We start from the raw sequence: 72,089 nt of genomic DNA, 5'->3' as shown, positions 1-72,089 counted from the left end.
TGGGAATAACTCTTTCATCTAACATTAGTTAATCAGATAGGTCTGTATTTAAGTAACTTCAGAGCCCGAGAAGAAAAAGCATTCAGGTTTTGCATCAACTGTAGATATGTGAAAATCTTCCTCATACTTCTCATATGACCTAAACACGCCTGTTATGGTCTGTCTGAGTGCATGGAGGTGCAGGGTTTGGAAATGTGCCTTAAATCCTGCTTTTTTGGGCCTTAAGCTCTAATGCCTACCTTAAAAATTCTAGCAATGGTTCTGTCCTGGTTTCAAGAGACAGAAATTGTCAGTAGACATTTGCAGTGTGGATACTGCTGTTGCATGCTGGCTCATCATTGCAGAGCTGAGAGCTCTGTCTCTCTAGCACTCAGCTTTAAATGGACACTCCACTTTCCAAGGGTATGGTATTCTCTGCTATGCATAGGAAAGTCTAAATGAGGGTAGGAAGGATGTTGAGTGAATAGTTTACTAGTGTTGCAAGAAGAATATATGGTGGATAAAAGTGGTTCCTAATAAAAATGACCAATAACATTTCGCATTTGACTTTTTGCAGGGTAAGAGGAGCTTCCCCTTGGAAGTGTCTTCTTCTGAATTAAAGATGATGCTCTGCTGGCTGGAGTCTCTCGTCTGCCTTTGCCTTTTCAATTTTCCTTTAGCAAAGATGTGTCCTTGGCTCTATTGGTACTAATGTGAGAAATGTGGTCTATGGAACTTCTTTCTTCTCAAGAGGAGGAACTTCTGATGTGATTTAATACTACAAGTGTGAAAATCTGTTGAGCATGATTTATGGTGATATCTTACATCAAAGAATAAGGACATTTACAAAGCCCCAGGTCTTTACGGTAATGATCAATGAATGATCAATACATACAGAAAACAGTTCCCTGTGATGTAAAATAATGGCCTAGAGGAGACCGATAGTTTAGTGACATTAAACTGCAGCTTTCCTCATTAGAGCTCTTGGTAAGTTTTGCCCTGTGATTAATGACAGATCATTTATACAGCATTACCAACAGACAAATAATTCTAATTACCAATAACATTAAATCATGATCACTATGCAAATAATTTACATACTGTAATGGAATATCTGGTCATTATAGGGCAAACAATTCACAATGTTAACTAAGGTTAGTCACTTATCACAGAGTAAATAACATTAGAAATTAAACAAAGCCAAGCTAATATCAGGTTTTATCCAGTTAATAACCACTGAGTGTATCCCTAGCAAAACACATTAGACCATGTAAAAATACATCAGACCATGTAACTTTGCTGTCTAATGCAATATAAATTGGAGATAATGTAAAAACATCGTATCTAGCAGGATGTTCCAGGCTATGTGGAGGTGTGAGAATGAGGGGTTAAAGGGATTCATGGTGAAGTTTACTGATTTTTATTGCTTCATAGGTGATATTTTTCTGTCTTTCATGCTTTGTCTTTGATCCTGTCTTCAGATGCAGGCCACAGGATCCTACTTACAATGTAGAGGTTAAAGCACCGTGACAGTCAAAATCAGCCTAGATGAGGCCACTCTGTGTTCACACACTTGAAAGATAGCTGTAGAAGTAGCATTATACTAAATCTGGCATTAATCTGAATCTATTAACAGTTATTTACAGTCATGGAATAGACAATGTCCTCATCCAGCACATGGGGCATGCAACATGCCAGAAATATGATGAGAAGGAAGACAGCATAATATACAAAAGGTAATAATATACTTTGGAAAAAAAGCAAAAGGCAGCCCAGACAATGCTGAATTGCCACAACTGTGAAAATATGGATGCAAGAACTAAGTTACATACTTGACTAAGGAGGTGAAAATATTAGATGCTGGGGAGAGGTAAGAGGAATGGTTGTTTTTCAGCTTTTCATTTTCCTACTGAAAGGTAAGGATAAGGAGACATTGCTACTGCAAATGATGCCTGAAAGCTAACAGATGTACTCATGAGCTTTAATACAGAAGATTTTTTACTGAAGAGATATTATATTTTATTTGCTTGCTCTCAGTTTCTTTTGCCTTCTGAAATGATAAAACAGAAGAGGGTGCTTGGGTTACAAAGCCAGACACTCAGGAACCATCAGTAATCTGGGAGCATTAAAGACTTTTTCACAAGGGACAAGTTTCCTTGTGATGCTGAAAGACATTTAGACATCAGCAGTGAATTCTAGTTGAAAACTCCACCCATGACAATCAAATGAGAGACAAAGCCTTGATTTGGCCTTTTTTCTTATTTTGCATTGCTCGTATGTTTTCCCAGTGTCTCAGATAACTCAGCATCAGGCCATGGACAGACATTCTCCACAAGATCTCATGTGCCTGTGAAACCATTCTGCCCCAGTTGTTTGCACAGTCAGCACTGTCCTGGAGGTTCTGGAAGGGACATTGGTGGATTTGCTAAAATGCTTCAGGCAAACTTAGCCCCTTAGCACAAACCAGTTTCATCAGCTGCTTAAATTAACCCAGTCGTTGTCTGAAGCAGAGTAGCAAATGCTGACGAGATTCCTCCTGAGGTCAGTATCCTCTGGCATAAGCAATTAACATACATCTGGGGGAAAGACAGTATTTCCAAAGGGCATAGCTGAGTGAACATTCATCCTGATCTTGGTTGGCTGTGATGAACAGCTGTACAGTAACTGTGTATTGAAAGCAGGTTAGCCAAACTGGGTTGCTCAAAGGGATGAGAAATGTGGGGCACAGTCTTGGGGTTTGGCATGTTCAAGAATCTTTCATACATGCTGCCTGGTTTCTGCTGGTATGGAACTTAAAGTTAGTGGCAGATGCTCAGCACCTGTGGGACCATCAATTTATTCAGGCATCTCACTCTTTATTAAAGTGCTGCCAACTTTAACCTTAGCTTTGAAAGTTTTTCTGCCATATATAGACTTTCTGAGGTTTTAATATACTCTCTTTAAAGGAATTCTAATCTCAGTTCCTATTACCAGGAACAATATTTAGAGTGTGAAAGAGGCTGGGAGAGAGATTGGCCAGTCCTGCAGTGGGTAACTGAAGTGCTTTTGCTGTAGTTCTCTAGCAAAGCACTAAACTCAACTCATCTGTTGTGAGTGTGCAGTACAGATGTGTGTATGCCAGTCAACTGTCTTGCCTGTTTATGCACAAAAAGAAATTGCTTAAATGACACAAGGAATCGCTCAAGTCTTTTTGAATCCAGACACAAGAAAAGTGAGTAAGGTGGTACTGAATTAACTATTTTGATATGAAGACTGTAGAAAATTAAGGTGGGATAGGGCTTGAACTGGGAGAAGGGCAATAAATTAGTTAAATGCTTAAATTAGATAGAAGTGTACATAATAGAGAGCTTTAAAATGCAATTGTGCAGTGATGAATTCAGTGATGAATTTAGCACATGTTTATTATATTGGGAGTTGGATACAGTGTCTTGCTGAAGGGTGGTTTGTGACAGTCATCTTCAACTTATTAGCCTTACTCAGGAGCATAGATGGGACCTTTCCAGCTTAGAAAGACAAGGTACTCCCTTCCATCAAGGCAGAGGCCTGAGATTCAGGCAAGCAATGCCATGATTACCCCCAAATAACTCTGTGAACTAGCAATGTTACGCATCAAGAGCTTGGCCCATCCTTGTCTAGCAGGAGAGGGTGGTTCCTGCAGGAGGCTGCTTCCCGATGCAGCTCTGATGAATTCAAACCCCTTAGCTTGTGCCTTTTTACTACTAATGCTTACTGCTGCCCTGCTCTTCAGCACCTGGCTTGCTTTTTTCTGTGTAGCTACATCAGTTGCTACGTCTGCAGTGTATCACTCCAATGAAACAATTGGAGCATCAGTAGGCAGTCCATCATTCCCATGTTTATTAAGACAAACTAATTTTTTCATCAAGATCCATGTTATTCAAGGTTCCCAAACTTCTTAAAATACTTTTCCTTGTGTAGTGAAGTATCTCTTGATCACACTGATTTAACCTCTAATATGCCTAGTACTAGAGCCTGTGTCCACCAGTGGCTCACGCGAGGGGTTCAGATCCTGCAGCTCATGTAAGCCCAGATTTGGCACAGCTGTGTGTCCCTGGCTCAGGCTGCTGTGAAAACATCTACTTGTGAGAAAGAGCTGCAACAAGCCTTGCCTGGGATTTCTCCTATGCACCTTCTGCTCATGGATCTGTATTTGAGCTCTGGGGTGATGGGAATGAGCCCATGCTGGCAAGGCTCCCACTCTGCCGATGGGCCAGTTCCCGCAGCTCTAGAGCTCACAGGGAGCTTGCTGCTCCTTGATGCCTGACTTAGCAGAACATCTGACAGTAACCTACTAGCTGTTCCAGGGCCAGATCAAGCAACCTGTATTGAATGTATTTTCAAAACACTTAGGTTTATTTGAAATTGTCTCTTCCTATTTCAGTTGAAAGGGATTTTTAACCCTATATGCAGATTTATGTCCCTTTCAAGGAATAAAACAGGACTTGGGAGATGGGGTCCTTGATTATCAACTAGATGAGAAAATGAGAGCAAATACTCCTCCTCTGCCTGAGGAGAGCTAGTGTAACAGGGCTGCACAAATTTGATATTCATGCGTGGCCACATTGTTTTATTATAATTCATTATTTTTGGCCACTGGGCATAGCAAAACCCTGCTCTGAGGCTACATGGTTCTTCCTTAATTTGGGCTGTTAATAAAGCTAGAGGTACAGTAATTCTGGATTTACCCAAATTTACTGAATATTCTATTAAGTACACTAGCGAACCGTACTTAAATTTAGCATCCTGCATTAGTCCAAACTACAACAGTGACAGAGAAAAACCATTCCCAGGATGTAACATGTTGTATGTAATCATACACTTCTCCATCTTTACCCCATGCTCCATCATCATCTAAAATGATAAGATGTGTACGATTCTTGGAGGCTTAGAGAATTTGCCAAGAAGTTGACTGGTCAAAAACACTCCTGGTAACTTCCCCTCCCCTCTTGAGTACAGTAGGCACTATGGTATGGTGAGGAATTAGCCTCATTGCAGCTTACTTAGACAAGATGTATTTACCTTTAAACTGCACGCAGAGTGCTTGATTCTCCACCTACTTGTATCTTTGATACAAAATAGGTTAATTTCCTTCATTCTATTCTCTCTAATTGAAAAATTAAATTTCTATAAATTGCATTTCAGCCACTGAGTCAAAAGTGATGGACTGTTCACCTTTACCGTGTTTTCAGGGAAGATATGCTCAGGCTCTTTCCCCACCTGTCCATGGAGAATTGTCACTCCAACTAGACCTTTATTTCTATTTATGTTCTATGCTAGCAATCCATTAGAATTTTTCTTCATTTCCACTTTTTTGTCCTGGAAAGATGGTCTCCTCCTGGATATTGCGAGTTGAACTCAAAAGCTCCCTTTGCCCTGGTTTCTTTCCTACTGGCAAAAGGCAGTCTCTCTCACTAGTGGCTCCAAAGGAAGATTACTGACAGTACTTGTAACGTAGAACCACAGAAAATGCTGAGTTGGAAGGGACCCATCAGGATCATCGAGTCCAACTCCTGGACCTGTGCAGGACACCCCATGTGCCTGAAAGCTTGTCTTTCTTTTCTTACCCACATTGCAGGATAGCAAATACTTCTTGGAAATGATTTATGGAAACATTGCTGCATTACCTATGATCTACCTAGGCAGCATAACCTAAACCAAGAAAGAACACATGTTCACTGGACTTCTTTCATATTCACATATTCTTCTTACTAACCCTAATCTTGAGGGTATTACCTCTTTTGTTTTAATGAACACTGAGCAGAAGATGGAAATCTCACAAAAAGTATTTGCTGCCCCCCCCCCCAATCTGGGCAGAGGAGATAGTGTGTGATGGATTGTATGGAGTAGAAAAAAATAATAGTGTTTGTCTCTCGCAAAATGATATAGCAAAGAGAATATAAGTGAAGCAGGATTAAGGCAGCAAAGAAGAAAGGAAAATGATAACTGACTTTAGAAGATTATTTTGGAAAGGGGGAAAATATATAGAATGGCTACACTCTGAACTATGGAGGAGAGAGCTGGAGTAAGCAGTAATAGAAGACTTCAGGAAAAACTCAGGTTATGGAATTAAGCTTTATGAAAAGGCAAACACAAGCAGAAATGGGAGCTCTTGCCAAATTTCTAACTTGAAAGAGGTAAAAAATCAGACAAGTCTCCTCTGTTAAATGAGCCATGGGGCAGTATTGCAAGCATTGAAAACTTTCAGGAAACTTGAGAGAAAAGATAATTTTAACAAATGACATTTATTTTTCAAAGTCAAGAGAAGGGAAACAGTGATACAGAAATGACCGTATGACCCAAAGGAATCAGGTTTTTTATTTGAATGGTGTCAAACTTGAATATGAGTATCTAGCCAGCTATTAAGCAATCTCATCAATGTCTGTGGCCCTTAAAAACTAAAATAAACTCAACAATTCCATGATAAACAAGAGATCATAATACATGAGAAAATCCTCGATTTATTTGAAGCCTCATTGCTGATAAAAGACATATTAACTTACCAAGTAATTACTTTAACCAACGTTTTGTTGACTGAATTAGTCACAAAGGCTCACAGCCAAAAATCAGCACTATATGACTATATTTATTTTTCTAAAGCCAGCAATTGCACTAAGTCGAACAGCTTTTCTACTACAAGTTCAAACTGTCATGAAAGCTGCAGAGGTAGAAGCTTCCCAGTTCTTCCAAGGTGTAGCACATCCAGCAATAGCACAGCCTTGTTTAGCCAAAGATGCAGGGAACTGCAGGGGCACATGTAGAGAAGTTGGGATTCTGGAGGTGGCTGCAACTTGCATATCACCTTTCAGCATAACTGGTTTATTGAGATATCTATAAGGTGAAGAAAGAAGGAGGTATGCCCTGGGGAATGGTACAGGGTGAAGGAAAGGTTTTAGAGCCATGAGGACTTACTGAATGATACTCAACCCAGTTTTCTTACCTCATGGTTTTGCCTTCTAACCACAAAGCAGGTTCAGAAAAGGATGTAGATATAGTTGGTATATGAGCCATATATTTCTCCACTCTGTTCAGAGAAAGTAGATTATGCTGCCAGCATTTGGCAAAGCAAACATTGAGAAAGCAGGAACGTCATGGCACATACAGGTTCGAGAGCTTAATGCCCCATGTCTGACATCCCTCTTCAATCTGCAGCCTGCTGCTTACTTTCTGAGCACCTGTAAATGGCAGTGTATTTATTTTTACTTTGCTACATCCAGTGGAATATTCAAAAGATCTTACCTATTCCTGTGCTATTATTCAATAATTTCAAAATATCTGTTATAGCATCATCTGGCTCCTTTTAAGACTTTCCTCTCTAGTCAATCTTTGATGCAGTCTCCATCTCTGCCACTCACTTAATTAGTTGCCGCTGCCTTCTTCAAGCTGTCTGAAAATATCTCCTAACAGATAAAGAATTGCCACTCTGTCCACGTACACAATGTGCTCAATATGTCAGCTCAGATACACCATGAAATGCACCATTGCATTCACTGAAGTTTACCAAATGTGCATGTCATGAAATACAGATGATACATACATCATCTATGTACATAAAACAGGCGCTTCATCCTGCACACAGATTGCAACATATCAGACCTGCTGCATGTGCTAAAAAATCAGCTCCACCTAGTTTCTAAACAACGTTATTTCTCAATTCACAGTGATCATGTACTATTTGATCAAAACTGAAGGTGAACAACAAATTAAAGTAGAAAATACTTAAAGCAATTCAATAGCATGACCTGGGCTTCTCACCCTTCCCCGTGCAAACTTCCAAATTGGAGCTACACACCACAAATTCTTCCAATGAGAAGTTCCTCTGTCTCACTACAGGTGCAATTCTCCAGGAAAAAGTGAATTTGCCAGGCTTCATCAGTGTGTACCTATCCTATACACAACAGCCAAGCTTGCGACTCCTCACTGATGACTGCATTAACACAAATATTCAAAGTATTTTCTCCGTTCTTTCCCTGCTGCTGGTTCGGTGTGGACTGACTACGTAAGAACAGAAAGAGTATTGCAGTAAAACGTCCCCACCAAGCTGTACAGGCCGTACTTGAAGTGCTTGGATTTTGCTATACACCAGCAGGTCACATTTGCAGTCACAAGATGGCAGCAGAGAATCAAATATTATTGATACCTTGTGTTAGCTGCTTATGTGATTTAGCCGAAATTCAGTTTGATTTATACTATAAACGGTGCATTAAGCAGTGCCAAAAACATTTTACCTTTGGTATTAAATTCATTAAATATTGTACAGAAGCCTAGTCAACTATTTAGTTTACATTTTCCAACAAGATTTCAGGCCTTTCCTTAAAAATCTGCTTACCTTTGGATTTTCTTCATAATGAGTCTTTCAAATAGAATTGTTCTTACAAGCAGACAAGCACAAAAAATTTATATCCATGTCAGAATTAGAGAACAGAGTGTGATACTTCAACTGCTGGCAAGAACTCTTCACTGGCAACTATATAGAGCTGATAAAAGTCCACACCGAAATTAAAAAAAATACAGTACAGAGAAAGATGCATTTTTAAAACTCAAGGAGTTACTCATAAATAACTGGATGCATCAGTAAGACCGAGTAGTGAACAGAGTTCTGAGCTGAAGGTCTCTGAGGTCAAGAGCCAAGAAAAGCCATAATCAAAAAGGATATATGCTACCACAGGTGCGTGCAGCCCCTGAAGTTCGCTGGCCCAGTCTAAATGTCTTCCATAACTTGTCTGTCTCCTGATTTTTCCCCCCAGAACTTGTAGGAGCCAAGCCACAGGTGGAATGATAGAATATCCAAAACATATTTTTCTCCTACTGCAAATATTCACCCAAGAATGCTTTGACACATCTCGCCATGACTCTGCAAGCGGTGGGCAGTCAGTCTGTCAGTATCACCAGCTGCACGCAGGTATTTTGGGAAGCCTTTTGGGTTTGCCATGCAGCCATTCTTTGTTCAAGTAGCTGTGGCAAGTCTCTTGAATACAAAATATATTTAATTGCAAATTGTTTCAACAGTTCACAGTGCTTTGTACTATTACTAAAGGTGTTAATCACTTATTGTCAACAGAGATTGCTGGCTTGTTACCATTCTTACAGCTATGCAGATTCAATAGGCTATTTCACTAATGTTTCCAAAATACCCTTATAATCTATGCATACTCAGACATAATGGAATTTCTTCATCCTTTCTTAAAAGACCTATCATACTGGAATTAATAAAATCTACGCATGTTTTGGATAAAAAGATAAGCATGGCCACAGTTGATGACACCTCCCCTTACTATGAAGTATCCTGTCTCCAGCAGCCCATCATCAAACCCAATTGATTTCTTATGAGGAAAGAGCATGAAATCCTGAAGCATACCAGGCTGGAAGAAAAAGTGTTCCTATAGGCAGATTTTTCTAACTCTCATTTGTTAAAATGTGATTCACATCCAAAAGAATGAAAATTAATCCTTACAACAGCACTGAATCTTTTCCAATGCAATTCTGAATATTATAGCTTCATTTCCTATTTGAAGCTGTTGTGCAGCATAGCTATACGCTGTTAAAAGAGCTTTTCTTTATTCCTATTTTGACTCAATTTCAGTTGGGGAGATAGTCCAACTGCTTTCCAGCAGGGTTGTTTTTTGGTTTTTTTTTAAATATATATAGATGTTTCTGGCAGGAAAGATTACACAATCTTTAGATGACAAAGTGGACCCTTACTAGCTTTTTGCTGAGTGTTTATCCAAGACTGATATGAATGATCTTAGATATTACCATTCTCTTTAATTAGAATAGAAATTAATGGCTCTTGTTAATTTATTGTAGCAATATGATCCTAGGAATAACACAAAAGTAAAATTTTCATCTGGGACCTATATACTTTAAATCCAAGCTTGCCTTGATAAAAAATTAAAAACTATTATTTTCAATAATAACTAAAAGTCTTTGTGCTTTAGTTTATTGGTGTAATCCTTCATTTACCTGTTCTATCAGCAACCTTCATATCTATCTTGTACTGAGAAAGAAAACCTCATTGCTTGTAAAAAGCACCTTGTTCTTTTGTTTCTTGGAAGAACTAACAAAATATGTATATCATAGTAACTGCTTTATTACCTCTCACAGCTATATTCTTCATTCCCTTGTAGCTCACTCGTTTTTCATTGTTATCACTTGATTTGTTTTTATTATAATCTCCAGTTCAGACAGGAAAATTCTTGGAACAAAATCAAAATTTCTTTGTGCTTTATTTGTAGGGGTGATATGATAAACTTATATGACTACATACACAACTGTTACAATCATATAAAGGAAATCCAGATGTAAACCAAAGTTATAGTATTTACTTTCCTGTTGTAATTCCTGTTTGAGTATTTCAGAGATATTAACAAATGTTAATACAACAAATATTACACATAAACACATCACATACACACCCACACACCACCCCATGGCAGTGGGTTTGGAACTAAATGATCTTTAAGGTCCCCTCCAAACCAAACCATTATATGATTCTGTGTTGCTGAATCAAGCATCACAATTCTGGTAGAAGGTGACATATGTAATAGTATACACATTTTATATATGGGAAAAAATTCTGTAAAAATAATGATTCTACATCTGGAATAAAGAAAGAAACATGTCAGTTCCCTGTGCCTTAATGTTCTTTCTCCTCTGGTTTTAAATGATCATTTGTGAGTCTTCTACCGCAAAGAAATCCTTTACTTAGCCCCTCTGGCTGAGAAGCAGGCATGCTTTTAATTTGTTCCAATTTGATGAGATGGCCTTTTATAAAATACTCTACTTCTATGCATTTCATTTCTGGTTGGATTCAAATGTCAACAAATTGATCCTTGGCAAATCAAGCTTTCCACTACGTAATATCATATCCTCATTACTTCACCATATCAGTTGAAATATTGCTTTTAAAGTAATTGGGACTTAGATATCCATATTCTTTATGCAAATTAAAATGAATAGCTATGCTTAGTAAATGGGAAAACTGACTGTTAGTTTCCCACAAAATAAGTTCAGTTGTTAACCCATGCCTAAATTTAAAATTTTTAAGCCTAAGTGTCTAAAATGACACTCTTCAACCCAGATCTAAAATTTTAAATACAAGTGGCTCCCTTGCAAAACTGCTTGCCACTTCCAACTGCCTCTAGCCCCAAAACTGCTTGCCACTTCCAACTGCCTCTAGCCCAGTAAGACACAGTGCTTTCACTTTCTCAGTGCTTAATTATCTACTCAACTATACTTGAAAGCCCACAGAAACCGGGCTTTGTTGCACAAAAGAGCTGGCCCAGGATCAGTCTATTCCTTAACTTCCTAAAATATACGGCTCCTAGCATAACAATGGTTGAGTGGTCATTGCAAACAAATGGGATGGTGTTCCTCTCTCCCAGGACACCAGTTATTTTCCAGAGTGAAACACACAACGCCTGGCTGTGCCTTCAGGACACTGTGATGCTCATCATGCAGCTGATTCAGCCAGCCATTAAACACGCTCACTCAAGTTGGGCTAGGGGTCTGAAAGGTCCATAACACTGTTCAGGCAAAGTTTTAAAATTTGGCTACTGAAGACGTGAGGCAAACACGGCTAAGGGGGCAAAAACAAGACGTGCCCTGGAGGCACACTGCAGAAAAAAAAGGGTGATTTGACACCATGAGCAATCTAAAGTCATAGCATCAGAAGCCAAAAGCATGCTGCTAGCAGGAAAGAGTAAATAAGAAGGCACAGTAATTCTGTGAATATTATTAACTTTTTTTTCTTCCAGTTTTCAGGTATTGTTTTATCAGTCTTGCTCGTCCATATCAGAGGCTCCAATTCAAATGTATGCTTGTGCTCTTTGCATATTACCATAAAGTATGCTGCTTGCAATGTTCTGCATTCATCCAAAGGGCAACATTCAGGCACTCAACTGTTCTTATTTCAATTTATAAATCTCTTGATTTCATTTCAAACAAACTCACTTAAGAAAATGGGAGAATGATTGTTATGGATTGTGAAATATAGGAGTACTGGGAGGGAACTGAATGTGCCAGCTGGGAATATAAAAAGGAGGGAATGAGTCATGTAACTTCCAGTCATTTGGAAAGGGTAGTCCTGACTGGGCAGGGGTGCAATTATTAAAATTTATGTATCAAGTATTTGTTCCTGCGTTGAATGAATAAATGATCTGCTAGCAGACCATAATGATCATAAATGACCTGCTACCAACACCGTGATAAAGGTTCTGTCAGCAATTATATTAGAAGGATTTATAATACAGAACTAAAATACAGCATCCTGGTCACTAAAATAACTCCAGAGTCAGACTTTGGATCAAGTTATCATAACCAAGCAGCTGACTAATGCCCACAAAAATATCTGTATGCATGGGAGACATCTTTGTGCAAGCTGGTTGGATAGTTGCTTGTCTAGGGTTCTTTTTATTAACACCTCCATGGAATGTTGGGTACTTCGTTATGTGAACAAGCATCTCTGTGTGCAGGTGCTCTAAACAAACATATGAATATCAATGCACACTGGTCCAAGTTTCTTAGGCCAAAGCAAGCCATTAGAATGTAAAAAATCAGATATTCATCAGGCTGAGATAGAAGGTAATCTAGCACTCCACAGTAAATCCCACTAACTGAAATGTTGACAGTACTTTAACATGATAGTGTCAAGATACATAACTTACATGACTTCTTCTTAAGTCATCTTAAGCCTCTATTCGAAAATGTGCTTTCAGAATATTTTCCATATATGGAATATATTTCATATTGTTTCAATTAAATTTCTGGATTCCTTAACCTTTAATGATTACCCCAATACCTATGTTCTGGTATTTCAAATGTGAACTCAGGGACTGACAATAGAATCTCAGCTTTTACTCTTGGTGTCTCTCCATGAATTCTGTCAATTCATAATGTGACTTTGGGGCATATAACTTGTTGAAAATTACAGGATCTCACAACAATAATAATTTGAAAATGGAAAGGAAAAACATGTTTAGTTAATATTGTGCTAGTTGATGCAAATGTAGGGCAGGTAGGGTTACTCTGCAGGAATATTAAGCATTTCCAGTGTAAGTGGCTTTCTTTATGATCTGTCAGGGCTGAAAGAGCAATCCCAAATACATTGCAGTGCATCTTGTTACTCATCAAGATAGAGCAATCCTCCTAGAGTTCCAAATGATAATTGGATTTGTATTGGGCCTGCCAAATTAAAATTGCCTGCTTAAAATATAAAACTTAAGCAAAAAAAGGACAGGAAATTTTGAGTTCCAGTTGATGATGTGTTCTTATCTCATCAAGCTACTACAGAGGGTCTTTGGCTTGTGACATAAGAAATCACACCCTTGATGCTGTAACTCTGCTATTTATAAACACAAATTGATATATTGATAGACACAGTTTGTGAATTCATAAAAAGTCTACGCCTGCACACTAACACATAAAAGATCATGCAGGCTATACTGGTGTTACTGGAATTAAATTAGAGTTGAATTTGATCCAAATGCTGTTCTCACATTTGACAACTGAATTGTAAGAGTTAATAACAAAACCAATAAAGAAAGAAAAAATCAATCTCAAGGGATGACAATTATTAAAAAACACAGCACTGAACTCTTGCCTGAAAGAGACTGGCTGATTTTAGAACATTTCTAATCCTAAAACAATACTTAGTTCCTAATGTTGACCTTGATTTTAGTATTTTGTTGTAATATATATCTAAATAAATATTTGCATGCCTATATATATATATAAAACAATATTTGCGTTCATGAAGAGCAGTTCTGTATAATGTTTTTCACCTTCTTTATATCATGCACAGTGGATTAGGTGTACCTATTTTAACACCGTTTAAATAACAAATAACAATTAAACAATAACACATTTACTCTTTCAAACTTCAAATAATTCAAAACCAGTCCCAAACTCATGAACACTGCATGAGCCCACTGAAGGTCATGACTTTATTTTGACTTACAGTGACTGAAGATTTGTCAAAGCCATTAGTTACACATTTATAAGCAATATATTTCCTTTTCTGTATATGCTAGGGTCCATGATTTTCAAGTGCAAGTATAATTACAAAATGAGCCATGATTTTCAAAAATAAGAATCTACACTAGGGATCCCAGAACCTCTTAACTGACTCAGTTAGTCCTACAGGAGGCTCAACATTTTTGAAGAACACATGGGCCCTGAAGGAATGCATCCATAAGTGCTGAGAGAGCTGGCAGATACTGTAGTGAGGTTGCTCAGGATCATCTTTGAAAGGTCATGGAGATCAGGAGAGGTGCCTGAGGACTGGAAGAAAGCAAATGTCACCCTGGTGTTCAAAGGAGGACCCAGGGAGCAGGCCAGTCAGCCTCACCTCAATCCACAGAAAGCTGATGGATGTCTCATTCTGGAGGCCATCTCTATCCACATGGATGACAAGAAGGTGATCGGGAATAGTCAGCATGGATTCACTAAAGGTAAATTATGCTTGACCAGCCAGATTCATTCTACGGTGAAATAACTACCTGGATGGGTGAGGGGAGAGCAGTGGATATTGTCTACCTTGATTCAGCAAGGCTTTTGACACTGTCTCTCACAACATCCTCACAGGCAAACTCAGGAAGCGTGGGTTGGATGAGTGAACGGTGGGATGGATTGAGAACGGGATGAATGGCAGATTCCAGAGGGTCATAATTAGTGGCACAGGGTCTAATTGGAGGCCTGTCGCTAGTGTTGTTCCCCTAAGGTTCAATACTGGGCCCGGTATTGTTTAACTTATTCATCAGTGACTTGAATGGAGGGTTTGATGCCTCCTCAGCAAGTTCACTGATGACACAAAGCTGGGAGAAGTGGCTGGTACCCCACAGTGCTGTGCAGCCCTTCAGAAGGACCTCAACAGACTGGAGAGATGGGCAGAGAAGAACTGTCTGAAATTCAACAAAGGAAAATGCAGGGTCCTGCACCTGGGAAGAATTAACCCCATGCACCAGGACAGGTTGGGGGTCAACCTACTGGAAAGCAGCTCTGTGGAGAAGGACTTGAGGTCCTGGTGGACAACCAGCTGTGCATGAGCCAGCAGTGTGCCCTTGTGGCCAAGAAGGCAAATGGTATCCTAGTGGATACCACCATTAGGGAGGTGATCCTGCCCCTCTACCCAGCCGTGGTGAGGAATATCTGGAACTTCTTTACTGTGCAGGTGACCACACACTGGAACAGGTTGCCCAGAAAGGTTGTGGAATCTCCATCACTGGAGATATTCAAGAACTATCTGGATGCAATCCTGTGCCATGTGCTCTGGGATGACCCTGCTTGAGCAGGAAGGTTGGACCAGATGACCCACTGTGGTTCTTTCCAACCTTATCCATTCTTTGATTCTGTAATTCTGTAATTTTTATTGCCTAAAATCAGAAAAACACTTACCATTATGTTAAAATCTAGCATATTTAAATTCTCTTCTGAGTGGAGATGCTTTTCAGAAGTGAGAGACTTAAGATCCTACCCAGAGATCTCACAATCTAATTGTGTGTATAGATACATACATCTGTCTTCATTCATTATTATAATGGAAATACTCTTGCTGAGCTGAGACTTTCAACTAATTAAAATCAATAGGACTACTTACAGAAACACTGATTGCTAATGATTCTTATAACACAGATTTCCATCTCCACTTGGGTTTGGCAAGAGTGAAAACTCGTATTGTAAATTCAGTCACCCTGACACTCTAAATTTGGGAGTTGACCTTTGCTACCTGAACCTGAAAAAATGAAGAAATGGTAGACTGAAACTTATATATTACGAAACTTACATAAATTACATACTTTACAGGCAACATTTTCTGATACCTAAACACCAATCACTTTCTGTCTAATACTGGGTGTTTCATTCTTAGGTACAAGGAACTGATGTTAAGGTACTGAGGCAATACTCCAGTTGCTCTTCTGTTCCCATTTCATGACTTTTGGAGCTCTTTATAAGCATCTTTCCATCTCCATTTTCTTCACCAATTTCCTCCCACCTATTCCTCTCACACCTCATGTCTGTCTTAAGCTTTGCTGAGGAAGCAGCTGAGGATGCAGTCAAAGGCAGCTGCATTCTTTTTTTATAACACTTAAACCTATCTTGCCATGTATAGAGCCATCTTTAAATGTTATGCAGCTACAGATATGTAACACGAAAAAAAAGAGGAAAGAAGAGATTACAAAACCTTTCTTACAGCATCTCAGGGTGAAGCTTGTGATAAAAGTAACTCAGAACTGACGAGATTTAGGAATCTTGGGGGCTACTTTACTTTCAAATTTGTGAACCTTACAGGGAAATGCCCCACATATCACTGAGTTCAGTGACATTGATGTTGAAAAGAACCTTTGCTGCTTTTTTACATAAAGGGCATCAGAGATTCAGATATCTGCACTCTAATAGAGTCAGCAGTTTTAAGTGTTAGTTGTGGCATTTTGATAAGGATATAAACCCTGAAGAAATCTTGACACTGGGAAATGGAGATCAGACCAGGAAAAAACTGTCATTGATGGTCACAGAAAAAGTATTGGCTTGATTAAAAAAAAAATCAAGATATCTGACAGGAAAAGAGATATAAAAATATTACACTAGGAAACTCTTAAAAGTCTTAACAAAAATCAAAGAATATTTTCAATTTTATTTTTAAGATAATGTAAGCATGCATTTAAAAACCTGTAATACTGAACTAACTTTCTGTACCTCTGCCCTTCAATCCTGCTTGAACTATGGTCCCAGGATAAAACACCATATAAAAGTGTCTGAAAAGAATTATTTCTTCCAAAAATTTCAAAGATGGCAGGTGTGGAAAATCATGGTGTTGCCAGAAAGCACCATTGATTTTAACTGTGCAGTAGCTCCTGTGCTATATAATACATTTCTAAAGCAAACAAATAATGGAAATGTACCAGTGAGAAGTCAAACCCGACTTTCAGGTACTATGGTATTGCATAACGTGATTTGTACTTTCATTATTCAAGGACATGCTGATGTTGAGTAATGCCTTTAGCTTACCTGGGAATCAACCTAACCTTTAGCAAGCCTACAACTGAAGAAAAAATATGGTAAATTCTAGAATCATATATTTTCTATTGAGATTTTTAAAAAATAAAAAGGGGAAACACTTAGGTTACTAGTGTGTATACAACAATTTCTTATACTGATTATTTTTCATAGCGGAGATTATCCCATGCAAACATTAATGTACTGCTTAGATGTTGAACATAAGATGAAGGAAACAGCCTTTACATGATTTTTCTCCTGTGGGCGTAAACAGATATTTTTAACTTCAGCTACCAAAACACAACTGACTGAGACAGAATTAGATTATATTTCTAACCAATACTTTTGTACCTTGCAAATATATGACAGCTGCAACTCTGAGAGATTTAGAACTAAGTTTGCTAGTATCAGTTGTTGCTAAGAGATTCATTGCCTTTAGTAGAAGAATGAATATGCACCCACATAAGTGGATCGATGAACTAGAAGTCACAAACCTAATGCAAAATAAATTGTTTATATTACAAAGGGACCTGAAAATATTTTATTGTGGAAATAAACTGGCATTATTGTACTTTGAATTCACCACAAGTTTTGTTGACTTGCCTCCTCACAGAAGGTGTACTCAGCAATGACACTTTTAAAAATGAAAAATTATTGAAAACAATGAAGACAATAATCCAAGATAATTCTTGCAGGATACTCAAGAAATTAAACCATTAAACCATACCTTTTTAGTATTTAGTCTCTTTTAAATGATATTGCAAAGTCTAAAGAAGTTTGACCCCTACTAACAAAAAGCTTACAATGGAAAGATACCAGATGTTTTCACATGGTTATGAGTATTGCAGTTACTCATAATTGTTTCATACTGCTATGAGTATTGCATTGTTATTACCATCATTTTAACACCTGCATCTTCTTTATTGATAGTTAACGTGTTCTCCAGTTTCACCTACCTCTTCTTGGCAGTACACTGAGTTTCCAAACTTTTCTCTATACTTCTTTCACATTTCCTAACCTATGTCCACAATTTGCATCTCATATGAGATTTAATTTTGTTGACAGATTTTTTTCCATGTTTGTATTACTCTCTAAAAAGATCTTACTTAACCTCCTTTTTAGCACACATCACTGATACACCATCTCTGTTAAGAGGGGATTATCTGAGTTGGTGGGAGCAGATGACACAGACGGCAAGGTCTGAAAAGACAACAAAGTTCTGCCACAAAAAGCACTATGAAAACAATTTTTATCCATTTTCTGAATCTTCTTCTTAATGACCTTTTGTTGGGTCTTATAGGGGAAAAAGATCCATTACAAAAAAAAAAGAAGGAGTTTTAAACCAAGTAAAATGTTCTTCAGAAAAAGACCATCCTCACTAGGAGAGAAAGTAGTTGTAGCAATGAGTACTCAGGGACTAAAGCACAGCTGAGCTGGACACTATAAAATTTTAACACTTAAAAGTGCCTGAAAAAATTTCCTCATATCAAATGAGCAAAAATCCCTCTGTGATGATTATATATAATATACTTTAAAGGTAGATAAACATTAATCTATATGTATAGAAAATTTAAGGCAAAAAAATAAAGTAGCTTGTGCAAAGCCCCGAAGACCAGTCGTGCTGACACTTCTAATAAAATTCAAGTAGCCTTTACTTCCCGGACTGTATTTACTATACTAATAATTTTTGCTGTTCTATGAATGAAACTGGTTTTTTTCCTGCAGACAGTCATTATTTTGAAACAATCTTCCCTTTCCTCTCCACCTGCTAATTATCTCTTGGGGAAAAAAGGGGAACTGCAGCTGTGGGAACATAGACAGGACGGTGTCTTGCTCTAAAAAATCGCTTCAGGAAAAAGACTGGTGAATGGTTATGGAACTGTAAAGCAGATTCTGACCCACTGCAGAGTCACTCCACAGCATGTCTCATAGCAGATAAGCTATGGAAAGCAAAAAAGTACTGCTTTTTGTGCCCAAACAGCAGATGGTCCCAGATAACTCCCAACCGCAGGTATCATAATGAACCACTACTTCCTATATGAACACTGCTAACATTCATCACCAAACAACTTCTCCCCCCTAGTTCAAGGACTCAAATACCTAAAAACTGGATTTTGCTGCAGTTGGATTACACTTCTGGAAGTGGCCACTGTGCCAAAATATCATTGAAATACATACATACTTGCATGTGAAAAAGAATATATCATAAATTCAGCCAATGATGGTTATAAACTGTACATAAATACAGAATAAAGCATACAGAAACTTGAGGATAGCTGCTCAATGTGGTTTTGAAGTGCCAAAGGGATGAGTGAATTCTTAGCTGAACCATATTGCAGTCATACTATTATCGTGCCTTCAGCTGAACTACTTCAAGCACAAAACTGGAAGATGTTGTAAACTAAGCAAGGTTATCTTGGGTCAACCCCTGAACAGAAAATGTATGTGCTGTCACAAGTGATGCTGGCAACTCATTAGATAGCTTCTCAGTGTGCCTGGTTGTTAGATGATGTTTGATGCTGCAAGGACCTTCTTTTTGGTAAGAATCATAACAAGGCTGTGGCAATTTGTTGTCCTTAAATATCATGAAGTCATCTTATGGATGGATAGAAGCTTTATACAGAGTTGGAAGGAGAGAAGCAGAATGTCTCCCAGTTTGTCATATAACTTTGCACAGACTGCAGCAGCTTTCAACTGAGGTAATTTGTCGGCTATTTTTGGAGCTCTTTGTTCTGCATCCTATTTTTCCAACTGCCTTTTACATCTACAGAGAAAAGATGAAAGTCCAAACTGATAATGTGTAGTAGTTATCACTAGTAGCTCCCTATATGATTCTCTTATTACACAGTAAGAGTGCCTGTAAAAAGTGCTCTACTGCCCAAAAATACAAGATTTAGATTAATCCTACCAGATTTGGGGCATTTAGGACCACTAAAGGCAATGGAAATGGGAACCTCTAGTCTATCCAAAGCCTGGAATGCTCTTTGGGACAACTTTGTAACTTAAGAGTTATAAAGGAAAACTACTATGGCCTTGCAAAGAAAGAATAAAGCATTCTTTGTTTTCCCAGGGTGAGTGGCTAAATATTAAGCTGACTGCATCTGGCCTGTGAGTGTCTGATAAGAACACAAGAACTGAACGTGAAGGAGATCTTGTACTTGAAATTCAGGCCAGGTATTTTGTCCTCGTGCCCATGTGAATTGCCCTGCAAACGAGTGCTTCACTGTTACGTTGAAGCTGTCTTATATTCATGTTTGCTTGTGTATTAATTATAAGCGGTTTGCTGCAGGAACAGTTAGTTTTCATTAGTATGGTCTGTGGCAAGCCTCATCACCGCTAGTACCACGCTGCCAGCAGCGAACAGCATTTCCAGCCTCAGCACTTCAGGAACCGCATGCTTTCAGACCCTGGTTTTCGGGCTGGTGGGGCTCCGTGACCTTCGCGGGCTCCTCAAGCCCTGCAGGCGCTGGTGAGCTCCATGTGGGCCGGGCGGCTCCAGCCGCTCCCCGTGGGCTCGGCAGCCGCGGCTCCTCCCGGCGCCGTCCCAGCCGGGGCAGCGCGCGGCTGTGACCTCAAGAGCCCTGTCCAGGCCAACCCGTGTCCTGCAGTTCATCGGAACCCTGTTGGCTTTAGAGTTAATAATTCACCGCCTGCTTTCCATTTTTTGAACAAGGTCTTTTATTTGCATGGCTCAAGGTGGATTCATCACGTTGGTTCCAGCTGCTTTGAACTGCTGTCCCCCAGCCCCATGTGTTGGGAGTGTGTGTTAAACCATGACCATCACACCCAGTTTACGAACAAAGGCTAGAGCTGTCCCCCAACGCAAATAGCGTTATTTGTGCCCTGCAGGATCCACAAAACCACAGGGAGTCTCACAGAGGGAGGCGGGAGGAGGAGCCCCCGGCCTGTGAAGGGTTAACAGCGGCACAAGATGGCGGCGCGACGGTCCCGCCCCCGCCCCCCGCGCGCGGGGCAGCGGCGCGCGGCCGGTCCCGCGGCTGTCGCGCGGTGATGAGTCAGCGGCAGGCGCGCGGCGCGGGGGCGGCGGGCGCGCAGCGGGTGGCGAACATGGCCGGCGTGGCCGACGCCGCCACCGCGCCCGGCACTGCCGGGGACGGGCGGCAGGACGGCGGCCGCGGAGAGCCCAAAACTCTCTGGGGCAGCAGCGACCCGCGCCCGCCCGCCGCCGGCCCGGGGCAGCCGTCTCCGCAGCAGCGAACCGAGACGTTGGGCTTCTACGAGAGCGACCGGGGCAGGAGGAAGAAGCGGAGCCTGTCGGGTGAGGGGCGGTGGCGCGGGGAGCGGCCTGCGGGCGGCAGCGCGGGGCCCCGGGCGGCGGTGGCTCTCACGGGGGACCGGGGTGGCCGAGGTGGTGTTGCCCGGCGCGGGTGGCCGGTGCTGGCTTTTCACAGCGCCGCCCGAGGGGCCGGGGTCGGTGCCAGGGTGGTGCCTGAGGGCGCCGCCGCCGCCTGTGCGAACTTGGGCGAGCGACTTCAGAAAGTGCACCGGGACCGGTGCGGCGGGCGGCTCGTGGGGAGCTTTCTCTCAGCCCCTGCCCGTAGGTTCGGCCCACGAACTCGCCCGGTGCGGAGAAGCCTCTCGGCGTGGCCGGTGTGTCCCTGGCGTGTTGGGGAAGGGGAGCGCGGGCGGTGGGGTCCCCGTGCCCTGTCACGCAGCTTATCAAATGGTGATGGGCAGGAGGTTTGTGAGCAGCACCGGCATCACCCCTGGAGTGTGTTGTGCCCTGGAGCTGGAACTCGGGCTGTGAGGTTCGGTCCTGCCCGGCGGCGTGTGTGACAGGAGCGGAGAGCCGGGGCCGGGAGGCTGCGGGCTCGCTCAACTTTCTTGGTGAAGTACGACAAACGCTTCATCGTCCTGCCAGTTCTTGTTGCATTCACACAGCTGTGAGCACAGTGGTCTTTGCCTCTATTACTGACAGTAGCGGTGCTGTTGGAGCTTTGAACTTGTACGCAGATTGTTAGAAGTCTTTTAAACTAAGTGTAGTTTACTAACTGTGGATTTATAGGGGGGGAAAAAGGGAAAAGGTCATTGCTTTTGCTATCAATCTACAGCTATATTTACATTCACACTTGAACTGGTTATTTCAGGTATCTACCAAGTAATTTTTTTAAAATAGTCCTGCTATTCTTGTAAAAATTGGCGGTTGGTATCAGGGTGGATTTAGTGTTGGTAAGGTTATAAATAACTTTATTAGCACCATATTCTTAATTGATTGGCTTGCTAAAAATCTGGAAAGTGCTTGAAGTGTTCAACTTTGTGGGCTTTCTCCCTCAATGTTGCTTGAGTGTGATAACACAGGTTTTAGCAAATGCAAAATAAAAGAAAAGAATTAGGATTTATTAAAATAATTTAACAATTGAACACTTTCCTTCTGAGTTTGATGGGTGTTGTGTTTGTTTCTGATGTGTTATGTCATAAGACGTGCAGCATCATTGACTGCAGTTCTGTGGTGTTGACGAACACTACAGAATGTAATGGTGATGTAATTTCCATAGTTAGAAAAGAATTGGCTTGATTGTAGTAATATGAATTGCCTTGAAGTGAAAAAAGAATGATCAAGATACATACTGCTGTGCCTGACAGACAGCTGAATAACTTTATAAAGGAACTATTATTGAAGGCAATGAAAAATACCTATGTTCCACCAATAGATTTGAAATTTAAAAATAGTTAGAAATCGTTGGTGCTCTCTGACTTTTCAGGGCAAGAAAATGTAAGGAGAATAGGCTTCTTGATAGAGCAACTCAAAATCTTAACTCACCTAAGGGTAGCAATACGTTACGTAATAGAAGTAGGGTTTTCTTCATGGTGATGAAGCAGGACTAGTACTGTAAAAAGAAGTTGTTTAGAGAAGAAGGAAGTGCTTTTTAAAATATGTGTTTTCTTCATTGATTAATTGGTGTGTTTGTGGAAGAAGTGTCTATTTAGGATTGACGGGAGTGAAGTGAGTGCCTGGAATTGTTGCATTTGGGATTAAAGTTATGATTATATAATAAAAACTTATTGAAGCGCAGTGCATTTCATGCTTGCACAACTTTTCCTCTGCATTTCTGGTTAATGGTTATCCTTTGTGTAGCTATGCATTGAAATATAACTTAGGTAAATCATTATCTTCTTACCTTGAAGAAATTTGTGGCCTTTTATGTTTTCAAAGCTGCTTATGCTTTCCTCTCTTGAGGTGAGGAGATAAATCAGCGTACTATAAGCATCTGCTATCTGAACAGATTAAACTTGGGCCGCAGTCTAAAATTTTCTGACTGCAAAAGAGGGAAATTTGAAGTAGGGAAGGAATTTGAAGTAGGAGTTAGAGTGTTTACTTTTAAAAGCAAATGTTGCCTGATGCTTTGATAGCAGAATTAAGCGGTTTTTCAAATGATTTATTGCTTTGTCCTGCCTTGGTATCTCATGCTGTTCTTTTGGTTACTGTGTTTTTCCTACAGGGTCAGCCACTAATCTTTTTCACAGCTGGCACAGGGCTAGGGCTGATGCTGGGCAGCAATGAGTGCCCAGAAAGGAGGTGGCTGAGTGACTGTGTTCCAGTGCATCCCCTGTCACTGGGGAGATTATTTTGCAATCACAGTCTGGAGCTTGTGTATTGATCAACCTCAGTCATGAGGATGACTATCGCTTAATATCCGGGGCATGAAAGTGTAGCCAGGTGATGAAAACTTAAAATCATTTGGTTTTCAGCAATAGGCCTATGAAATAGTTTGTGTGAGGTAAGAAGGAGTGGGAACAAATAGCTCATTAGGTAAAATCATTGTTATCTCAAGTTGACAGGGACCCATAAGTTACTCTGTGGTGGTTGCCCATATGCATGTATTTATTGTGCAGGAAACTTCAGTTGCTTGAGGTTGCATTATCTTTAAGTTAGAGAAGGTCAGTTATCTTAGGGGGAAGAAAATACACCTAGGCAGTTAACAGAGCGGTTACTCAGTGTGTTTACACCTAAAGTTATCTCTTTGCTTTCATGTTTCTAAAAAAATTACAAGTAATAGTGCTCACAAGAGATCTGAACAGTGATTTAGTGGTATGAATTTCTGCTTTATTTCACAGAATGAACTTTGATTGAAACTTTACATGTAAATATTATTTACTACTCATTAAACTACATGTTTGTTTGTTTGTTTTAAAATAAAGGATTTTAAGGCTTAGAGTGGTTTTGGCCTGCCTAGCAGAAGTGGATCAGTAATGTATAAATCATCAAAATCACTATCCAAACGAGCTCATCCAGGGGAAAAACAATTCAGTTCACTTTGTTTAAAGGAAATCATGATTTATTAACAATACATAATTAACCTGCGCTTACTGAGTTATATAGCTGTGATCAGTATAGGCAATATGATAAATCACAATACCGGGCACGCAAAAAACATTAATACACCACCACAAACTTCAAGGTGCTTGTTTGTAATCCCCCCAAGTTCTAATCACACTCAATACGTAAGTGTGCATGTCCCCCCAAGGCAGTGTAGGTTATAAGCACACCTTGTCTCTTCTGCTTCTTGTATACTTCCGTTTCAGCTGATTCCTTCTCTGCTTTGAAACACTTCATAATTTTCTGGCTACTGTTTATGTTAATGGTCTTCATCTTCAATGTGGTGACTGTTGAGAAGGCATTGCCTCAGATAGTTTTGGGTCAACTTTTCATACATAGTGTCCATACTTGCATTCCTCTGTTACCAGCTGTTACCTAGGCAGTTTTACTATTACTGTTATACAGCCTCTTCATCCTGAGAGAAATGTGGAGCATTCTACCATGCAAGGTCCCTTCTACCTCTAATAGTCACTAAGAATTTGGCTAAAATCTGAGTTTACTGTTTGTGAACATGTGCTTGTGTCATGGTAGACGCTCTGTAGCTTTTCACCTGTTTGTTTAGATCAGTCGTTTACATCTTTTCAAGGTTGTGTGAACACTGAGAGTTTCTATTTTTAAATACCAATAACCAGAGATGCTGAACTTCATTGTAGTGTTCTGTCACTTCTTAAGTGTTACAAGGAGGTGGTGATGTCAGACCTCGTCAGTGAGTGTTGAAGCTTAAGCTCAACCTCTTTGTGCTGACAGCCTGAATTTCATAATTATGATTTCATATGTTTTTCATAATTTCATATGTTAATAATTTTGCAAGACTACTCTGTGCAAAGTCTTTTTTTAGAAGCCATTTGAGTTGGCTAAACATAGGTCGGACAGCCTTCAGCTTGTTTACATATAGGCATTAAAACACAGAAAACTTGTGCATGCCTGATGGCTTTTTGATTGTGAAAGACTTTGTTCTGATCTCGAAATGTTCAGTGTGCTTGTACTGTTTGTGTACTGAATGACTTGGGATCATGTGTCCATGAACATTTTGATCTTACAGAAAGTTTTTCTTTGTAATAAAAAAAAGGTTGCTAATGTTGCTGAGAGTGAAAATAGCTTTTAAGAAGTCAAAAATGGAGCTTAGTAAATTTAGGAGGACTGTCAATAAATTAAGTTTATTGCATTCAGTGTAGCAGCTTTGAGTAATGTTTTGGGTTATCTGATGGAAAGGGTTGCCTGGGAAAAGTAGCTTGTATTGTTTGTTGGGAGGCAACAGGGTAATGAAGGGGAGAGCAAAGGACTTGGTTCTCATACAACTCCTTCAGTACAGTTATTTAACCATCAGCAGAAACCTTCTGGGTTAGAGGCCTTGTAAATGAAACATGTAGCAAGAGACAAGTAACAAAAGCACAGCAGCTTCTCACCCTTTGGAGATCATGCCTGAAGTGTCTTCTGCTTCTGTGTGTTTCTGAATAGATCTTTCATTGCTGAGATTCATCAGTGCTGAGCTAACAAGAGGTTACTTCCTTGAACACAATGAAGCAAAATACACAGAGCGGAGAGAGAGAGTGTACACGTGCATGCGGATACCAAAAGAACTGGAGAAGGTGAAGTATGTTTAATATTTGATTCAATTTAGAGATGAAATCTGTTGCATTAAAGTATTTAAGGAAATATGTGTTTTTAAAACATCTTTGCTACTAAAAAAAAGATGTAAATATCAATAATGGTTATTTTTCAGTGTTACTAACTTAAATGTTTTTATTTCGGGGGCTTTTTGGCCTATGTTTGCTCGTTACTGCTTACAGCTCAGCTTATTAGCAGGGACAGACAAGTCCAGATGATGACAAATTAATTCAAATATAAAGATGTCACTGATCCTTAAAGGAATAGTCAATTAAAAGAAAACATTTTGTAGCAAAATGTAATTTTGCATTAAAAAATTGTACAGTTTTTTTTTCAAGTCTTTAATGCTTTGAGGATGGGAAGATTTCAGTCTTATAAAAATGTGGTGATGGATGAGTTTATCTAAGGTTTTTGACATAATTTTCGTAGTCTTCTGTTTTGCTTCCTGCTACTGTTTACCACATCTTCCCTCTCTATCCCAGTGCTGTGACCCTTCCTGAGGGATTCCAGCCACCTCCTTTATATCAGCTTAGATGTCATTCTGGCCCTGCAGTGAGCCAATTCCAGTGGTGTAAGGTAGAGGAGAGTTTTATTTTGGCATAACCATGTTGATTTGGGAGGCAGCAGCAGCAGTATGCTCAAGGATAATGAGTAAGGCAACACTGGTAATAAGGTTTGGCTAGGCTGCAGTGTAATGATAACATTAAAATTAAGATTGCTAAAATTTCCAGAATCTCTGTGGACGAAGTTACAAATAGAACTAAATCAATTTAACTTACATTGAAGGAAGAGGCTTATTTCACTCTTCCTCCCACTTCAGTCTCCTGCTTTATGCATGCTGCCTGCTTTGCATGAGCTTGTTGGACTGTTCCAAGAGTTAAATCAGCTCATAATTCAGCAGTGAATGCTTCACTTTTCTTGCTCTGTTTATTCTGTGCTAGGATATTGAGCTGATTTGCTCAGCCAGTATTCTTGAGAGTCCAGAGCCTACAGAAGGGGACCTCTGTAGCTTTGTTTAGGGGTAGAAAGTGCAGTGGAGGAAGGAGGGAGAGTAGGATTCCCTTTGTCAGTAGTACTCTGGTTCCTCCTTCAGTATCACTAAATTCATCCCTGGACCACGGTAAGGCCTGGTTTTAGAAAGCTAAATTCCCAGTCAATTACTGCAGAAAATCACAGAATGAATGAGATTAGGATGGACATCTGAGATGATGTAATCCATGCCCTTACTTAAAGCTGTGTCACCTACGACAAACAGGTTGCTGGGGAACAGAGGCAGATGGGCTTTGAACCTCTCTGGGGTTGGTGTCTTCATGTCCTCACTACTTACCCATTCCAGTTTATGGTAGAATATTCCACCCATGGTAGAGGCTCAGTTGAACAATACAGCAGTTCGACATCATCTCCACTGTAATTATATAGACTTACATGCTGTCTCCAAGGCACAGAAATTATTCTGAAGGATCATCACCTCAGATTTCCAATAAAACTTTCAGTGTGTAGGAACAAGTAATGACCAGCAGTCTTTTTATACATAAGATTGATGCTGTAGTAAAATTGATTTACTATGCAAACCCCATCAAACTTCAGTCTGTACTTTGAATATGAAATATTATGAAACTGATGAGACCCCTGGTGGCCTAGTGGTTAGCGTGCAGGACTTTCACTGCTGCGACCACGGGTTCAAATCCCGGTCTCCTGGCCTGATGGAGGTCGTTAGCCCTGTGTGGCCATCCATCTATGAGAAGGACACTCTAAACAAACCTACGTCCTGAGGACCTCACTGCCATTGTCCAAGCTTGCTTGGCCCCGGCAGATGAACCTTAGGATTAAAGGGTGGGCTCAGTTCAGCGCAGGCTGTGTCTCACCTAAAAAATCCATTGCGCAGGCTGGAAAGGTAAAAGACCTTTCCCCAAATCTTCGTTCGCGAAGATGGGCCATTATTATTATTATTATTATGAAACTGAGTAATAAACAGATTTAAAAAGTGATAATTATCTTCTTAAAGGGAGATTATGAAACAAATTTGTTAGTTCTTTGCATTGGCTTAGTCCGGGTTAGTACTCATACTAGCTATGTCAAATTGAATCTTACTCATTAAAAAAAATACGATGATGAGCATCTAGAAAGAAAGCTAAATAGCGTACAGATCATCACCTGTTGCAGGAATTGCTTGCCTATGTGATACAAAAATCTGTTTACTTGAAATAAGGCATGTTAAACACTAGAAAAGGAACAGAAGAATTTTCTTAATGGCTTTTTCTACCTAGTAGTATAATTACAGAATAAGAATGAAAATTATAATCAGATAGTGAGAATAAATTGGAGTAAATTTATCAAAGCCTAATATTGGGAGATATTATTTAACATGCACTTATTACATTCCCATCGTTTAGAGTGGGGTGTGATGTTAAAAGGGCAGTATTATTGTATTTGTTGTTCTGACTACCCTTTTTCTTTGGGGAAACTAGATAATTTACAATATAAGTGCTACTTCCACTCAAGCTTTTTGTGCAATTTCAGTGGAAACTTTTCCTTGTAGTAGGGTATTTATACTAAATGAAAAGGTGATCTCTCTTCCTGCCATCTTAAGGGAAGACTTGTTAGTTGATCTCAAAATTAAACTGTGCTCTTTTTCTAAGTTATAGTTATGATGATGGAAAAGCTCTGTAAGCTTTTCTGTTACTTCCTCAGTATCTGGAATGTAGCAGCAAAAATAATGTTTACAGAAAGGATTGGAAGGTTCAGTACTGATTATATTTAAATGGGTGCATGTAAATGTGCAAGTGCATTGTAGTAAAAAAATTAGGAAGAAGAGGACATTAAACAACAATTGCAAATATTAACACAAGCTTACAGAACGTGAAAAACCGTCATTACACTTAGGCAGAGAAGAAGTCTGTCTAAATCTAAGAGAAAATGCAGTGTTGTTTTTGAGATTATAAAAATGTCCTGAAAGAACAGAGAGGCAAAATGACAGGCTATCTTTTTGTTTTGCTTGGGTTAAGGAGTTAAAAAAAAAAAAGGTAAGTGTTCAGCTCTGGTCATCCCCAGTGCTTGAAAATTCAGCACCTGGTTTAAAAGTTAGCAAAGAAATAGGTTGCTTAATAGCATATTAATGCACTGCATACATTTATCCACCATTCATGTAACACTGCTCCTGATAACTTTAAATGATAACTCTCTGCTGAAATTTTAGAATATGGTATTAGAGGCAAATGAGTGAATGTCAGGGAAGAGACCTTAATGATGGTATTGAGATATTCTACCACTGCAGAATTAGTTGAAATAATATTATAAGGGAAAGTAACAACTCAGGAATGACAGCAGTGCTGTTGTGCCCAAGCCAGTCATCTTAATGTGGCTTATGGATAGATGCACTGGAGTGCAGTCCGTAGGATTGCTGTCAAAGTTACCAGGATGCACAAGGAGTAAGAGTGAGAGAAGGGCGCACATCGGTGATATGTAGCTCCTTGGACACTGATGTGGCTGTTGCACAAAGAAGGTATTTTGAAAGGCTTGTGGGAGATAAAAGTAATTTCCTTGTACTTTGGTTTATGCACACCCACTACCCCAGTGTCTACCTTTCTCATCAGCAGTACATACAACTTCCACACGTAAATGCGTATCTGTCGTGGACATTAGGCCTACTTAGATGTTGCTAGTCTTAATTGTGTAGTAAGATAAGCTTGCTTTTTTACATGATTATCCTTGAAAGAAAATATATTAGCTCCTGGTCTGACAGTACAAAGGCATGTGCCTAGAATCCCATTCAGGTAGACTCATAGAATCATCCAAAGATCAGATAAAGAAGTAATGTTATGTGGAGAGAGTCTAGTATATAAGAGCTTTCAATTTGTAGAGTTTAGGTCTAGTTTAATTATCATAGAGTTGCTTACCTTGGGGCTATAGTGAAATGGCTTTAACTGTTTCTGTAAATTTAAGGATAAAGCACTTAAATGAAGGGCAATGGGAAATTTACCTCTTCATAGTTTATATTCTTATATGAAAAAGGTGGATATGCCCTGAAAGAGATCTACCAAACTGTAATTAGCTATGCAGTAGAAAATTTACCAGGTAATAAAAAAATGGAGGAGTAATACTGAAAACTGGCTGTGCACATTTACGCACAGCTTTTTTCCTCTAAGGTTAAAACATGAATTTTTGTAACCTTAGAGGAAAGTCACCACTGGAAAATGAGCTACAGTTATATCCAAGCGCAGTTCGTCTATTAAATAAAGACTGAGTTCGGTGAGCTGTGAGAGTCTGCAAAAGCCTTTGCTGCTTGGACCTTGTGGTGCAGAATTTTTGCTGAATAGTCTTCAAAGTGCATAGCATGTTAATTTTTGTTACAGTTCAGCTGATTGAGCAAGTGAGAGTATTGTGCTTATTTGGTAAATTAGCCTTATGCAAATGTATTTTTCATAAAATAATTCTTTATGAACTTTCGTAACCCTTTATAAACTACTAACATAATTCTGTTTTATTTTTGTAATTTAGTTGATGTTTTTTGGAATCTTTTTGTGCCTGGATGCTTTTCTCTATGTATTCACCCTGCTTCCTTTGAGAGTCTTTCTGGCAATGTTCCGGTTCATCACTTTGCCATGCTATGGCTTACGGTAAGTTGATTCAAAAGAAAGGTGTTGATACCCTTAAATAATGTTTCTCCATTTATGTGTGTGCTTCATTTTATTGCCTTTCTGTGCCTTTCGGACTACCGATGACTTCTTCCACTGTAAAATAGAAGTTTTGGTCTAAACTAGCCAAAGCAAAGGGGTGTGTGTGGGACCTTTAAGCTTTGCCACTAGTCACTAACTGTCATCATTGCTTCCTTCAGACACAACAGTTTGATAACAGCACCACTTAGGCATATTCAGGTTAGTAAAGGACAGAGATGTAACCTTACCTTACAGTTTTGTTCTTTTATCTAACATCTATTTGAACATTGTTTCAAAATTTCTAAGGCTGACTGACTTGGCCCATGTCTTTTGATAAACTTTTTGATATTGAAACAGAAGTTTTTTGGTGTTTTTGTTTGTTTGTTAACAATAAAAATTTTCCTTATTTTCTTGGTAAACTTTACCAAAAGGATCCCTGAATAAAATGTGTTCTTTTCTTTCCTTTGAAGAATCTTGGAGAGTAAATCTTAGAGAGGAAAACTAATCAGAATATTAAGAAATTTTAGATTTTAACTCCTTGCTTTCCTGTTCAGATCAATACTAAGAAGTAGTTGCTAATACATAGGATTTTTAGTTTGCCTTTCTGGCATAGGCATAAAAAATTGGATAGAATTAATTTCCTTCATAGAATTTGCTACTTTACAGTAAAGCTGATTTTGTAAGCCTTAAATGTAGCTTGAAAGAAAAAGAGCATTTGTATTAGTGTTGTAATTTTTTTCCTGAATGAAGAAAGACTTCAGGGTTTTTGTTCCAGGTTTCCCTAAACTTGATTTACGGTTACTGATTTTTTATTTTTTTTTTTTTAACAGAGTTGCTTGAATTAGTGTTTTTAATATTGTCTTTTATATGTGAAGGGCTGTTAGATGCATAATTTACAAATGTATGTTCTGATTAGAGCAAATGCTAGTCTAGTTGCACAAGAAATAATATTTTAAAGTATAGTCTGAAGTTGAAATGTTTGTACTTTAGTGATGCTTAACATAGGCACTAGGTGGCAGTCTCTAATGTTTTATTGTACTGTTATTCTTGAGCCGAGTCTCAGACTTTGATTAGGTCAAAAGATTTTTCTTAGTTGTGTTAAAAAGTGACAACTATTTGGTTTTAGCCTGATGACGAGTCAAATTATGTGCCTATTTTTAGATATCTTTGTGGATGGTATTGCTAAAATGTTAAAATTCAGATAAATGTAATGGATTTTAATGTGTCATTTTGATCTTACTACTTTTTTTTTGTTCAAGAATGTTTTTCCTTGTCCATAAACTCAGTTTTGCTTTCGACAAAGAAGTTTTCTGCCCTTCTGAAATTATGATTAAAAATTTGAAACACCAGTTGCTGGTTTTGGTTGTTGTTCAATATCCTGAAGGAAATGACATTGAAAACACTGCACGCACTCACACATATGTGATGTGTGCATATGTAGGTACATGCACCTGCAGTGTTAAAACTTAGTCTGCTTGCTTGACAGGATTTTTAGTGTGTGAGGCAGGGTAGAATCCAGTTTAATCTATTTAACTTGACAGTGTTAACTTGAAAGTGTTACCAGGTAAGATGCAGTGAAATGAGATGATCTTGAGTGAAGAAGGCTTTGTTTTTGTAACAACTGCTGAAGCGATTTCTTCTGTCACAGTTGCCTCCAATGTGTTTGGAGTTTAGATCCCTAGAATCTCTTTACTTGTTCAGTACTTGAGGCTTTGTCTAATTCATTCATTTTCTAACATTGGTGGCTTTTTACTGAAAGATTTAGAATTCATGTCTGTGGTATCTAATGGAACTTTTTCAGATGTACTTATTCTTATTTCCAAATATTCAGAGCCTGCACTTTGATTTTTGGGGTTTTTTTTGTTGTTTTTCTGGTTACACTATGTGATTTATTATGACAAAAAATATTTGTGATTTTCTTCTAGCTCAGGAAATACATTTTTATGTGTTTGTAACAAACCAGAGTTCAATAGGTAAAGCACATTTGTTATTGCAAAAGGTACTTACTAAGCAGGTGGCTGTTTAGCTTGCTCTTTCTCACAAATATCAAATAAATGTTGACTAGTTGTTATTTGAACCTGCCACATCATATTCCATTCTGTGTAGTAAATAAAAGTGCTCCTCCCTTCATCTTGACTTTTTTCTCAACATCTCAGTGAAGTAATTGAGCAGTGAGTGTTCTGTCTCCCTTTCAGTTTACTCTTCAGTTCATTTATTTCCTCATAATTCTATCTGCTCTTTTCAGTGTAGAAAAAGATTGTTACCCATTATTTCTATAAAACAATAAACCCACATTCTATGTAAATATGCTAATTCCTGTCTGTGTTATATTGTGCACAGTGCTTAAGTGTATGGGGCATGCTTAATAGCCTCTTCCACAGGTTTTAATATTCCATTTTACAGAGTTCTGAAAGGAAACAGAGTAATGTATCTTAAAGAGAGTGGTTTCCTTTTTCTGCCTGGACAGTGTAAGCACTTCAGTTTGACTTTTGTCATTCCTCATCACTTGATCTTTCCTTTTGAGCGAATTTAGTTTGGTGGTTTTGTGATAGCTATATTGGTGCTAAATAAGCTGGTTTTTAGCAAGACTCTAAAACTTCTTCAGTCAGAAGAATCCAAGATTCTATCATTAAGTAAGTGAACTAAACTGCTGCTTAAATCACTGTGATCAAACTGGCAGAGGCTGAATCATCACATTGTGGTAGTTTTGGCAGGTGCAACTTCATTGCTTCTATGCTTTGTAAGTAGCAGGGTGCTCTTAAAAAATTAACAAACACTTCACAAAATTAAATTACATCTTCTGAAATTAAAAAAAAAAAATCAGTTTTACTGTATTTTCTTTTGAGTCATGAATTTTCCTAAATGACTCTCTTTAATCTTCTAAACTATTCTCATTTTATTAAAATATTCTTTGACAACATAAAAACACATACTTAGTTTTAACAACCAATCTAAGGTAGAGAGAGAAGTGGACCTGGTGGAATTCTCTTCATAATTACAGTCCTTGGTGACAGGTTCCTAAAAATAACACTGTTTGTGGCTGAAAGGTACAGTTTCCTTTTAAATGCGGATGCTTTTTTTTATTAGTACCTCAGACCCAGAGATTCTGGGTAGAATAATATCGCTGCTTGTTTTGAAACTTTCATAGAGCTAACTAATTTTTGTTGAAAATATGTTGCACATCAATAAAAGGTCATATGGAAATGTGGAAAAGCTCTTCTATATTATTTGTAAAACACCATGATATGAAAGCTAAAATTGTGTGTTAGTGAAACTCTGATGGGACTCCCAGTTTAATTATCCTTAAAGGCATTTTAAATCATCTCCACAAAGCAAGTAAGGACTTGATAGGGAAAGTGAGACTTTTTTCTCCTCCAAATTCTGGTTTTCTCAAGAAAATACAGAAGATTTTTTTATATGTGAAGATTGAACGACAAGACCTTCACAGTTCTTCCATGTGGAAGTAGATATAGTTTATAAATACATATTCTGCATTTTGCTTTTACTCTGCTCTCTGAACTAAATTAATTTAGATCCTGTCAGCAATAGCATCAGTAACTTCAGCTGTATTCTATGTAACTCTTAAAATTCCCATTGCCCTCCTATGAATTCAGAGATTTACATTTTTCAGTAGGAAATAAATAGAACGACATTATTTCAAGAAAGAAAGCATCTCAGAAAAAAATAAAACACACTGGCATTCTTATTAGGGCATTATTTCTTTGTTCATGTTGCCAGATTATTAAATAGATTTGAACCTCTGTTGCACACTTATTCCCAAGCCTATTTTTTTTTTTTTGGCGAAGGACTATAGCTCCTATTGTCGCCTTAAGTTCATTGAGAAAATAGTGCACCTGCCCACCAAAATGTGTAGCTTTCTACCAATCAAAAAAGGAAGGTGCATTCATTATTTTCGGTAGTGTACTCTCAGACCAAGTACTCCTTTCTCCTCTCCATAACAGTGCATAGTGTAGCAACATTACAACCTTCTCTTTCTTTCTTTCTTGTAAATCAGACCGAAGGGAAGAGCACTTTCACTTCCTTTATAGGATGGAATGTGGTGTCACAGGGATTCCTCCTTGGTGAGTAAATCCTGATTTTCTTTTTCCTTCTATGCTGTCAGACAAATTCACACATCTACGTGTAATCAGTAAAAAGACTGGTTACAAATAGCTAAATTAACCAACGTACTTCAAAGGAGAAAGCAACACTTAGTTTTTAATAACCAACACATGAAATTGATTCAGTGCTGTTTGTAGTAGGTATATTTTCATATGTAACTTGCATCACTGTGGAAGTTGTGATGTTAGATTTAAAATATTTTTACTTAGAGTGCCCAGGGACCAGTTTGGCCCATTTTAAAATAGGATATCCTGGAAAAACTATAGCCCCTGCTGTACTTTAGTTTATAGTGCCTTAAGGTTTTTGATGTTTGTTCTAAGTACTGCTTCAGTCGGGTTCATAACTTTATTTTTGTGTGTGCTTCAAGCAGGTATTTTTTTGTAATGCATAACCTAAATTCTGGGGAGTCCTGAGAGTTCATTGCCAGGTATCTTAGTATTAGACTTGAAGATGATTCTATGCATAATAAAATACAGCACTTTAGCATATGTTTGTTTACTGACTTCAGTTATAGTTGATTCTGTTGTTAAAAAAATAAAAGCTTAATGAAAGCTTATTCTAGTTGTTACTTATTTGAAATCTCGTTTTTTTGTTTTTTTTTTTTTTTATTTTATTTTGAGACAGCTCTCATCGGGGCCTAACAGCAAGGTTGGTTTTGTTTCATTCTTAGCATGGTCTCGTGCTGTGTTGTGTGCATGTAGAGGCTTTTTATTGTTTAAGAAATGCAATGCCATCTAATCTTGGCAAACTGGGTTCTCAGTACCTTGGAATTCTTCATTTGGGACACATTTTTATTATCACAATTTTACAACAGTGAAGTCCTGGGTACTGTAAGGCATATCTCTTTTTAAAGCCTCAAACTGGATATTAGATTTGATCAAAATAGCTTTTCTTCCTGAAGCCAAATGAGCATAATTGTAGAATATTTCCAGTGGATCACTTCGGACATTTTAAAAAGTTTTAGTGTGTAGTTATGTGGGCAAGTATGCTCCTCAGACAAACGCTTGGATTTTATTTTCCCTGACATCTTTAGTTATGCTAACAGGAAAACATCCTGTTATGTGTTAATCTAATCATTTTTGTTAGTGCTTCATGTAAGATTAGAAATGTATGACACCACAGTTGATTAATGAAGGATACATTGGAGAATTGAGAGATTGATAAAGACTACATGAAAAAAAAATCCTACAAATAATATAATTAGAAAAGGTTTTCTGTAAAATACATGCTCAAACTTGTAACCTTAGTGCTAAAAGACTTTTTCAGTGCATTATTAGCAGAACAATAAACCTGTATAAATGAAAAGGTTTTTTAAGTGAAATAAAACAACATTTATAGAAACTCTTATAATAAGTTTATAAATGTATATGTCTGTTTTTTATTAATATGAAAATATCCATCTAAAGCATTATTACACTGTTACCGTATTCGTATCTTAAATTACTGGATCTATGACATCAGTATTGGAAATTTTGTCTGCGTTAACTTCAAAGGAGAGTAATCTGAATTATTTGGATGAGACTAAGCAGACTAAATGAAAAGAGCCATTTAAAATGCAATTAACTGTTCAGTTAAACAAGAAAAATGTCTCGAATACCTGTTGGTTTAAAAAAAACCAGCACAACAACCAAAACCCAAACAACCCTAAGGTGACTGGAAAACTATATAATCAGACTAGTAAAGAATTGAGGAGCACCAGGAAGCCTGAAAGACAAAAATTAAGAAGTCATATGACATCATATGACAGTCTGTGCAGAGTTAAGTTTATAATAATATATTCAGAGTGAGTATGGGTTGGATGCTAAAGTACTCGGACAAGTGTACTTGTCTGCAGATTACACCATATAGTGAAAACATTGTTCATTGTGCAGTGACAGTTGCTGAAAAGCATACGAGAAACAACTGTAGTGAGGAGGTTTTTTTATACAGCAGGAACAAATTTCTCTTTGTCTAGGGTGCATTTCATGTTCCAAATGGTTTAACAACTTTAAATTCAATAAGCAAGGCTTGTTAAAATACTTAACACATGGTCTTGTTTTTTTCAGAAATCACTCACTTAAACTTGTGCATTAGCTACTTGTGATTTTTAACATATTAAAGATAAATATTGGTAAACTGTGATTTATTCCTGATAATGCTCTGCTGAATGCTAAGTAACTTCAGTTGTACAGCTGTTGGAACAAAAAATGGCTTGGTGGGTTAGACAACAATATGCCAAAAGCCTTGAGCCGTTTTGCTTCTTTAGTAAAGTACTGTGAAATCCATCATGCTGTTCGGTAGCAAACGTTACAGATCCAGTGGTATTACCATCTGTGTAGTCATAGACCATGTGGATGATTGAACTTAATGGTTCTCAACCAGTAGATGGAGACAAAACTCTTATTACTTTGTAAGATGAAGATCATGGCATTTTGAGTATGATACTAAATAGACAGACCTTGAAAATTACAGACAGGTAACTAGTTCCTTAAGCTTTCACTTTATCTAGTGAGTTTGCCTACAATGAACACTTGTTTTCCACACCAGATTTTTCTTCTCTGGGTAGCTGTTTTATGTAGGTCTTGGTGTGAGTTTGACTGTATTTGTGAAAAAGTGGATTTTTTACAAGTATCACAAATCATGAAGAAAAAGTAGGTTTTTTTGGTTGGTTGATTTTGGTGGTGGTGGTGTTCCTAAAATTTATAAAAGAAATTTGTAGGTAGCTAGGATATTTGGTAGCATTCTAATGTGATAACTTTTTTATAAATTTTATAGAATAGCAAAGTAATGCTTCCTAACTAGTTATAAGGAAAGTTGCTTGCTTTTACCTTTTTTAAGTGGGGGGACATGCATAGATCCAGTGGTTTTCAAAACAGGGGAAAGACTTGGATTCACACTTTCTAAATGTGTCTCAAAGTGAACAAACCATAAACTGGAAAGTTTGAAGTATGAGTATTAAACCTTGATTTTTAGTATATTGTAAAAAGTAAATTTTTTCTGTAACAGACCGATTTTTCTAAATTTCTAGTTCTTGGTTGATGTATGTCAGTACATTGGCAAAATTTATACATAATTTGACTTTTAACTGCTTTAAACACTGTATGATAAGCGCTCAGCTTGGCACGCTTCTCCTTTTGTTAAATGACTGGGCTGAAACAGAAACATGCTGTGGTGGAATAGGGAGGTATAGTAGTATGACTTGCATGTAACTTTCTTATGTTAAAATTAATAATAAGCTTGTATATGCCCTTAAGCATGCATTTCTGTGTTTGTATGACTTTGAGATGTAAGGCTTTGTTTTGTAGGAGATTTTCTGTCAATTAGTAGATGTAATGATAAATGTACCCAAAGGCTGAGGACTTTGCACATCTTGTTAAGTACATGCCGTAGAACTTTGAAGTCTCTGTGTGGTTTTTTTTCTGTATTACTAATTAACATTACAGTGCAAGAGAGTTCACCTGTAGAGGAATGCTTGGATTTTCACTCTGAATTCATGCAGATTGAAAGATCATCTCATGTTTAAACAGCTCGGGGTATTCAGTGGTAGTAGTAGTGTAGCAATATAAGATTTTATGTGGTGGGTAATAGAATGGATAAGCCTTACTCTTTAGTATTAAGGTACTTGCTGTTTGAGGAAGTTTTAAAATTTGATTCCTTGATAGTCTAGGCTGTACAGTTAATGTGGAAACCTGAGACTTAGCGTAATGAAACCACTTGTGAATTTCTGTTAAGAGCATCTCAGAGAGCATGACTTAGAAAATCTTAGAAGTAATAATGGAATAATCATAGAATGGTTTGGGTTGGAAGGGACCTTAAACATCATCTGGTTCCAGCCCCCCTGCCATGGACAGGGACACCTTCCACTAAAGCGAGTTGCTCAAATAATGACAGAAAATAATTGGGTGAAACAACATACATCATGTATCTTAATAAGGTGTGTTTGAAGGACAGTCCAGATGCCCTGAACCCATTTATTTACTGGTTTGGTACGTGAAAATTGTATAAGTGAATTGTATTCAGCTATGTAATCAGCCAAATGGTAAAACCATTTATGTAACATTATTTCTGGAATCTGGTAGGATACTAGAGGAACTGCATCTTGGAGAAAGGCTCTCATGATACTATCTTTTAAGAGTGGAGTTCACTAAAGCCAGGCAAGTGTTGTATTTAACTCAGTTGTGCAGCATCACTGTATGCCTGGGATAGCTTTGAAGGAAAAGATCAACTGATTTATGCAAAAATCATTTGCTGTTTTGTTACTAGAGTGTTTAAATATAAAACAAGGTAGTTGTACTGCTCTTTATTTATTCTTTTGACGCTCCTGAGAAAAAACACCCATACACGATTTTCATGTGAAATCTTTCTCTTTGTATTTCATCCCACTTCATGCACAGCTGTAAAAGCACCGAGTGTTTTGAAATGGGCTAAGGTGTCCCAGCTTCTTGTATCTCCGTTCAATGGTTTCTAAGGTTGTACAGTGTCCTGCTCTGAGTTATCACAGTAGCTCAGTAATGGCTAATTCTTACAACTTGGGTTCCTACTTTCAGGTGAGATATTAAAATTATCAGCACTATGCTGTATTTTTCTTGTTTGTTTCTTGGCCTTTGTGTAGCTGCCACTAGCAGCTTTTATCTTAGTTTCTCTGAGATTCTGTAGTAGTCATGGTGTGGATGACTGCAGCAGTATGAATTTGTGTGTTATATTAATCATGAAGTCTGATTAATTAGTGCTTAAGATGTTCTGAAAGTACTTTTCAGTGTTGGCACTGAGTAGTTACTAAAGACAATAAGTAGAAACAAATTGAAAAAAATGAATGCAGAAAATATAGCATGTGAAATGGGTGGGCTAGGATGTTATGACAGGCATAAAATCATATCAACCTGTGTGTGTTTATATGTATTAAACAGCTTAATGCAAAGGATAGGCATGATATGTAACAAATACAGATTGGACCAATGGGAGCCTGATCATATATGAAAATTGCAACATTCAGTTCTCACTGAACACTGACTACATCATTTCATAACTGCAGGCTTTGCAGTCAGTGCTGCGTATTTGCTGAAAGGTGACAAATTACTACACTTTATCAACTTATTTGATTTTCTTGTCTTTGTAGCAAATAATTATCCCTATTCCATATTATATTCAGAACCACACCTTGAAATCTTTTTGTAAATGTTATTAACCAGAGTGCAAAAGGATTCTGCTACGATAAAAATGCTTCTGTGGATTTATGCAGTAGGCATAGTTAATCTCAGTCAGAAACATGTTAGTTGTACACCATAGATTACTTGTCTAGTCAATATGAAGGGGTCTTTCTTAGTGTGCAACAAAAGAACACTGAAATATATTTTAAATGCCAGAATGTTCTTACTCTTCTCACTTTCTAGAAGGCAGTTTTCTGTAGTCAGCCTTTGCAGTAATCCCTTGCGCTGACTAGGGGGTAGAGATGCTGACAGCTCTTCTGTCATCAAACAGAGGAAGTTTGAAACAGTGAGGATATTTTTGTGACTAAGATGTTGTGGTTTAATCCCAGGCGGCAACTAAGTAACGCACAGCTACTCACTCACTCCATCCCCCACCCGTGGGGAGGAGAATTGGAAAGAAAAGGTAAACCTCGTTGGTTGAGATAAGAACAATTTAATAATTGAAACAAAATATGCTAATAATAATGCTAATTATTATGCTGGTAATAATAATTGTAATTATAAGGAGAGGGAGAGAAAGCAACAGAACCTAAAAGAAACAGGTGATATGCAACACAGTTGCCCACCAGCCGCTGACTGGTACCAACCAGTCCCTGAACAGCAGTGAGTCCCCTTCTGGTAATTCACTCAGTTTATATACTGGGCATGATGCTCTGTGGTATGGAATATCCCTTTGGCCAGTTTGGGACATCCTGTTCTGGCTGTGCTGCATCCAAGCTTTCTGTACAGCTCCTCATTAGCAGAGTATGAGACACTGAGAAGTCCTGGACTGAGGGTAAACACTTCTTAGCAACAACCAAAACATCAGTGTGTTATCAACATTATTCTCATACTAAATTTAAAAAACACAGCACTGTACCAGCTACTAAGAAGAAAAGGCACTCTGTCCCAGCCAAAACCAGGACTACTGTGTTTTGAAGAAATTGTCACAGCATTAATGTTGGAGCATGTGGATAAGAAGCACAAGAAGTTATGTACAACTTTGAATAGAACATTAACAGATTGTATTTTTAATTAAAATGTCAGAAAAAAACTTGTTTACTGCAGTTTTTTTTCCTAGACATACACGCTACTGAGAAGTTAAATCCAAGTCACTTTGAGAGTTAGGACAAGAAGACTGCAAGTTGTGCCAGGGGACATGTAGATCAGATATTAGGAAAAATTTCTTCACCAAAAGAGAAGTGGTGGAATCACAATCTCTGGAGGTATTTAAAAGATGTGTTGACCATGATTTAGCGGTGGACTTGGCAGTGATAGGTTAATAGTTGGACTTGATTAACTGAAAGGTTTTTTTTCAACCTAAATGATTCTAAAATTCTCTAAAAATGTTATTGGAATGTAATCTGTTCTACAAGTTTAATTCCTGTAAGGCATCAGCAATCAAGACTAGATGAACTACTTCTTTAGGGCAGCCTTTGAATTGAATCTTTCCAGTGTAGATGATGCTGTGTGCAAGTTTCATGGAACTTCATACAGTGGTAGTCTGCAGAGTTGAGACCACGTTGAGAAGAGCAGCTGTGCTCTTGATTGTATGTAGTCTGTTTTCAGAGTTTGTATTCCCCTGTGATGGTTGCTGTCTGCATTTACATTGGCTTCTCCTGAGTTGATTTCACTTGAGTGTAGTCATACAGATGAAAATCAACACAAGCAGAAGAGTGATAGAGTTAAGAGTACAGAACATCTATGACTCGTGACTGTAGTGGTGGTTGAGCATCTTTGATGTTACTTGTAAGCCAGAAAACCTTTGACATGATATTTTCAGTCTGTATTGATTTGTGGACATCAAAGCATTTTCCTGTGAGAATCTTTCTGGACTGCTTCAGAAGGTTCATAAACAGATTCTCCTTACTGGTGCAGTTCAGTAAGACACCATCCTATCATTAAAATTGGTACCTCGCCAAACTTTTAGAACGTAGGCTTTTGAAGTGAGTGTCTCTTTTGCTAGTCAGGTGTACTCTACCAGGTACTACTCACTACTTCTCTAGTGATAAAGAAATTGTTGGTTGGGAAGCATGAGGATGCTAATTTTCTAAGTAACAAATTCTGATTCTCTTTTTCATGTACTAAGACCTGGCATTACTGTGGTGGAGTGGGAGTACCTTTACCACTTTATCCCAATCTGTGTTGCAGAGTTTGAGTGTTATCGGTAGATTTGTACTGAAATGACTGAGTACACTTTCAAAATGGAATTAGGTTGGAGAAAAAGGAACATACTGTGTTACTCAGCATATGAATGGTAATCAGAATCATGGACTTGCTTAAATTTCATACACATTTCAGTACATGCTATTATATTTTAATAAGTATAACCATTTAAGTCAGATGTAGTTAAATAAGGCAGTAAATTTTCAAAACGTGCTTTTGCAGGTCGGGGTGCATTTTTGGGGGGAGGTGTGTCATGCAAAGACATAGTCATAGGTTCTTCAAGCAGTGGACAAAACATACACTTTCAGTTTTCTGTAAGTTTTTTAATTAGTGTTTTCAGTAAAAACTCACTTTGGAGGGTGGGGAACGGAAGAAGGTTCACTGAGGTTTTTCTCAAGGACTTTGTCTGAAATAAGTGGTGTGGATAGTTACTGGATGACTTCTGAAAGCAAGAAAATGTCTCTTACAGAGAGAAAGCCACTCTAAGCAGTTCTCATGTGCTGGACCAGGTTGAATTCGATTATTCAGAATATAATTAATTTTAATACAGTTTATGCAGTAAAAAGTGAAAGGAGCATTTGCTCTCTGTTCAGAGTGTAATACTGTAAATCTGAGAGTTCTGGAAACTCTCTTGCTCATACTCCTCGCAAACGCATGATCTATTTGCCCGTATAATAATATAATAGCAATATAATGCAAAAATGTTGTCTTCAGGGCATTTTTCTTTGAATGGAGGACAACAAAGAAACACTAAGTATAACAATCCTGCTCTGATAATATATTTAAATAAAAAGATGAGGTAGCAGGGATTTTTGTCTTGTCCCCAGGGTCTGTAGAATGTCTTGACTCCCAGAAGTCATAAGTAACTGTTTGGATGGGGTTTTTTTATAAATAGTGTAAATTCTTACAAACTAACTCTACTTTTTTTTCTAAACATATTATCAATTTATGGGAACGCTGTCTAGTTTCTGGATAACCTACTGATTTAAGAATACAGAAATTGAAAGTTCGTAACTTGCATTCTGCTAATTGGTTCCAACTTTTATGAAACATTAACGTCTGTAAAAGCCTTTCAGGGTATATAAAAAAAATATATAATAGAAATTATTTCCTCCGTTTTTTTTATATTTAATTGCCAACCTTTTGATTTCATTTGAAGGCTTTTTAACTGCTTTGCATCCTGTTCATACTAAACTAAGTAAATAGACAAGTAAATACTGCCTTGCAATTTCATCATGCATATGGCTACTGTTAGGGCAATTGAGGTAAAGCTATTTTCTTCCTGTAATTCTAGTTTATAGGAGGAAATTGTGTAATGATTCCTTTAGTCTCCTGGGTTACTCATGGGACTGTAGATAGAAAACTTCTGCATTGGTTCATGACCAACCTCAAGCTCTGATGTCAAATTGTTTGCATTTACTGCTGCAGCACTTAGAGCTTGAAGACACAGAATTATGTTTACAACCTGTTCCTCAGCATCTGGTTCATTAGACTGAAATTGAAGATGACAACTTCATTTCTTTTTGGTCATAGCAAATACAACTTCTGTAACTGAGGAAGTCAAAATCATAAATATGATTGGCTGGAAGAGGGAAGGTAAATTAGAAACCAAAGGGCATGCGTGCAGAAGGTTCTTAATAACTGGGAGCTCTTAATAAATACACTATTTTAACTAAAGGGTTGTGGCGGATAAGAGGATGTGATCCTGTTCATGAGTGTGATCTATAAATGTATATCATGGTCGTGGAGTTGGAGTGAGGGTCAGAGGAAGGGGCAGAAATTAACACATTAAATATATCCTTGATTAATGGCTTCTGTAAATTCCGTTGACTTGGTAACACTTGTATTTTGTGGGTACTTGACATTTAGTGGAACTTTTTGCCCTTTGTATTTCAGTGATAGACGTTTGCTACAACCCGCTCAGGTATGTGACATTCTCAAAGGAGTTATATTGGTCATCTGCTACTTCATGATGCACTATGTTGACTACTCTATGATGTATCATCTGATAAGGGGACAGTCTGTCATAAAGCTCTACATCATCTATAACATGCTTGAGGTAAGAATGTTGGCATCAGAATATGAAGCATGCCTTTTTCAGACTATCTAAAATGTTGTATTATGGTGTTGGTCCTTAGAATGTGGCACATCTGGTATTCTCACAAATGTTCACACACCCATGATAATAAGCCTAGATGCAGTGAAACAGACAGGTTTGTGAAAAATAAGTTTTTAGAATCTGTTTCCTATTGCTTAGTTTCTGGAGCTTGTTAATCAATTCCACAGCATGAAACTTGAGAAATGGAAATGAAAGATGTGTCTTAGGAAATGCAAGATAGTGAATGAGGTTTTGAACTCACTGAGCAAAGTAGAAACTGTTGATTTGAAATAGCAGTAAGATCCTGAGAGAGAGAGAGCAGAGAAGGAAGATAGTAGTAGAAAACGTGGAATTTGGTTTTTAATTCATCATTATGGAAATACAGCTTTCATTGTATGCAAGGACACGTTACTGCTTAACCTGTCTGAGTCCTGGCTAGCAGACTTAAGCCTGAGTACATAAGCAATAAGTTGAATGAATGTAGTGACACAAGAAAAGGAAATTCTGTTTCAGGAGGCAAGAGAAAGAGAAATTCCGGTGAAAAAATAGTTTCTGTTTTATTATTAATGTAAAGCATGAGATTTTTAATTGCACTTTTATGATCAGTGATTCACAAAGTAAATAATGTTCTCATAGCTACAATCTTGTCTCCATCCTGCAAATATAGAACATAGTAGGAATACAACCTCTTAAAAAGGACTCACTCAAGGCTTTGTACACAAAAGTTACTCTGCTAGGATTCTGGGATCTCTGAATGACATTAATCTTTGTTTGAACATCTGTTGTACCTTTGTTTGAAGACTGTTAAAACAGGGTTACACTCTGCTAAATCTCTGTATGTTGTCTAAAGACACTTGTTCTTTCTTCATAAAATACGAAAATATTGCATAAATAACACACTTTATTATCCTAAGTGAAATAAATATCATACAAGCCACCTCAGTTGTTTATTCATAGGTTTTTATTTTCTTTTGATTTTAGATTTGCTGAAAAATATGTACAAATATTAAATTAGCACTGAGTTACTATATGGATTTTAGTTGTGTTGGGTAATACTTATCCATATATAGTTCCATAATTGATGAGAGATTATCACTTACTAAATAAATCCATGTGCTCAAAATAGTAATTTCTCTTTATTTCAAGACTACTTCAAGTCACTTAGTGCTATACTTTCTCATCTTACCACATGATTTGAAGCAATACTAGAGTGTTTGCTGTGAATTGGAAGCCATGTGCCATTCCATTTTGAATTAAGAGTTGAATTACTTTGCTATATTTAGCAGAATCAAAAGCATGTATCTCAACTAAGAAAAGTGCTGCCTGAGTGTTTCTTTTAGGAAAGAGAAAAGTCTGTTACCACTCATGGTTATTAGAAAAATTACATTAGACTTTGAAGTTGGAAACAGTATTTAACTACCATGGTGTCTCTTGAAACCAGACAAGCAGAGGGCATGTTTTTAAGGGTTTTTTTTACTATGGCAGCTTGCAGCAGTATTGGCAGAAAATGTTCATGGGATCCAGCTGAAAGACTTGGTTGATAGTTAGCTTTCAACAGTTTAAATATTGGCTTGCTTAGACTGCTTTGGTGATTTTTATTAAAAGTCTTTGCTATTGATGCAAGCAATGCTTTTTAAGGAACCGTTAATGTACTTTTTTAAGCAATTTGCTTTACATTTTTTCACAAGTTTTCAGAATAGGAAGATCTTTTTAATTTAGTGAAGTCACTGAGCAACAGAGATGTTTACAATGTCCTAATGTTTTCGGCTGTTGGCAAGTCCAGGGAATATTGTCCTGGACAGATATGAGGAATGCAAAATCTTCAAATTATGTGCTGAATGCTCCCAATAGACAGCCTGAGGGGAGCATTCAGCACATTTGGCTTAAATGACACTTTTCTTTTTTAGATTCAGACCCACCGGCTCCTGCTCCTTGTGAAGCCCCAGTGTACGTTATGATGGTGACAGCACTCACCATGGAATTCTGCTGGAGCCTGGAGCCGGCATATAGGGTTTAGGTAAGTCATATTTGGAAAAGCAAGCAACAATATTGTGTGGTGGGTTTTAATATTTTCTATCCTTTCAGCTAAGAAACAAGGACTGTTTAAATAGCAATGAAACAAAATCCACCATTTTATCTATTAAAACCCTCACAATATTGTGAACAAAAAAATTACCAAACTCTAAGCATTCTGTAGTTGGTGTTACTACACCAGGTGTAATTATTCAATGGGTCATCACAATGAGCAGGAACCAAATCATGCCAATCACCCTAATTTACAAAATCTAAAAGCCGAAAACAATGCCACTGTAAATATCTCTTGAACTGATCAGATTTATGATTTCATCAGCTCATGGTTTTGTTCATTCTATTTCATAGGTGATACTTGGTAGTATATTTTATAGTTTACTTGAAACATCCTGTAAAATTTTATTTTAGTTCAGCTTTCATATTTTAGGAAACTTCATTTAATAAATGTTTTTTGAATAAGTATGACTTCACTCACTTTGGTATCTTTACCTTGAGAACTCTTAATTTAAAAAGTCAGGAAATGATCCTGAGTCTAGGTTTATTTCTGTTGTGCCAAGAACTTACTTTCTTTTTAGTAGATATGGTTCAACATTTGAAGGTACATTATGCACCTAGTCCTCTGTTGCTACATGTTGTTTTAACGTGTCCAAAATTGTTGTCTTACACTAAGACACTAAGAGAAAATATTGTCTTGAATAAGTAGAGGTAGTTTTTCATATTTAACTGTTTCTATTTGGTTGAATTAGTAAGCAATGAGAGATAGCTCTTTTTTCTAGCCAGACATATGCCTTGTGATACCAAATTTAAATTTTGAAGTGTTTTTGTCCTGTGCAACTTAGTTTTAAAATTACTGAACTGTAGTGTATAGACAGAGAAAACCTCTTTCCTTGTAATGATATTTAGTTTTAAGTGCTTGATGATGATGAAGTGTTGAGAACTGGTGGAACTGCATGTGACCTTTCTTGCTGTGGTATTAAATTACAAGTTAAAATGCTGTGCATATGTTTTCTATCTTTAGAATTACTGCTAGGAGGTTTTTTTCCTTCTTAGGTGTATATTCTTTGGATTACACTTCAGGTGTTTATTGGGGTTTTTTCCAAACTAATTTTCCCTTTTTGGCAGAATTTCAAGTCCCTCTTGATCACTCGTTGTGTTACACTCCTTTTAATTTTGAATTCTGCTTTATGCAGATATTTGCATAAAGTATATACTTCAGTATACAGGCAACAGTGGAGCCAAGTCTAATTTCAATCCTTTTTGTACCTGTAAGCTGATATTCTTAGTCATGCATCTGAAATTACCTTTTCATTGGTTTTTTTCCCCTATTAAACCCAGAGGGATGGGGAAGAACATTTATGATAGTTTGACACAACATACATATTGCTTTATCAAAGGCTGATGTTTGAACTGCACTTGAATGTCTTTCAAGGAAGCATCTAAGATAAGAACACAGGATTATTTATCATAAATACTGTTGAAAAGGGATAGTAAATTTGAGAGGGAGAATAAACTGCTGAGTATACAAAAGGAACAGTAAAATCTAGAAATGCAATAAATAAGAGATGAAAAGTGATAAATATGTGAAACTTTTTTTAACTTGAGCTGTACTTACAGTGGCATATTCAAGTGTTGGAGAGAAAAGTAGGTAGTGAAAGGCAGTAAAAAGTTGTTCTTGTTTAGGTGGCTGATCGTCTGATTTCTTCATTTGGACAAGATATTTTGGATGCCCTTTATTGGACAGCTACAGAACCTAAGGAAAGAAAAAGAGCTCACATAGGTGTGATTCCTCACTTCCTCATGGCAGTGCTGTATGTCTGTATCCTTTTTCTGTGATAAATTGCAAAATTTTGTAAAATAAATTGAGTAATTGCTCTGCATTATTTTATTTTAATACATTTGAAAAACTGATAGTATTCCTAAAGCAGTGTTCCTTTACTTGCAAAGTAAAATTGCCAGTACTACCAGCTTTTTAAAAAATCCCTTCACAATGGTATACCACTGCAGTATTAGAGAGCTTTTTAAATACCTATAGTAAAGTGAAAAACAGTAATTGGGTACTTCATGGAAAATTTGATTTCTAATTTGTATTTGAGTATTTTGGGTCATGGAGTCTTGAAGACAGTGGGGTTTTGGTTTTTAGTGGAATGTTGAATGCATCTAGCTTGAACATATTTTCTGGAAATGAAGGGATAAACTTGTGCATATTCAGGATGCAAATGTGCTTAGTGTGAAATAACCTAATAGTGAATTGGTGAAAATTATATCTGAAGTGATGCATAGTCCAGTAGTTACAGTGATGAATTTAGAATTTTTGAACTTTTCTCTGTTTGCTCTGAAATCTTTAGACTAATTCTGAATCTTTTTACCTCGGATTTCTTTTCTTCAGATTGTATCACTGTTTCTCCTGACTAATGTAATTGGGTTCTTTTAGAACAAGAAAATTTAATTTAATTATTACGTGCTACAAAGCACTGTGGGTATATTACATACATGTAAGTATTGTCTTGCTGTAAGTCTGATTGTCAGGGATATAGGAACTTTTTTGTTAAACTTTGGAAGCAAAAGAGGAAATTTGAGGTTTGGTGCTCTTCAGTACTGTTGTGCAGAAAAATTATTTCAAATATGCTTCCTTAACTCTGCTATCCAGTCCTGCATGCTATTCTTATAATGGTTCAAGCAACAACCCTTAATGTGGCCTTTAATTCCCACAATAAATCACTGCTTACCATCATGATGTCCAATAATGTAAGTATGTAGCTTTATTATATAGCTACCCTAATTCATTTCAGCATCCTTTGTCTTTGTGTATCATATATCTATTCACATATTATTTGATAATATGATTTGTTTTTATCAGTTTTTCATCAATAAAAACTAACTAACTGTTTTTAAAAATTGCAGTTTGTTGAAATAAAAGGAAGTGTTTTCAAGAAGTTTGAGAAGAACAATCTTTTCCAAATGTCAAATAGTGGTATGTATAGCTGTGCTGATCAGCAGAAAATATGAATGTTCTGACTTGTATTCCTCATCACCCATATTACTGTTTGGCTCAGTAGGATGAAACTGATATTCCGCTTCAAAGCGCATTGGTTTTCCTTCTGTAGCTAGTTTTTATTTGAGGTGCTAAAACAACCTATCAACTGAAATACCCATGTGTGTGCTGAAATACCCATGCCTCCAAGTGTCTCAAGTCTTCTGTTTTCAAAAAGTTGACTCTGTAGCGTGCTATGTTGGCAGTGATCTCAGAATGCATCTTGTTGAGCAGTTGTGAGGATGGATCTTGAGATACTTCCCCCGATCCCTAAAAACAAACAAACAAACGAACAATAAAAACAAAGCAAAAAAACAATGTAACAGTGAAGTAGCTGGCATATAAAGAAAATACCAGAGATGACTCTTAAGTTTTGATATGCTGTAAAAATAATAGCAGAGGGTACTTAGGAAACATGCTATGCTTCTGGCACTTACCTGTATGCTGCTTAGTATGAATTTTGGGAACTTGTACTCAGTGTGTCTCAGGAGGAAAAGCTGTTCAGGTATCCTCTGATGGGGGTTCTTTCTAATACTGATGTCAGCCATCACAAACATTTGTTGAATTCTGGGTTTCAAAGCTAATAGGAGAGATTGCGCTTTCAGGCTGTACTAGAGCTTCTTTGCTTGTACTGTTTTCGTAGAATCATTGATTGGCCTGGGCTGGAAGGGACCTCAGAAATCATCTAGTTCCAGCTCCCCTGCCATGGGCAGAAACACCTTCCACTAAACCAGGTTGTCAAAGCCCCATCCAGCCTGTACTTGAACACTTCCAGGAATGGGGCATCCACAGCTTCTCTGGTCACCCTATTCCAGTGACTCACCACCCTCACAGTAAAGAATTTCTTCCGTATATCTGACTTAAATTTCTCCACTTTCATTTATAAAGATAAGCAAATAAAATAGAATATACTTTTTCATTCCAGCTCATAGTTTTTAAACTGGAGAACCCAAATGTGCCCTAGGTTAAAAAAAAAAAAAGTAGCTACTTATTTAAAAACAGATGATTCACATTTTTGTATCAATAGTTAAATTTTCAACAGGCTTGCATCAGGTTTTGAGTTCTGGCTGCTGAGGTGATTTTTTACATGCAAATGTTAAATGGCAATTGCTCTGTAGTTCTTTGGATGAAAGACTGTTTACAAAAAAATCTTAAATGTCACATAACAGAAAAATTAACACTAAATTTTAATCTATCTCATAGAAGTTCTTAAAACCATGACAAAATAATCTTTACAGCTGGGTTGATAAGCTGTTTATTCTGTGCTAATAGTATTATTTTTGGTTCCAAGGTTTAATTACCTCTATTTTTGAAATGGAAGGTATTTAACTTTACAGTGAGAACACTTAAAAGTGATGTTTACTAAAATATTGACAGAAAATGCAGATGAGTTTTTTAAAATTTCCTTACTGATGCAGCAAATAGTAACAAGTATGCGCCTACCTCTGCTACATAAAGGCAAGGCCTCTTTCTTCAATTAAATGTTAAAATAAACAAGGGACTGATATTAGAAATGGCTAGTAATTTCCTCCATAAAAAGAAAAGTATATCAATATTTTATTGCTGGATATCATTATTGAAGATGGGTAACAGCAATATCAGGTCTCCTTTTATCAGCTGGTGGAAAAAGTGATGCCATGCATTATACCACATGGGGATGGAAGCAGTGAGTACATACATAGAAGAGTGCACAAAACAAGCTTATTTATTCCCTTCAAACAGATAAGTTTTCCTGGAACACTTTTCAGTGTGGTTATAAATAGCAGTGTTTTTCTTCTCACAGATAAATAACAGAAACAGGTTTTTAGTAGAGATTTTCACCTCTTTTGAACTCGAACCGATTTACTGCATCACATCTTCAGTAAGGATGGAACAGTATTGTTGATGTATTCTGATCACTTTGGTATCCTTTAAATGTGTTTTTTATGCAGCTGAAATAGTGATGTATCTTGTGTTGGCATGCTATGCCAATGCCATATCCTACCCCTGGAACTCAGGCTAGGCTGGTCCTGTCGGCTAAGCTTCCAGTTAGGCTTTGAAGTGTGTCCTAGACACCATGTGCTTAAACTGCATGCCTGGACTGAATTTAACTGAAACAAAACACTAAGTATAAGGCCCCCCCACATATTTCCTACCTTTCTCAGTTTCTTCCAGCCATTTTCTCAGGTCTGCAGTCTGCTGTAGGGCAACAATAGCAGCGGCAGCTGATTCAGCTTAGGTAGAATTAATTCCCTTTTGCCTCACCTTTTCTTGGGCTCTGCTCAAAATATTAGTGTTGTCAAATGCATGTTTTCAGTTCAATGAAAAGATACTGATTAGTATACAGTAGCTAAATTATAGTAAGTCTTGAGGGGAATAATGTGAATTTTGTAGAGATCTGAGGAATTTGTCACAAATAAGTGAAACTCCCGTCTTATTTAATATGTTAATCAAAAGAAGAATATGATCTAGCAGAAGAGATAAGCAATAACCTCTGGAGTAGATACTGTGTTTAAGAGAAGTTGCTCCAAATAGAATTTTACAGCAAGTAATCTTGTGAATAGAAGCATGAGAACAGAAATGAACTGTTGAAGTCGTACTTTCTAAGAAATGTCTTGTATCACGTGTTGAAATACCTTGCAGAGCCTTGCCTGGCTCAAGCTGGTATGTAGTAAGACATCAGGAATTGAAGTGCCACCAAGCTATGAGTTTAGATCTGGATATTGTGAAATCATTTTTACTTGGCATTGTGCTCAGCACCAGTTTGTGGACAGCAAGCTGATGTGTACTATTTTCCCTAGTATTTCCATATCTAGACTTAGTGTCAGTGGAAACAGTGATTCTCCTCACCTTTGTATGGCCACTTAAAATTCTGCTGTAACAGCTAATTCACTAAAAGTTCAAGACTAAAAGAATTGTGAATCATCTGCATAAAAACTAATTGAACAGGCCATGAGATATACATTGGTTATGTTGTTATCTAATAGAACTGAACCTGTTATCTTTTAGGTGCAGAAGGTCAACAAAGACCTTGGGGCTTATACAGCTGCCTGAGACTGCAGCTACAGCATCTGTGACTTCAGTTGTGTCAGTCCCACAGCTTTGATTGTCAGCTGCAGCAAAACTACTTCTGCATTGTCACCCTGACTTTCACTAGGAAATTCAGGTGCATCCAAACAGTCTAAATACTGCGGCTGTCGGAAAAGACTTCTATACAGAAGACAAAAAAAGTTCTTATTTTTTGTAGCAGGAAGAAATATTTCCCTAAATTTAAGTAGTATATTCTCTTTTTTAAATAGTTATCTGTAAACTCATTTTGTAGTGTCAGGATTAGTGAACAAGGAGACCAAAATTACAGAGAGAAGCTCTTTCATCATTGTTGAAAGCCCAGCATGCTGCCTTCCTTTATGCTTTTAAATGTCTTATTTTAATTTCAAGCTGTGCTCTAAATTAAATTTTTTTTCACAAAACGCAATTGTACCTCATACAAAGAAGTACTTTAGGTGTAGTGCATTAGGTTATTTGCTTCAGTTGGCTGTTATGTTGACTGTTTCCTGTTTTTTAAATCTCTTGTGTCAAAAATTTACTATTTTTACTCTGAAGTTTTAGGAACTTCAAGTTTTTTCTTCATAATTTTGTACTCTTCTTTTTTAATTCTGTTTTTCTGCTTTGTTCCCCATTTATCTGTCTCTTTGATTAAAATAGTGAATAGCCTTTATTTTTATCTTTGGTCTTTGGAATTCAAACTGCTTTCTTTTGTGGCTTTGTTTTTTCTAATACCACTATTCTAATCCAGTTGTTCATTTTAAGGATGAGGGATTTGGGGGCAGGAGTACATTTGAGATCGGTGCCCCCTTGATGATTCTTTGTTCAATCTTTGATCCTTTCTGGTGCTGGTCATGTGTTAAGAGGTAGCTGTCACTAGAGCTACTTGGGATTTGCTGAGCTGTAAACCAAAAGATCTTGTTTCACTTCTTACATGTTACAATTTATAACCAGCTTGTGATCTAAACATATAAACCCTGGGATTTACGTGATAAAAATTATTTTTTTCCTTCCTGATTCAGGATTCCTTCAAGGTGTGCCAGGGAGTCTGGAAGGAAATAACTAGGTGTTCTAAAGACTGCCCCACTTCTATATTTACCGCTTCTATTCATGTGACAACTCTCATAGGCATATGTGATTTATCTTAATGGAAAAAGGTCTTGTGGCTAGATTTTGGCATGTGACTGCTCATATCTACTCACTTGCACCACCAAAGGATGCATGGAAGCACAAGCAAATTCAGTACCGTCTTTCAAAAATATCTGAAGTGTGTATGGGCAGTATATAGTATGGTGTGTGGCCAGGCTTCAGGGCCAGCCCTAGTAAGTGTGCAGGTTAAGCATGGCATTGGAACGCAGTTTATCACAGAAACATAGAAAGGCCTGGTATGGAAGGGACCTCAAAGGTCATCTAGTTCCAACCCCTCTGCTGTGTACAGGGACACCTTTCACTAGACCAGATTGCTCAGAGCTCTGTCTAGCCTGGCCTTGAAATCTTACAGGGATGTGGCATTCACAACTTCTCTGGGCAACCTATTCTAGTGCCTTACCACCCTCACAGTAAAGAATTCTTTCCTAATATCTAATCTAAACTTACTCTCAGTTTGAAGCCATTCCCCCTTTGTCCTATCACTATATGCTCCTGTAAAAAGTCCCTCCCCATCTTTCTTGTAGACTCCCTTCAGGTGATGGAAGGGCATAATTAGGTCACCCTGAAGCCTTTTCCTTTCCAGGCTGAACAAACTAAATTCTCTCAGCCTTTTCTTGTATGAAAGGTGCTCCATCTTAATGGCCCTTGTCTGGACTCACTCCAACCAGTCCATGTCCTTCCTGTGCTAAGGACTCCAAACCTGGATGCAGCGCTCCAGGTGATGTCTGCCCAGAGTGGAGAGGCAGAATCACCTCCCTCAACCTGCTGCCCACACTTCTATTGATGCAGCCCAGGATACGATTAGTTTTCTGGGCTGCAAGTGCACATTGCCAGGTTATGTCCAGCCTCTCATCCACCTGCAACCCCAATTGTGGCTCCTTTATACAACACCCAATTCCTTCTCAGCAGGTGTGCTCTCGATCTATTAATCCCCCAGCCTGTGTTGATACCTTGAGTTGCCCCAACCCAGGTGCGACACCTTGCACTTGGTCGTATTATACTTCATGAGATTCCCATGGGCCTATTTCTCAAACTTGTTGAGGTCCCTCTGGATGGCATCCTACCCTTCAGGTGTGGCAACTGCACCACTCTTGATGGTCATCTGCAAACTTGCTGAGGGTGCACTAGATCCCTTCATCTGTGTCATTAATGAAGATATTAAATAACTAACCCCAATATGGACTCCTGAGGGACACCACTTGTCACTGATGTTCATCGGGACTTCATGCATTGTATGTCATCAGGACTATGCATGGTATGTGCTGACAAGAGGCCGGTCAAGGGGATAAATATATCTGAATTAGTGCTAGATGTCAGGTTGTCAACACTTAGGAGCATGAACACTGAGAAAGTAAACTTCTTAATCATGTGCTTGTGGAGGTAGCTGAAGACCATTTAAAATGTCCTCAGTCTGTCGTTTTGACTCTCATTTAATCTTGTCTTATAATGGAAAGGATTATTGGAGCTATACTGTGTTCTAACAGCAAAACAGTTTGTGATATGCTTCTCATCAGTACTTCTTGGGATACATGTCAAACTGAGTTGAAATGGCTTATATCAATGTTAACTAAGGATGGTCATGATGGAGAATGAAGAAGAGAGCACTCTTTCTTTCTACTTTATTCTTTGTTATGCTAAAGCAGAATAGTGTAGTTTCGTTCTGCTACTACCTGAGCTCTCTGTAACTGAACGCTAACACTGGTGGCTTGTCACGGTTTCGCTAAATTCACAAATACATTAATTTATTTTGCTTTAGTTGTTCTTTAAGAGCACGTTGTCTTTAAGTGTGAATCTAGGAGTGTAGCCTTACTTGCTCTACAGTTCACCACATCATCTAAGAAGTGGTACAGGAAATTTCCCTCAGCTGTTTAAAAAAAACATGAATGTACATATGTAACATCAGACAACTTCGTAATAAATGATGAAACATTACTGCTGCATATTTTGTATTCTGAAATTTTAACTGGGATTTAAAACTGATTACCAGTGGTTGATTTGGATATCCTGAAGCCTTTTTTGTCCTTGTCCATAAGGGTGAGAAATAAAATGAATTTTTAAATTGTTTGGGATTCCTGTTGAAACTGCTGTAAAATGCTGTCTCCCTTGCTTGCATCTCTGACAGTCAGTTGATGAGAGGGACGAGGATGAAGAGCAGCAGCCACAGTAATTCGTCTCACTCCTAACAGCCTTGAACAGCTGTGGCAGCAGAGATAACAGATTACAGGGGAGGCCAATGAGAATAGGAAAAATAAGCAGAGGGGAAAAATAGGTATCAGCCTGTCACCCAGCCTCAGAAATTAGTGGAAGAAAAATGTTTACTATTATAGCACAAGCGGAAATTTAAAGCCCAAGATGTCCCTTCTCTATTTAATCCTGTCGTCTGGTGAGGTACATAAACTGAGCAGGTAATAAATGTCTGGAGGATTAGCTTGAGACATGCTTTAATATTTAGGCTTGAATTAAGGTCCTTAATTCTCACTTGAGAATAACTGTCTATAAAGGCCCCCTAAGATCTGAAGCACTGAAGATGAAATCTGTGTGTTTTCTTACACATAGCTGACCAACGATGTGTCATGGCATTGTGGAAGTATGCAATGCAGGAAATGCAAGATGAAACCTGCCTGAGATTCTGGACAAAAGTCTGAAAACTTAGTGATTGTTTCCAGGTAGCTAATGGGTGTGATAAAGAATTTAGATCAACGAATGCTTGACTGCATTTTAATCCATTGGTGACAGTGTCAAGTGGTATCTCATAACTAGATATTCCAAAAAATACTGTATTCTGGTCATTTGGGCAGTATTTTGTGAATTTAGAAGCATAGAAGAATATACTTGAGTTGCTGGAATGTTATTGGCAAGAAACCGAGAAATTATGATTATCTATGTCCTGGTTTTTTCTGCTTTAAATTTATTGTACTCAAGAATTTCCTTGTTTCTTCCCCCATAAATACACCACTTCTTGTGTTTTGGAAGCTTGTGCTTCCTCTGAGCCTTCCCGAGCCTGTACTGAAAGCTGAATTTAGGTACCCCAAGACATGTCTTTTTATGTGTGTACACGCAATCTCATTCTTCTTGAATCCTGTACTTTTTGTTCCCCTCTTCTGGAGGATTTGTTCTTTTCCTTTTGCTCCATTTTTTCAGGCTTAAAAGTATTTTCAAACTTCTATTTTAAAATGAGGGGTATTATTATACTGTATTATGCTATACACACCCTATACAACTGCAGCCACAAGCATTGTTGTTCACCTGTAATCAGTCAAAGATGATGGAAGCTGACACAAAGTCAAATATTTTTTGGACAGCTCAATCCTTACATGTTCTTCTGAACATTTCTATTTCTTGTTTCCTAAAATCAGTAGCTCGAACTCCACTGAATATAGGAGGTGCTTGATGAAGTGAACCCTTTTGGGTTCACCTTTTGGAGGTGACTTACCCACAAAGAAATCATTGTAATGGTTATTAACAGATGTAATAAGCAATAACAGTATCTTCACAGATTTTTCTAATAGCGCTGTCTTCTAAAGAGACTTCTTTGGACTTGCTAATTGTGACATTGTTTTAGGTTTTACCCTGTTTTTCAGTAATTTCAGGGGGGTGTTTTTTAGTAAGCTAAAAAATGTGATGCTTTCTTCCTGAAGCAAGCTGTATGCATCACCTCTGGAGACAGGGCACCAAAGCAGAAAAAAAGACTGCCCTGTCTGGGAGGGCAAGTCATAGGACTTTGTGTGTAGTCAGAATGCTTTTGTGTTACAGTACTTATGGTTTTGATAACTGCTGATACATCCTGCTGGTCCCTTTTAAGGTGGCAGTGTGAAAGACTGGTAGGAACCTTCCAGCTAAGGCATAATAGTTGTCTTGAAACACTTTTTTTCTTCCTATTACTGAACCCAGTGTATAGCAATTTGGATATCCACGATCTGTAGAAAATGAAATGCACCTTGCTAATACCTTGAAAAGACAGATGGGTATATTGTCTTCATTTTTGTACCAGGAGGTGCTGGTTCCTTTTGAGTCCCAGAAGGAATGCACAGACTTTATCAAGAAAGATGATTATTTTATTAACATATTGGAAAAGGTGATAGTAAGTCACAACTTAAGTCCCCTCTGCTGTTTGGAACCCTGAGGTGAGGCAACATCAGACAGACGAGGCCACAGCCTGCTGCAGAAATCCTGTCTGTGGTGCCATTCCCAGCTGGTTAAATAATTTGTGGAAAAGATTCTCTAACCCAAAAATTAATAAATTATAGAACCTCAGAGTGAGTAAATACCCGTGTATGCAAGCAAATGTTTCTTTGGAGTTCACAGCTCTTTTTTTTTATCTAGATATAAAGGAGAGGTTCACCAATTACGTGCTACTACTAATTGTATGTCTAAGAAATATGGAACAGTTCTCATGGAATCCAGGTGAGTAAACTAGTAGAAAAATTAAATAAAACGTGACAAATTCCTGTCCAATCAACAACTGTATCTCTTGCTTCTTTCGTCAATCTGAAAGATAAGGGTAATTAAAACATTTAATTAAGGAATCTTAATTTTGTCAAATGCCTTAGATTCTCATTTTTCTATTTCTGGCATTCTTTTAAGAGTGACTGTATCCTCTGCTAGAAATATATGTCGTTATGCCATAAAAATGCATAGTTATATTTCGCGTAGTGTCTGGAATTATTTCTTCCCTGCCCTTTCCTTTCTTTGGGGTACACAGAGAATGAAAGATTCCCTAGAAAATGTTATTTTGTGAGGCTGGAATTTGATAAAGATGTTAAAAATACCATTCTTAATTTAATATTGATTTTACTTAGGATTTTAATACTATATTGACTAAATATTGAGTAAAATATAGATTTTTATTTTATTAAAACATTGCTTTAATAATTTTGAGCCTGATCTATGTGGTGTATTTTGCTTTAATGTTACCAGTCTACTTAAATTTTAGTGTCAAAAACTGCATGTGCTCTGCCTATTCCTTACATGTACTGAACGTGTACTATCTAGTGTTTGCAAAGGTTTTTTCCCTAATAGAGATAAAGCTTTACAAAGTAAAGACTTTGGAACCTTATCCTAACTGTGGTGAGATTGTATAGTACTGATAAGTTTCTAGAACAGCAATGAAATAAGGAAGATGCACACTATGTGCTGAGTGGTGATGTAAAGTCATGGACTCTCAGACTCTTGAGGATTTTTTGCGGTTGAGCAGAAGTGTTATAATCTTTGTTTTGTATCCTGGCATTAAATTAAATGGCCTAACGTGTTTCTTCCCAACCTACAGATCATCTTTGGGTATTATTCCCGGATGTTTGCATGGTGGTTGCTTCAGAAATTGCGGTGGATATTGTGAAACATGCCTTTATAACAAAATTCAATGACATCACAGCAGATGTAAGTATCCTATTTGGAATGCTGAGTGCTCTTTTAAGTTGTAGTTTATTTTCCTAATTTTTTTTAAGTATTAAAATTTTTTCCAGTGCAGAAAATGTAAAAATAGTTATTTTCATATATAATATATAATTTGGAAAATCTTGGTGATTTCCTGATACAATATACTTCTGAGGATCTTTTAAATGGGGAAGTAACACCTCTGCTTCTAAATTAGTAGTTCCAGATCCATAAATTATTGCAAGTGTTGTGTAACAGCTCACATAATAGCTACTATTCACATAACTGGCAGATCCTTTTGTGAAGTGATCATTAGTTAACTTGGTGGAAGGTTACTTGTTCTGCAGTCTAGACAGAGCTTGTACCTTTTCCTAACAAAATGGTTTGTAGGTTAAAATTCAGGCTTTTGGAAAAACAGACCTTGTTAGGCTATTTTAACTCTGCTCTTGCATGTGTGTTAAAAGTGGAATCTGAAATCAGATATTTTTTTCCGCTGTCCCTGGAGCACTAATATGAAGTAGGTTATGTTAGTTTCCCACTCCTGAAATTTCTTGGGCCGCATATATTATCCAGTCCTTCTTTTAAAGCAGTAGATGAGGTTACTTCTTGTGTGTTGCAGCATGATACATTGGCCATTTGTCTTCCACACTGTATGAATTCAGATGCACTTGATAAATTTGTGAAGATGTGAGTTAGTGTCTTTTCACTATTAAAACCACTTTTCAGGAAATGAGATCAAAACTTGTGGAGTGCTGTCTTTTTCAGCAGCTCTAAAGTAACTGCATTGTGCAGTAGAGAAACAAGTGTAATAGATGCACTTAATAAGCTCCCTTATGCCAGAGGCATTTATGCATGCCCTACTTTCGTATAGAGAGTGTGGAAAAGAGCAGTAATGAAGTCATGATAGCCAAAAATGTAGCATGCATCAGAGTGCTGAAACAGCTGGAGGATGGGGGTAGTGACTGGCAATTTTGGAAGGTTTATTTAACAAACTTTGTATCTTTTTGTATGAAGTTCTAAAGATTTTCGGCTGCTAGGTCAGACTTTTTCCAGAATTTTTAACACCTGCAGTGCAAGTTGTCCTGCCACTTATCCTTAGAATAGGCGCTTTTCTGTCTTAATTTGCAGAACTGTTTTAAAGAGAAGGAAAAACTTCATCTTCTGATGCAATTTGCTTTTTTTGTGGGTTCACTTGCTTGGTGCATAAGAAAGCTCTCTCATTTGTTTAATTTGATGCTAGTACTAGCTTTTCTGTAGCTTAAAACCAATTATGAACTGTGAGGGGAAAAAAAGTAAATGTGATTTGTCTTATTTTGTATTTCTGATGAGCCTGAAATTCATTAACTTTATAAAACCTCATTCAATTCCTTTGTTTGTTGTATATATATATATATGCAAGGTGCTTTATTGCTGGAATAGAGGCTCATCTCTTGAAGGGTGCAGTCAGACGTCAGAAAAAATGGCTTTGACTCTTTCAGCAAATGCATAAGTTTATAATATTCTATGGAAATATTTTATTAATATCTGTGTTGCTTTTATAAAGTGTGGTAACAAATTAATCACACATCTGATGTGCTGGATTTTTTCCAGGTCTACAGTGAATACAGAGCCAGTCTTGCATTTGACCTTGTTAGCAGCCGACAGAAAAATGTAAGCCTGAAAATAAAAGGAACTTTCTTGTATTAACTAACATTGTTGTTATGGGGGTGGATATTGGAAAAAATACTAAAGAAATACATACAGTACTATTACATTCCTACACTGCTGAAATTCTACTCTGCTTTTTTTTAATAAGAGAGAACGAATATTTCCTTGTGATTTATATTATTGTTTGTGTCCGGTTGTTCAGGTCGGTTCAGGCTTTATTTAGTATATTGTTGAGAAGTCTCTTCCAAATACACTTATACTAAGCAGATGATTGTAACATCTTTACCTTTTTGAGATACATGAGAAGAAAGCAAGCTTAACCGGATGTTCTTGAGATAATTTTAGATTCCTGTTCTTTTCACAGTATTTTAACTGTGTTGGGTTAAAACACAGGATTCATTAGGACTTTCTGTTTCTTCACAGAGAATGTGCACAGATGTATTGGGATGTTTGCACCATGCATGCTACTGTTATAGCATGGGTATTTATAGAACACACAGACCGCTTGTGATTTATTTAGTATGATTTTTTAGAAGACTATTTACAGCACACCTTTCCTGGAGGAGGGCTCGTTAGGGTTCACTGGTTAGGGTTCCACTCATCAGTGCTCTAGATACATGCTTTAACTATTAAATGAACTTTATTACAATAATTTCTGTAGTTTTCTTGGGTATGTTTCTAGCGCTGTTGTGAAGAATGAAGTAGTTTAACCTCATAAAGAAGTTAGGCACCTTCAGTTACAAATAATTAATTATCAATAATTTGGTAATAGTAAAAAGTTTTTAGTTTTTTAGTTTCGATAACTCTATTACTTTTCCTAAGGATCCTCTGTGGAAGTGAAGTAGCATCATTTAGGCGCTAACCTCTGATGCGATGTTCAGTACTGCAGGCAAGCTGTCATGCAAACTGTTTTGAGTGTTCAAATGTAAACACATTTTCAAAATTATTTTAACACAGTTATCTTAAGGCTAATTATAGATGTTTGTCAAATAGTTTAAATTGCTAATGTGATGGATAATTGTTCTTTTATCCCTGTTACAGTTTTTTCTGTAGACTATTTGAGGATCAGTCAAATTAATACAAAAAGATCTCTAAGCTACTAATAATGTACAGACAAAATATCACAGTGCTTTGGATTCAGTGTCCTAATTGCTCTCGATTTAGGGATTTGTATTATACTCCAGTTTCTCTTGATTTAGAGCACTGAAGCTAATCTTACTGGTCATGGCAGTATCACATTTTTGTCTGAGAGTACAGCTATCTCCATTTGAATTCCAAAATGTGAATAGGTACACTTTATGCAGTATAGTGTTTGTTAACAGATCTTTATTCTTATCTAGAGGGTGTGCCAAGCTAAAATAAGCTCATTCCTTTGCATAAGTAGTTCATTATTCTTCCTCTTTTTTTCCTAGGCATATACAGATTATAGTGATTCAGTTTCCAGAAGAATGGGTTTCATTCCTCTTCCACTTGCTGTTTTAGTAAGTTGTATCTTTCCTATCAGTCTTCTGTCAATAAGATCTCACTTTTGAGACTATGTGCCTCTGAGATAGCTGACTGGATGTTTTGAGGATGAAATTATCATGTTAAGGAACTGAAATGATGCTGGACAGTTGAGTTAGCATTCAGTACAACCTATATTACATACTGCTTATGACTTCACAAGTGCATTACTGTGTCTTAGAACATAGAATGCCTTTCATAAAAAATCGAATATGTATTAATTTGGTAGAATTTGTAAGAATTTGAATTGTACTGGTGGAATTAAACTACATCTGTGTTTATTAAACATATATTACTTTTGGCAGTTATCCTGTTTATTCATTTGGAATAGTCAAAGCAGCTGGTTGCCAGAAGCTTTAGCAGTAGTGCAGCAGTTTATTTAGGTTTTTCGCAGTAGTCCTTGTGGTTGTCCCTGTGATGGCATCCTTAATGACTAAATATTCTTTTATATGGGGCACTGAGCTTTTGAGCTGTTGTAGAATACATCATTCTGAAATAGTTGACTGTTACTTGTACATGCTGCTGGAAAATGAATCACTTCATTAATGGAACTTTGTCCACATGCTGTCTGTCTTGAATTAACTGTTGGAGAATGTTTTCTGTAAATAGCTGCTCTAATTTTCCCTATACACACATGTAGATAAGCAGTAGTTATCATAATACTGGGAATGTGTACTTGTTTTGCCAGCAAATATGCTAATTCACAGTTTTCCTGGAAGAATATCAATATGAATTAACTTAAATATAATGTTCTCCCATTGAGATGGGGGAAAATACTGTTGACAGGCTTTATGTAGGTTTGTACCCAGGATTTAAAACAAACAAAAAATCAAATCAAAACCAAACCAACAAACCCCCAAAAAGAAGCACCACAAAAAAACCCACAAACAACTATGATTTCTTTTATATTGAGGTAAAGTACATCCAGTCAGAATTTAATTGAAATGCTTTTTTCAAGTTATTTGTGTTCTGGTATGATATGATATCCTGGAGACTGATAGGTTTAAAATAAAATTAAGTGCTTTGCTAACTTGAAACCCTAACTGTGAACTACTGAAGTAAAACTGAGGTTTCAGGATCATTTGTTAGTGATACTTGGGAGTCATATGCCTAGTCCACAAAGCAGGTTTGTATTCATTAGGTTAACTTGGTGCAAAACACTGATTCTGTTTTGCTGCATCAGCATCTCTTGATATTTTCCTCAAAATTTGTTAACTCGCCTTCCAGCCCTTGAGTTTTGGAGGCTTTTTTCACTTATTTTACTTGAAAGTCAGTGGTGAAGGAAACATCAGACTCCAGCTTTGGCAAAGCAGCAACTAAGTGCTAGTATAATACTTATTCAACCCAAAATCTTGAATAGTTAGTACTACCAAGGAGAACATTAGAATAAATTTCTGTTAATGTAAATGTTTCTACTTTTTCTTGAGTTTATCAAATAAGAAATGTCTGTTATGATGTTCTATTTGTAATTGTGTGCTAAGTTTTAACTGATTAACTTTTATTCTTAAAACAGCTCATAAGAGTCGTAACAAGCTCAATAAAAGTACAAGGAGTCCTAGCTTATGTTTGTGTTGTGCTGTTCTACTGTGGGTAAGTAAATGCATACAGTTGAAAAGTATTCACCACTATTTGATCGGATATATGAAAGAAGCTTCTGTTGATACTTCTTGATATCGTTGTAAACCTAGTTTATGTTCAGTAGAACATAAATGTAAAACCCTTATGCTCATAATCTGAAATTAGGAGTGCAGATTGATCCCTAAATACTGTAACTGCATTGAGGGATTATAGCCCTCAATAAGTAACTTCACTAATGAAAATAACTAATGGAAAAACGATTGTGAGAATTTATAACAGACAAACACCATACTTCTGTGTAAGAAGGAAAATTGAATTCTAAGGAATAAAGCTTTCTGTGAAAAAATTCATTAAGACAACAAAACTAATCAGTTTAAGTGCTCTGAGCAGATTGTGAATTTTTCTCTCTGGTAGTTAAATGCAAGGTTTACTTTGTGTTAGGAAACTGCTGTATGGGAAAAAAAAGTAAATGCAAGGCTCACCTTTCTGGGAAGGATGAGGTTAGTAAGTAATCTCAGTTAAGGAATATTATGTCCTGTGGCAATTTGTTTTCCAAAACCAATGCTTTGCAAGTATCCCTTTGCTGCCCAGTCCGTTTATACTTGTGTTATCTTTAGCTTCTCACCAGTCAGTATGTACTTCTGAGACACACATAGTTGTACTTTAAATGCAAGCTAGTTTGCCTGTCTCGAGACACTTGCTGTAGACTGCATGGGGATGGCCAGTTTCTAGGAAAACTGTCAGTGTTTGTTGTCTCTCAGTACTGATACATATTGGAATCATCCTAAAATTAATCATAAAGAATTAAGTGATTCAAGTTGCTACAAAGAACCTGCCTGCATTATTGTGGGAATATCTCTTCCAGTGTCCTACCAAGTTGTGCTTATAATTGAAGGCAGCAAGGCTTGGGAAGTGAAAGACTTCTAGATCTGGGGGAGTGGTTCTGCAGGTACACAGGAAGAGAGGAGACTACTGTTTTACAATAGCTTATGAAAAGAACAAGATTGCTGCACATTTTTCATTAATAGGTAGATTCTTATCTCTAATCTGACCTTTATCTGCAAAAAAAAAAGTAGCACTTGATCAGATGTGTCTACTCCATGTCAGTGTAGGGACACATCTTTTTACTGTCAGACAACTAGGGCTTTGAGATATTGCATATAGGCCAAATATTAAAATTTCAGCCACATTCCTTTGCACCATACTTTGATTTCTTCCCCGGCATACTACATGCTGTGCCTGTGTTCTCCCTAAAGCCAGCTCCGTATAATTGAAAGCACTAGCCCCTAATCATCACATTCAAGCTGGTATACCAAGCTCAGCACTTTCATTCTGCACACTGGTTTTTCCTTTTTCCCAACTTATGTAATATTTTCCTACCTCTACCGTTCCACTGCTGCAGCCCAGTCCTGGATTTTTCGCTGTTGCTGTGGCTTGGAGAACGGAGGGCAGGAAGAAATAAAGTGATTAACATGAAGTATTAAATGCTGCTCCTTGAAGGCATAGGTCACAAGAATAAATACATTTAGGTTAATTTTGTCCTTGTTGAAAAATGAGAACAGAGTTTTACTTCTGCCATGATGTCAGATTTGGAGCTAACTTACCTCTTGGATCTTTCAAGTATTTTGTGTTACGAACATAAATTTCAGCTTTTCATCAAATTAGTATAGCATAGGTATGTGAGAAATGACGTGATAAAATCTGAAACAGTTTACAGGCTCAATCCTTCGCCCAGTTATTTCTTTTGTATTGATAATTAACAACTGTAGTACTGTAAGTTATAGTATTAAAGTCTTGCCCAGCATATGAAACTAGAGTTTTCTTTTTCTGGAATTTTGAACAACTGCAAACTTACATTGTTGTTAGAAATTTGAGCCTGGGATGGGCTGGCAGAATAGAATAAAGGAAAATTGCTAGAAACACTTTCATAATTTTCCATGAGAAGCTGGAACTGATACAGTAAAGTGTTGATTTATGGCCTTTTCAACTTCTAATCTCATTAAATCAGAGTCAAATCATGCTGTAAAAACCTACTCTCAGAACAAAAACATGTTACATAAGAAGTGTAAGAAAAACACCTCTAAAACATTAAACATGGAGAGCTTCTCAACCCTCTGAAGTAAAATCTGTCCCAGTAATCTAATACAATCGTAGAGAAGCACAGCTTTCAACTTGTATAAAATTATGTTTTCTTTGTGGTTGCTTGGATACTAAAATGTCACTTTCTTCAGAGCACTGAAGTGGTGTGCTCTGCTCATTCTTCCATTTCTCTAAATTTCTTCTACAAGTAAATGTATTGCATAAAATTCCCTTAAAAGTGTTTTTGTGTTTGACAAATTCTGATTACATTAATGCAGTGAGATAGAGTGAAGCTGCTGCTGAAGTGTGGTTGGGTCACTTTATGATTAAGCAGTTAGACCTGCTCCATGGATCTGTGAATGTTCACTCCAAGTTGGCTTTTTAGTCTGTTAGTGATGTACATAATAAACAGACTTTTCAGAGAGTGGAGAATGAATTTAGAGTCTACATTTGGTTCACTGTTGTTACATAGCTTGATTTGCCTACAGAGTGTTTCATTAATCCTACAGAGAATAGATCATTGTTTTCTTGTCGTTCTGCAGTGAGCCTTCACTCACTGCAGTGGACATTGGTCTGTGAGTCATGTGTTGACTAGTAATGGAACTTAGATATTACAAGGCTTATTTGAGTGGTAAATCTAAAAGCACTTAGTGGTAGATGAGACCTTCCTGTTCTTGAAATGAGAAGACAGATGTAAAAGAAATTCAGTAATTTGCCAAAGTCTGTGCTGCAAATTAGTGATAGTAGAAAAGGAATCTGCCACCAGCTGGACAGTGCTATGATGGTTAATGCAGTGCTGCTACTTTGGATTTGTTGAGTTTTATGCTCTGTCTTCTGTAATGTGAAAAAGGACTTATTACAATTAGCCTGTAATTTGTGAAAGCTAGATATTGGACTTGGCAGTGCTGGGTTAATGGTTGGACTCAATGATCTTGGAGGTCTTTTCCAACCTTATTCTATATTTGCTGTCCTATGGTTCAAAGTCAACGAGTGATCCTTGGCTGGGCACACTTATGCCTACAGTTCTAAGAGTAGTGCATTTAAGTTTGCCTGTTGAGGGCCCTTTTTTCTTCTGTGTTTAAATGTCTTAAATGTCTTAAATGGCTGCTTAATTGTCCTTATAGTCCTTTAGTTAAATGATAAAACTTGATGTTTTTCTCTAGATACTTTCTGGAGAAAAAAAAATTAAGCATTGAATCTGAAATAAATTGTTAGGAAAAGGAAATTACCTTTTGATCTTGCTATTGAAAGGATTTAATTTGTTAGCTAATCCTTCTAAGATAGCACTAACTATATGCAATTATTTTCATATAAGTAATTGGAGTATGAATAATATGCAAATATTAAAATATGCTAATGCAAATATGTAAACAATTTTTTTCAGGTTAATATCTCTCAAAGTCCTTAACAGTATTGTATTGCTGGGGAAATCATGTCAATATGTAAAGGAAGCAAAAATGGAGGAGAAATTATTCAATCCTGTCCTGACTGCAACCCCAGGGAAGACAGCTGGCAAACAGCAAAGCACGTTTAAATCTACCCAAGGTAAGGTTAACTGCCTTGGTTTGTTTTCAGTAAAAATTTTTCAGACTAAATGCTGCAAATTCACCCTGTTGCTGGACCTTAATTGTACCATATCGCAGCTGTGAACATAAGTCGGTAAATATAATAGAATTTATTGCTTTTAGTTCATACATCTTCTTTTGGTAATAAATACTCCTATCTCTGATAAGATCCCACCCTTATACATGGATAAAAACAAAGGTGAAAGAAACAATGGAACAGTGGCAGGCTTCTGTTTGAAAATCGTAATTACAGAATGTTTGGGGTTGGAAGGGACCTTTAAGATCACATAGTCCAAACCCCTCTGCCCTGTCACTGCACAAATAAGTAAATATTTACACATCAACTGTGGCAGTGCTTAAGTTTAGTTAGTAATCTATGTATTACTGATGGAAATGAATGTAAAACATGGTAGGTTCAGGCACAGGTATAATTAATTGTAGTTGTCATGAAAAAATTAATGAAAAGCTTTATGAAATCCAAATAAGAATTACAGCAGGTCTCTGCTAACTTTATTTCAAATCTGTGCAGTGCAGTTTTCTCCTAGAGGTCATCAGCATTAGCGGTTAATATATAATGGGAATGTGGCATTATTGTATTTATGTGACACATTAAAGAAGGAAACAGAAACCTTCATTGTTCCAGTCAACTGAATTGGATTGTATCTTCCTCTGTGAAAAACTCAATGAGAGCCTCAGAGAACCTAACAGTGGGGCTTTTATTGTGTTCACTACTGCTTGCCAACGACATGAACAGCTTGAAATGCAAGGTGCTTGTTAGTCGTCAGAGTGTCTCGCCAGCAATAGGAGAGTTAAGAATCTGTCAGTTTCAGTCATAAATCTCTACATCTCAGCTGTGTCAAATCACATCAGGCAGAAACTCCTTGCAGACATTTATTTTTAAATTCATAGAATTGCTTTACTTTCACGATGAAAGAATGTAATATGAATTAGTGTAAACGTCTTCTGCGTTTCATTGGAGGACTGTCATGATGATAATGTTTTAATTAAACATTCTAGCACTACAGTTGGGTATGACACTTAATAAGTTGTACTTACTTTATACTGAGCCTTAAACTTACAGTATATAAATCCTGAAGACTATTTTTAACTGAAGTAGCAGAGATACTTATTTCCTCTTCCCATGGAAAGGTTTTGATCGAAAAGTAGCAACCAAAAAGCTTTTGCGGATTTTATTTAGAATATTCTGAGCTCCCATTGGTGATTAAAAGGCTTGATTTTACAGTTTTTTGGGATTTTATACTTTTTTAACAGCTCTTTATTTACTAGAAATCAATTATGTGAATAATTTTACCTTTCACAGCTTTTGTGTATTTGCATTATTACTACTGGGGTCTACAATCTTAGTTAATCTCTGTCTCCCACTCATCAGGTTTTTTTCAATACAGTTGCTCAACCCATCACTTATTAGAATTAGAGTAGGGGAATTAATCTCATCTCCTTTCTGCTAGCTTATAGTTTAAGTCAATTTATTTTCTGAAGATTTCCATTTTGTCCACAGAAACAGTTAAAATTTTGAAGAATAAAATTTTAAACTTGCTCTTGAAGGATAAAAGTTCTAATTACTGGTAATCATTTGTGGGCTGACAGCTGAGTCTGTAAGCTGATGATGAGTTAGAAAATACTTAGGTTTGTAACCAAGTTCTACAATTAGCATTACTTGTCTCCTTTCTCGGTGCAAGTTTATTACCTTAGCTTGCGTAAGACTGTAGAGCATAATCCATGTACCTTCAAGTAGTAGTTGGTATACTGTGAACAGATGCTCTACAGAAATAAATTTTTGTAGTAATTTGGATAATTCTACCATTCTGACAAATAAGGTTCCCTTGGGCTGGTCTCCCGTACTCTCCACATCAGTCAGACATTTTCATAATTCCTTTAGAAACAATACCTCTGTCTTTACAAGGAGATAGTAAATGAGAAAAAATATTTCTTTGTCATTTGCTTGTGCATATTAATTCTTTAAAAATTTTAACAAAATATGGAAACAATACGTGGATATTACTTACAAATATCTTAGGTTAATGAAGCCAGTGTTCAGTCCCACTGAAGTAAGAGGCAGGAATAAAAATAGACATCTTTAATAGCACTGCTTTAAGAGCCAGTGCTAATAAAGTGTGTAGCAGTGCATGAGTCATTTATTAGCCATCCCTAGAGAAGGCAGGTTTATTGTACTTATGTAGAGGATTAGGCACATCTAGTTCCTGCCACAGAGATTCCTTTTGTTCATTTCAGTAGAAAATATTTGTGTGATTCACACAACGACTGTCAAAAATCTTTTTGCTTAAGCCAAAAAAAAGAGCATGTAAACCAGAAAAATACCCTAACTTCTGCTGCTTATGCTCTTGCTCATTATTTGAACTTCTGTAGAATTAATTTCCTATCCATTTACTAAATTAGGAAAGGAAATCTCTTACAGTAAAGCTAATAAGAGGTAGTAGCTTCCAGAAAGCATTCTCTTGCTTCTGCTGATTTGATGCAGTGCACTTTTTTAGAATAGCTTTGCATGAATCTGGATGTTACAAATTGCATCAGTATGTCCATGTTAAACTCATGATTATCTTTGTAATTGTCTTCTGTTCCAACAGGAATTTCCACAGATGAAAATGGATCTACATCAGTTACCAATCAACCTGTGCATCAGAAGGAGAATACGCCATCTTTACTTGTAACAAGCAATTCTGATCAATTTCTGACAACTCCTGATGGAGAAGAAAAAGATATAAGCCAAGACAGTTCAGAATTAAAACACAGGTCTGCAAAGAAAGACTTGTTGGAGATAGACAGGTTTACTATTTGTGGAAACAGAATTGACTAAGATTTTTTTTTTTTTTAAATCAATGTGCTAAGGATACTGAGCTGTTGGGACAGCAGATGCTACCAGAATGGACAGTTGCCAAAAGGCACATAAATATTTATTTAAAAACTTAAATTATTAATGGCAAAAAGAATATTAATTTCTTTCTACAAGTAACTTGGCTTGGTATCTGGTCAGGTCAAGTGATCTTTAGCTTGCCTCTTGGAAAATGTGGTGGATCGTGAGTCTCTAGCCTGGTGGCAGAGCTGCAGTATCACTTTGCTGGAAAACAGACTGGAAAAAAACATAATCCTGTTCTGCGTTATGAAACCATGCTTCCAGAACACTATTTTTCATGAAGGTTCCTCCAGTGTAAGGATATTCCTGGAAATGTATGACAACTTGACCAGAAGCTTGCCTATCCTGTTACTGTGTTTTATTAAACATCTGCAAGCAGAATTCAAAACTTGTGCTTATATCAACAAACGCATAAAGCATTGGTACATAACACATACACAAACCAGTAAGTCAAGATAGTTATTCTTGTCAACAAAAACCTTTTCAAGATGTATCTTGAAAATCTTGTACTCAGAATAAAATTTTGCCTTTAAGTGAAAGACTTACTGCATAGTATTTTATCTGAATACTAAACACCAAGGAAAGATCACAGTAATGAAGGTTCTGCTTAACTGGGCAAATATGAAGCATATCCATTTTATGTGTTGTATGTCCTGCAAGGCAAATTATTTAGAAAATTACTTTTAAAAGCTGAGGATTTTTTGTTGCTGTGGGAAAAGATCTTAAAGGGACACTTCTAATGTTTAGAAACAGCAATGTTAACTGCAGTGAAGAAGTGTCATGTTGGAACTGTGTGTACAGCATTAACACAGCAGAAAAGAACTGCCTTTCGCATTTGACTCTTAGAAGAATGACATCTGTGTATTAACTTGCCTGAGAACATGCTTGTAAAAGCTAATACTGACAATCAAATCAGAATTATCCATCTTAATTTAATTGATTGGTTGTAGTCAAACTTCAGTAGATCTATAAAGCATTACAATGCATCTTAATTTCTGATGTGAGATGCAGTTTTGAAAGAGTTCAAAAAGACGGTTTTGAATCCTCAGAATAAGAATGGATTAAATTTGAGGTCAAAACTTGGGCTGGAGTCTTGTATCAGAAGAGACCCCTTAGTTAATGATAAATTCTTCATATGTTGTTAAAACACAGCATTAGCTTCCTATGCCTTTCAGACATTTAAGTAATCACCGGTTTCACTTTTCAAGGAAAGGTATCATAAAAGTACTTCAGTGCTGGACAAATGAAGACAATTTGCTCTTTGCTAATTTCATAAACTTGTCAGTGGGAAAGCCCAAGTTTATTTGCTGTATGAACATTTGAAAATTTAATGTATGTGCTAATCCCTGAAACTTGCAGGACTACAGTAATACAGCAAACGGAGGCAGTTGGACAGAGTTGTTATGTATCTGAGCAGACTTGGTAATGAGAACTGCAATACAGGTAATGTGGTCTGCTCAGTGGGAACTTGTTGCTGCAGTCTTTCAGCCTCTCCTCTCCCATTAAGAGTAGTGGGAGTAATGGCCAAAATCTGTAGTTACTGATCAGGGATGAGAGTAAAAAGAAGAGGACTTGTGCTGTGGACAAATTAGAAATTCTTTAATTTTTGATGTATTTTATACTAATTGGAGATGTTCACACGTTGAAATTAAGATTATCTGTCAATTTGGTGTATCTTACTTCATAATTATTCAGCAGTTGCTAAAGAAAGCTTGAAATTGCTTTCATTTTTTTTCTGTTGAATGACATTCTGTATCAATTTTATAAGTGCATCTTGTGTGAAACTCAATAAAATTCAATTTTGTAATATTTGTTTAAAAAAGGAAAAGTACAGTGTTGAGATTTCTTTTTTAGTATTCAGAGTTGGTGATCTTGCAATGTATTTAATGTATTAAATTCTGATTTCCACAAAGTAAGGTTCCTGCAAATGTGGGACACAAATGTGCATAAGAACTGGGTTATCAATGGCTTTACTTCAAATCTATTTCTGTAGCAGTTGGTTTATGCCACTTGTAGGAAGAAGGTATTGATGCCAACTTATTATTAATTTGATTTTTAAGGGCACACACCATGTAAA

At 37.3% G+C, this 72,089-nt stretch overlaps 1 protein-coding gene and 1 long non-coding RNA gene across 5 annotated transcripts; both read left to right on the top strand.

Moving 5' to 3' along the window:
* Positions 1–21,017: 21,017 nt before the first annotated feature.
* TAPT1 (transmembrane anterior posterior transformation 1) lies at positions 21,018–71,840 on the top strand. 4 transcript variants are annotated; one of them, XM_027686362.1, is made up of 15 exons: positions 21,018–21,265; positions 25,784–25,914; positions 30,431–30,549; positions 35,335–35,358; positions 43,938–44,100; positions 47,851–47,986; positions 48,818–48,915; positions 49,072–49,141; positions 57,698–57,778; positions 58,641–58,750; positions 60,338–60,397; positions 61,807–61,875; positions 63,411–63,487; positions 66,939–67,099; positions 69,726–71,840. In XM_027686362.1, exons 1-15 carry the CDS (start codon positions 21,055–21,057, stop codon positions 69,953–69,955), a joined length of 1,740 nt encoding a protein of 579 aa, XP_027542163.1. In that variant the 5' UTR covers positions 21,018–21,054; the 3' UTR covers positions 69,956–71,840. The 4 variants fall into 4 exon arrangements, with proteins under 4 accessions (XP_027542163.1, XP_027542165.1, XP_027542167.1 ...); XM_027686366.1 differs by lacking the exon at positions 21,018–21,265 and adding an exon at positions 34,604–34,670 and having other exon boundaries at positions 25,813–25,919; XM_027686364.1 differs by lacking the exon at positions 35,335–35,358.
* Positions 25,926–28,955, top strand: LOC113969130. Its single transcript, XR_003534765.1, has 2 exons — positions 25,926–27,573; positions 27,899–28,955. It is a non-coding gene; the product is annotated as an uncharacterized LOC113969130 (long non-coding RNA).
* Positions 71,841–72,089: the final 249 nt, after the last annotated feature.

The sequence above is a fragment of the Neopelma chrysocephalum genome, unplaced genomic scaffold (assembly GCF_003984885.1).
Source record: "Neopelma chrysocephalum unplaced genomic scaffold, ASM398488v2 Primary Assembly neopelma1_71, whole genome shotgun sequence".
NCBI lineage: Eukaryota > Metazoa > Chordata > Aves > Passeriformes > Pipridae > Neopelma > Neopelma chrysocephalum.
Note: the sequence above shows the minus strand (reverse complement) of the source record. Positions and strands in the feature narration are given on the sequence as shown.

What these genes read in the sequence shown, in the direction of transcription:
- TAPT1 (XM_027686362.1), top strand. Translation starts at nt 21,055, where the DNA reads ATGGCCGGCGTGGCCGACGCCGCCACCGCGCCCGGCACTGCCGGGGAC. An exon ending in TACCAAAAGAACTGGAGAAG is followed by an intron (nt 25,915 to 30,430) that starts GTGAAGTATGTT and finishes TTTGTAATTTAG; the next exon opens with TTGATGTTTTTTGGAATCTT. An exon ending in CATCGGGGCCTAACAGCAAG is followed by an intron (nt 35,359 to 43,937) that starts GTTGGTTTTGTT and finishes TTTGTATTTCAG; the next exon opens with TGATAGACGTTTGCTACAAC.